Raw genomic sequence first — 60,948 nt, forward strand, 5'->3', positions numbered from 1 at the left:
CGTCCAATTATCCCATCAGTTAACGTAAAAATTTTACTTTTTTGCCGGCCGATTGTGGAATCGCGTCAGAGCCAACCACTCGTAATATTCGTATCACAGCATTCGTAATTGTATTAGGAAAACTAATTAGGTTCATCATTTACAAATTCATATTTTTATAAACATAAATAGAAGAAATAAATTTTAAGAAACGATTCATCTACAGTATATATTGTATATGTTCAGACATTTTTTTTATTCAATTTTAAGATTCTACAGAATGCAGATAATATGAAAAAATATATATAATATCGAAAGCAGAGTACTTATTATGATACTTTGTAGGTGAAACAAATTTTTATTCTCATGAAATGCTAGCAAATTTCGCGTGAATGAGAGTTTCATTTAATTTAATCAATCCTGGCCGACCGTGAAGTAACCACCATTTAAAAAAAAAAGGCATCTATGGAAATCGATGCAAGCGGATACGTTCGGTCCGGTGCCATGCGCCTGTGCAAGAAGAAGCGCGGGTCAATGCAATTCAATACGAAAGCAATAAAAAGGCAGAATCGGCAAAAATTTCTCATTTTTTCTTCAGTGGAAAGTCGTATAAACCGTAAAGCGCGTAATGTAAGCCGCAATCCGACAAATGTGCACGCTTGCAAAATTCTAATTTACATAACGGCTGGCATACGAAATGCGGGAGGCGATGAAGTAATTACTTTACTCGAGACAAAGGAGGATCTCCGTGACGTTGGCAGTGTGTTTCATCACTGTCCTTAGTTCGCGAATTGGACCGACTTTGGACAAACTTCGTGAGAATATTTCTGTTTATTTTCTAATTAGCAACATTATGAGAGAATATTCTAACGTGCGAAACATTAATATCATACTGTAGTTTCTGGCTATCGAATTAAGATCGCATACAGAAGTTTCATTTCTCTAATTACAATATATCGTGCAGAGGAGAGTCGCGCAGTATCGACTGTTACAGACAACGAACTAAAATTAGTTCTGGCTGTTTCACCAAATATTAGCACTTTTATTTGAATAAACAAACAAATATAACAATTCTGTGTAACGTACATAGAGATATGAAGATGGAGTGTACGCGAGCGAGCTAAGAAAGCGATATAGGAATAGAAAGAAAAAATCGTAAGACGAAGTGTATTGCACAACTGTCTCCTAAATCATAAAAATCCAAACATTCATGTAGTATATATAATGTAAAAAATGTACAGAATATCCGAAGTATAATGATCTTTATAATATTTAGTGGCTGAAAGTATTTTTAGTTTCGTTCATAAGAAAGTGAATTTGCATAAAAATACAAGTATATTAAATGTAAATGCTATAACAAATACAATACCGCGAAAATACTCTCTATAATCATATATACATTATATATATACATATATATTCATATATATATTATTTATTTTATTACTATATTTTATCGAAAAATATCTTTATATTCTACCGAATCGCCTACGTACTGATTTTTCATTATTACATTACGCTCTCTGAGGGCAAACATTCAGAATATTGATTAAAACGCCGACGCAAAGCACCATATATGGAATATGATAAAAAGAATATGAGCTGTAAAGAGCGAATGGTAGAAAAATAAATTATTAACAAAATTGTGTATGACATCAGAGAAGTTAAAAACGTTTATTATTAAAATTCTCTCGTGCGTTTTAACTTTGTTAAAAATATAGGAAATATCGGAGGTTTCGACAGGTTTTAATACAGTGGATAACTGACTCTTTATGCTTTTTGATCCTATTTAATTAATTAATAAATCTTATTCAAACAAAGGGCGAACGTACAGAATCGATATTAATACCAATGAAAACATCACGACCAAATACGCCCGCAGGGAAACCTTGTAAAAAAAACCGTACAGCAAGAACCATAAAAGTTGCATCGAATTTATCTTCGGAACTAATTTATTGATCGGTTAGTTGCTTGTGTGAGTGTACTCGTCATGAGGTAATACCAATATTTTATGTTATAACGAGCCTTATCGGTAATAAAATTACAAAATAAAACATAATAAATAAATTTTATTGCAATTTAGTACCATATTATAACAGCCACACATACTTCCGTATTTACATTTTACGTACATACTTTTCAAAGTTTTCAAGGAGGTTGCAACAGTTAGCTAACTGCCTGATACGTATTGTACTTAATAGGTCCCCTGTGTTTTTGAGCGCTGTGTTGGTAATTAGTAGGTAAGTTTCACGAAGTAATACATTTACAGTTTCTATTCGTTTTATTGTAAAGCAAGAGATCGTATTCGTACGTCACGTTGTCGGGCAGAATTTTGCACGAGGTTAGCAGATCAGCATGCGCAATATCGTACGCCGAGTTCCATTGCAATTTTCGTCCCGTAATTTGTTTGGTAAATCAAAGAATTGTGGATTTAAAATCTTAAACATAAGGTTTTATATACATGTATGGGTTTGACAATGATAAAATAACAATAATAAAGATTCCAATATCAGCGCGTATTATTTTCAATGCAAATGAACGAACGCATTCTACATTTGCATTCGCTGAAACAGCTTAAAAATGGAAGGTAAATCGCGGGATATGGAAACTGATCGAATGGAATGTAATCAATCCTCCATTATAAGCAGATAATATCCGCTGGCAAGTGCAATGATCCTATACTGGTACGCGTTAAAAATAAATTGGCCTCGGTTTGCTCTTACTTTCGTTCTGCCTCGAATCGAATCGCTGCATTTCGTCTTTCTTAGAATCGAAATCGTCCACTTCCTCTTTGGATGCTTCCGCGAATCGACATTGCAATCTGTATTGGAAAAGCTTGTCTATGTCTCAAGCTGTTAGCTTTCTTTCTCGTGAAAAGCGGATTTTGATAAAGCTCTCACTGCTTATTTTAAAGTTCAGATTGCGATTTAGTTTAGTTCTAGTTTAGTTTTAGTTTAGTTTTAGTTTAGTTTACTTTACTTTACTTTACTTTACTTTACTTTACTTTACTTTAGTTTAGTTTAGTTTAGTTTAGTTTAGTTTAGTTTAACACCGAATTTATTGATAACACGATATTATACTGACATTATTATTCTGTTGGAAATAGTTCTTAAAAGGTAGATATTGATAAATAGAGTAACATTAAAAACACTAGTTATTATTATTAAACAAATATATTATTAGTAATTATAGTAATACTAGTACACACACACACACACACACACACACACACACACACACACACACACACGTATATGTACACATTATTACATTTTTAATATACCATTTTGCGAATGAAAAAGCTATTTACAAAAAAATACTCGTAATAAATAAAATCTTCGAAAATTTACCTAGAGATTTCATGGAATACATGTATACACACGCCCATCATTGCATTCTTAGTACACGGTTCTGCAAAGGCAAAACGCTATTTACAAAACGATATTCGTAGAAAATAAAATTATCAAAAATTCATCTACGCATTTCGTAGAATACATGTATACACACGCACACTGGTGCATTCTTAGTACACGATTTTGCAAAGGTAAAAGCTATTTGCAGAAAAATATTCGTAATAAATAAAATCTTCAAAAATTTATCTAAATATTTCATAGAATAGTTCAATAAGAAGGAGTCGAATATACATTAAAATACGAAGTATTTCCTCCGTCGTTGATATCTAATTTGCTATCCCGTAGTCCCGTAATTGCCTCGACGCGCGTACCTGGCATTTTTCCCTTCGAATAAAATTTAAAGGCGAACAGCAATGGTGAACGTCGCGCGAAAAGCCAAAGAATGTAATCCATGTTACACGAAGTGATCGTGCAGGAAACGTACAGGATCTTGCGTGATCCCTTAGCTGTGTACGGAAAAACAAGTTCAGTTAACAGCTATTCCCGAGTATTGAAATCTAAAAGAATTCAGTTAGACATTCGATGCCATCATAACCACTCTTTAAATTCATAAGATAAATAAAAAATAACGTATAAATTTAATTTTATATCCTAATAAACAAGAAATATAGATATAGGTATGATATTTATGCAAATGAAATATGCAAAGTATGTCGGAAAGATATTTGATATATGTTTATGTTATCGAATATTATCTAGAATATTTTGTTCAGATTTGCAGTTATCAATTGACGACGTTTACATCTATTAAGATATATCCAACGTCTACCTATCTTTTAAAATATTCGTTTATAGAAAGAATTTCCCGTACATGTTTCTTCACTAAAAAGGGAACGCCCAATAGGCCTCATAAAAAATATAATCTAGCAAACACGATGTTGGCACCCTGCGAGGGTAGCTACCCTCAAGCTATATTTTATTTTTATCCTTTTTTTTTTTACCAACAAGTTGTAATATTTTACCAAATATCCTTCTGGACAAATTGAAAAAACCAAAATAAAATAAGATAAAATAGAAAAAAAAAAACATGTTTCTTGTTTGCCATACAATTTACGTTGCAGATTATGATGCTATGAATTTGATCAAATAGAACTGTCCTGATTCGAAACAAACCCACGGCACGTTGTTTCTAACCAAACACTACAAATCGCAAAAAATGTATGATTTCATTTGGTCTGTATCATTTTATATATCTTGAACTATATATAATTTGATGAAATAAATAATTCATACAATTATGTGATGATATGGAAGTATATCCTCTTACAGTACTTTTACAGGTTTTATTAAATTCTCTTAATCGACATTTCCGATACGGTTTCGAAATGAACGAACGCGCTAATTGTATGCAATTTACAAAGCAGAACTTTAAAGTCCACTCGTACGATTACCTGCCCGGTGAATTATTCTGTTATTTCATTCTGTTTGAAACGCGCGAGCCGAAAGAAAAAAAACATCGTCGACGGGAAAATCAAGTTTCTGCGATGTTTCCCTCCCTTTCTTCTCTGCGAATCACGATAATGTGTTATGAAACGCAACATCCAGTAAAGCCAGGAAAGGGGAAGCCAGGGTAACCTTATCCGATACTATAATTTGAATTTGATTATTTGAATATTTTATTATTTGAATTTTTGATTATAAAATCGAAACGCAGTATCGAACGTGAAAGATTAAGCTGTAATCGGTTTGGATCGTTTGATCCTCCTTTTGAAAATGTGCCCCCGCGAGAAAGGAAATCATTACTTTGAAATTCTGTCAGTCGCCAGACTTTATTTGATTTTAATTTAGCATGCACTCATCGTGTCGTTCAGCTTGCAATTATTTTCGTACCGAGTGTGATAAAATACGTAACGTAATTGTAAAAGACGACGAATGCTCTCGAGAGACTAAAGGCGTAGGATGGAACTAAGTTTTCGAACATAGTCTTCTTCTTTTTTTTTCTTTTTCTTTTTTTTTCTATTTTATTTTATTTTATTTTGGTTTTTTCAATTTGTCCCGAAGCATATTTGGTAAAGTATTATTTATGATGTTTTAGTGATTAGGGAAAAAAAAGGAAATATAGCCTGTGGGTAGCTACCCTTAGCGGGGTGCCATCTCCGTGTTTGCCAGGTTATAAAGTTTATGGAACATACAGTGGCTTACAAAAATGGATTTATGAATACATTACGTGTTATACGAAATTTTTTGAAATTTAGTCAGCCCTGAAAGAAGATAAATCTTTTCTAAATTATCCGATTTTAAGAGAAGAGGATATTTCCTTCATTTCATACTTTCATTTCATACTTTCATTTCAGACTTTCATAAATTATATTTATACTCTTTCCTACGAACTGAAAATATCTCAAAGCTTTAAAATCTCACATTTCTTCTTCCATGTTATCTCGAGATATAGTATGATGTAAATAAAGTCGTGGAGCTTTACGTGCAACTAATTGCGTTGATCGTATTCGTATTTTACTTATTTATACATATGAACGTTTTTAAATTAACGTAGAAACCAGCGCAACCTTTATGATAATATAAATATACTTTTTTTCAGTAATAACGTGATAGACTTTCCTGAATTATAAATTAAATTATTTAATTATAAGTAATATTTAATATATATTTATTACTATTTTAATAAAATTATGACTTTCAATGCCGAGTTGCTCAACATCGAAATACATTCTCATTTTTGATCGTGTTCAAAGTATAACTCGTACTTCGTTATTCGAGATATTTCAATATCTCGTTATACGTTAAACGTAACATTTTCAACATTTCAGCTTTATAATTTTACATTGAAATATACTAAATAGAGTAATAAAAAGCGTTCTATATTTCACTTAACAGAGTAATAAAAGTCGATGCATCATATAAATGCACGTCTGTACGTCTTAATAGTCCCTGCATTCTGCAAAGTTCATGCATCACATACTATTCATCATGTCCGAGCAATTACTTCCTGCTTATATCTTACCCATCGATCCTTTCGATAGAAGAATGTTTGATATCAAAGAGCTACCTATATTCGGTATAATTAAGCAATTAAATAGAAAATTCTATTACAATTTAACGAAAAAAAAAAAAAAAAAAAAGAAAAAAATACAGAAAAATACAGAAAAATAAATACAGAATTATAAAGATACGAGAGACAAGCTAGGATAATTCAACCAATTCTGCCTCGAAGAATAGATCGATCGAGGATAATTGATAGGCACGTCACGGTCTCTACGTTTCTTCTTAACAATCTATCTATTTAAGGTGCAGTGAGATGAAAGTCTATGTACTCGTACAGTGATTTATGAAAGTACTGAAATATTTATCACAGACGATTTCGACTACGTTGTATCTACAAATATTGTTGTACAAAAGTTTTGAAAATTAATGTTGCAATATAATACTACAATTGTAAATGAAAAATATATAGATATGTGAGTTACAAGAAATTTATTGTTAACACACATATTTAGGTTAAAAAATTGAGCACAGCACGAGCAGTTGTTTAAACGTAATATTTACGTGTCGCCGCGCCAAACAGCGAAGCTTATTAACAATATGAATAATTGACCGCACGAACATATCAATGTACCATTTGCGAAATGCACGTTTGCAATTGTCTTGTAGCTTCTATGTAGGTATGTTTCAAATTTTACCAACAATGGTATCATGACTGTAATCATTTATGTTTCAATGTTTCGTTATAGTATTGTAATATTTTATAACAAACATCAGCGTAGGAAGTATTTGTATAGTAATTAATTTCAGCAAAACTATCGTAGAACATCGTTTATTAATAAGAAATATAACGGATTCGATATTGAACATATTCTTACAAGCCTTTAAAATAATTATCATAACAGAAAGAGCGATGTATCTATGTATTCTGTGAAAATGTTAACAAATATTTAAAAAATTCTACAAACATGTACGTAATAAATATTACCTTGTATTTGAGGAAACGAAATTTATTAATTTTAGCTTCGTTCCGCTAAAATTAATTAATTTTTTACTACGGCGGCTTTAAACCATAACAAAATCGAAAGAGAAACCCACCAAATAATAAAATAATTTTACCGGAATAAAGCCAAAATTAATTAATTTTAAATGTTGGTTTTATTCCGCTAAAATTAATTAATTTTAAATGCTAGCTTTATTCCGCTAAAATTAATTGATTGTAACTTTATTCCGGTAAAATTATTTTATTATTTAGTCGGTTTGTCCTTCGATTTTGTTACGGTTTAAAACCGCCGTAGTATTGAATTTATCAAATTAAAAAGGACTTATAATAATAATCTGAAATATCTTTTCGTTCTTCTCATGTAAGCTCTTTGAATTATTTCTTGACCTGAATCGGATGCAAGATAACAATCCAAAGCAATAATACTATTGATACGTAAGCGTTCAACTTGTTAGGAAACATTTAAAACCACCTACGCAATAGTTAAACAAAAGACGTTATTGGAAATATACGAGACCGCTTGAAAGAAAAAATACCTATATTTCCAGGAACCCATATTTTACAAAGAAATGATTTAGAGAGAGAGAGAGCTCTTTTCGAAGAACGGAAAAATATTTCGCGTATTTATTCGTCAATTTGATAAATTCAATGCCAGTTTTTAGATATTTTTTAATATTTTCACAAGGAACATAGATATCTTATGTTCTGTTTTCTGCAAATTATTGTGCAGACTCCTAAAACTATATACATATTTTTTTAGTTATTAAAATTTCCTTAATAAGCGATATTCTACATTTTCTTTTCAAATCAATTACTGTACAAATATTTTTTACTTTGGCTGTATTCCATTCGCTTCCTACGTTCGATTGCACGTGTAGTATTGCCTTTGATATCCTTTACATGTCACTACGTCTAAAGTAAAGGAAAAGCAGAATACAAACAGGAAGAATATTTTCGCTTCTCGATTCGTTCCGTTCATTCTTTTTCATATTCTTTCGTAATACGGTGCAAATGAAGCGTGTTTTTTGCGTAGCAGTCAATATTTTCAACTCGTTTAAAATCGTCAAAGGATGGAAAATCGAGAGATAGCCGTGTGACCAACAATTAGCAAATGCAGCGTTAGCAGCTGCTGGTTCGCCTATGACAGCATTGATCGAAGAACCAGACGGTATCGATAAGGTTCACTCTTCATGGAAAAATTACACGATGCAGGGAAACTCGTTACAAAGATTATGCATGATCAGACTGAATGAAGAAATTTTTTATTGGAAGAATCGAGGGAGCTAAAGTAATGGGCACAGTAGCCAACTCCACTAAAAAGCAATTATAAAACTCAATCAAGTTCAGTTTCGATATCCAGACAATCTTTGAACTGTTAATCAAACGACCGCCCTTCCGGACGAAGCAGTCATCCGATAACAGGACACGATATCAAGTATACATCAAAGTAACAGGCCAAATTAGGTTCAAATGAATGTAGGCTTCGCCGCTGTTAGGTTGAAATATTTTCTTAAATAATTGGAAGCAAATTACGTGAGGTCTTTCATAAAGAAGTTAAACAGACTTTATCTGTATCAGTGAAATTGGGTTCAGTGGAGAAGACTAAGCCAAGATACTGATATATTACGTCTTTTTGCGTGAGGAGGGGAACATGCTGTGTTACGCATGCCCAGTGTGACCCGCGCCGCTGGGTTATGTGGGGGACTCGGGCGGATGTGTTGCCATACCCCCACTAAAAACCTCTCCCTCCTACTTCCACTGCTTCAAGGGCGGACAAACCCCGGTAATACCTGTCGGCATTCATCAGGGTCGTCCTTCCTTTCATGCCCCATTGTATCTTCTTCTTCGGGCAGTTGCTACTCGTGTCATACTCTTAGCTAGTTCAAATACTGGGCTGATGTAAAAAAAAAAAACCAAACACCACACACGGAGTTCCCAAGCGGGACACCCATCTTAGTACTATCCATCCGTGCTGCCCAGCGCGTTGCTTAAAACTTTCGTGATCGGACAGGAACGAGAGTGCTTTTTTTTTTTTTTTTTTTTTTTTTTTTATAACGTTTATTGTCCAAGAAGATGAGTATTACATGTGTATGTTATTCACAATAAACAATGAATTTCGGTTGTAGGGTGGATTAGGCAAAAGTACCGATACGCGTCGGTACGACGTAGCCATGGTCTAATATGTGTCGTGGGTTTTCGGTTTTTGCGTTTATTTTTTTGTTTTTTTTGGGTTTAAGTCGCATTGGTGCGTGATTTTTGTGTATTCTTGTGTGGAACGAGAGTGCACTTATCGCGGTTTGGGCGTTGGCCACTGATAAATTGCATCCGAAAGCAAGAAGGAACTGCAAACTAAACAAAAGACGATTCCTATGAAATTACTCCCTGGTCTCAAAGCCAGATATATTGTCAATTTGCCATTTAACAATAGCTGCTATTGCTCACCAATTTTACTAATACAGTCATGATGATCCTATCTCGTTACAGCGTACATGAAATTTCAAAATGTTTCATATGACACACGTACCTAATACATACATTAAAGGTGTCTATGAACATTCAAATACTTTCACTATACACACCTGATGAAGACAAACGAGAAAAGTGTCATGAATTTGTATTGAGGGAAGTTAATGATCGTTCCTCCACCCTGATACGGACTTCCATTGCGCGAATTCTGTCGGCTGATCTTTTTAAATTTCAATCAAGATGTTCGCCGGCCGACTGTACGAGCCATTCACTCGTCACTGCCGGTGACAGCATTCGTTTCTTGCGTGACGTGTTATCGATCGCGAATTTTAGGTAGTTCTTGCACTGGAAGTCTGCGGTTAACACGTATAGTTTCTTTCGCAAGCAATTATTAAGACATTAAGCCTTGTTGCAGCATGCAAGGATGCACTTTAAGAAAATTTTCGTAAGGAACTTTATGATAATTGAAGAAATAATACGTACATATATCAGCAGTTCTAAATTTCTGATATATGAAAGACAGTGGGGTGAATAATTTGTGCGATACACTATACAAGTCATTTATGAATAAAAATTGTATTATCGAAAAATTTATTTTGAATGTTAACGTATGTGATAAGTTTAATTTTGAGCGATTATGCTAGGAGCAATGTGGTAAGGTTGAAGATTGAATGTATCGATCGTAGTAAATTGCTACCTATTGTATACATTATATTTTATACTTCTTTTTGATGGTACGTATTTATAAAAAGGCTGAACTCCTCTTAAATGGCATAAAAATGAATATAGACAGTTATTTTTATGATTTCTTTCTATTAAAATTACGCAACTGATATACGTAACGTTATGCAATATCACGTAACTGATGATAGAAATTGTTTACTTCCTTTTCACAAACCTTTGACAGTATTCCAATTTAAATATGATGTTCCATCAAAGAGAAACTACGATTTTAACGCAATTAATTAAATAATAAACCAGATGTAGATGCTTTTTTGAATAAAAATAGTATAACGATAAAAAAAAAAAGATCTTAATATATAATAATAAAATTTCTTTGAATTTTTCGAAATATTCGATAACTCATTGAAATAATACACTTGTGTAGCTTGTATGATCTCGTAAAATTTTGTGCAGCCCTAATCAATAAACATTTCGTAGGATCATTCACAGAATTGCTTTTATGAAATTGTGCTTGAATTATGCCATGTGTAAAACCGGATGTTTAATTAAATCCTAACTTCAAACAGTACGTAATTCTGGGCCGTAATTTATATGCATATATTCTGATATATTTGATGATGTATTAAGTGAAGTACCATTTTAATTTTCAATATCAAACTCATTTTTAAAATCAATTTAATTTCACGATACAAAAATTGGAATAACAAAAATTGTGTAATCACTTCGATGTATTTCAACTGAAATGCAATACTTGCCTTTCGTGTATGTATAAGATCTAATATTATCTTTTAAAAGGGTGAACAATTGTTTCCTTGAAACGTTGAGTTTAGTATTTCGTAATTTCACAAAAATTCATAATAAGACAATTATTTTTCTATCACGAAAACGCAACCAACTCTTGTTAACAGGCTAATATTTAAAAAGGTAATAAAACAATATTTGATGCAACAGAATACTCGTTGTGAGTTTATGAGATCATTCTGATCTTCTAGTATATACAAATGTCCCAAGGGTTTATTTAAATTCCGATCCGTTAAATTTGCATTGTACTATTAAGTAAAGCAAGTGGCACATTAGCGATATTTAGATAAATGATCTCGTACTTCCTGTTATTTCAGGGCTAAAAGAAATTGGCTTCCGTAATTTCATTTACAAACACGAGAGACGAAAGGAATTTGTCCCGCTGTCGGTGTATCTATGCTATTAATCACACGGTTAAATCCCCGGATTTAATCCAAATGTGCTTAAAAGTGAAACTCCTCTATTAATATCTCCGTGGAATTTTATTTTTAGCTCTTTTCTTTTGCTGTAAATCTAACGGATAAATCGATTACTTTGATCTTAAAATTCTGCGAATAAATTGTTTAAAGTCAAAATATATGGACATTACGTCCGATCAAAAATGTTATGAAAATTATAATTATGGGTTGTTCAGAAAATTTACAGCGAAAGTTAAAAAAGTAAAAAAAGAAGTTAAACGAATAATATATGCACCGATTGAGTAATATATTATAGATGACTTTTAATATTTATAATTTCATGAGTCTTCCTTGAAAAATTGTTCGCCTTTTTCGGGAATAAATAATAATTTTTATAGACTTCTAAAGTATCTCGTTTCTCACCGTCGTTTTTTGACTAAGCTTGCTACGTAAATGCTACGATAAATAATAATGAGATTATACTATATTCAACGAATGAAACAGCTAAACAGCAACGATGGACAGCTAAGAAGTAAGAATTTCTTTAACATCGTCTGTCACTAAAAGAAAGAAACCAGTTTTATTAGCGAATTTTGGATATTTCTCCTCGATTCTCTTTCGTATTCAGTTCGAAATAACATTTGTTCGAGCATTTCGTTATTTAATGGAAGTTCACAACAAAGACGCTACGATGGTTTCGAACAATACGAAATAGAATTCGAAATGTAAATGAATATATTTACGTAAGTAGATAAGCATGTAGGTGTGTGTAAGCAACTTTGTAGTATAATATATTCAAATAATGTCAAAGCTATTCTCTGTTATTTAACTATAACAAAATGAAGTATAATAGAAAGTGCAAATTGTACCTTGCAATACAGATTTTTAAAATAAAACGAAGAGCATAATTGAAGGTGATCTCCTTTGTTCTATCGTACTCTCGACCTTTATTCTTACAATTTAAATTACACGATTCATTAAATCATATAACGACGTACATTTTCCTCGCTTTCTCAAACAGTTCATGTCCTTGGTATTTTACAAAGTAGCGTAAAATAGACTCTTTTTTTACCAGATAATTATGAAAATATAATACAATAACTGTTTTATTATAATTTATACAGGCATATACTTTTAAATAATAGAAATGTAATTTTTCTTAGCAACATTAGCGAATCCTTGCTATAATAACTTCAGCGTGAAGATCCGTTTGATACCTTTCATTTAACACCCTTTAATACGTTTTATTCAAATTTCATTGACTGTTCGTTAAATATACCTGTAACGACTAATGATAATACATATTATGCGAGTTAATTAATGCACGATCGCTTGTATCTCGAGTACGAAAACAATTATTCAAATGAAATGAAAACAAAAGATAAAGTATAATATAATAAATAATGCAATAACACTGTATCATGAAGACGAATAAAAGCATAATTTATTGACTACAAACTTTCAATATAATCGTCGTTAACATTGATACGTTTTTGACGCGTAACAAATTTTTTTTATTCCGTCAGCGGAATTCTGCTGGCCTATTTTTGATGAAAGATTTCACAGCTGTCTTCTCCCCATCGTCGGGCTTCAAATGAACACCCTTCGATATCTTATTTAACTTCAGGCAAGGAATGGAAATTCGATGAATTTTTGTACGTATAACAGATAGTTCAGATCGGGTTGTCAGTTCACATCAGATATGGTTTTTCGATCGGTTCAGAATCTTTGCCGAATTAATAATAACCGAAAATAGCTTTCGCACAGTGCCGTATCTTCTGAAAATTCAACTGTCACGCGTATGATTACTTCCTTTATTTGTTCGTTCGTTCCGATATTTGTAGTTAGGAAAAATGAATTTAAATATTATTATCGGCGTCGTAGAAAGACAATCAACAGAGGAAATTGGTTATTTCTTATCGTAAAAGATCAACTGAGTTTGTATCGAATTCTCATGTCTCAACCAAGAAGAGATGAAATAAGAGTTTTTAATTATTTCCGGATGTCAATATTTTGATAATCTGTTAAAAAGAGTGGAAAAAGATTTAACAGAAGAGAACACAACTATGAGAACAAGCATCGGTTCCGAAGAGAGATTGATGATATGTTTGAGGTAAGTAAGTTTTATTAAATTTTATACTTAGTTTTATAATTAACTATAATGGCGATGTATTGATGATTTAATCAATGCAGACTGTTATCTTTATAAGGTTTTTATTCATAAAATTCATTTGGTGGTCTGGAAGCCAACCAGCCAATTTCGACTTGTTGGCAACGTCGTTCTAATCGAATCTTCCGAACGAAATTGATTGAACATAAAATATAGTCAAAATTGAACTGACTAAACTTTACTACGTGGCGAAGTTTACTCAACTGAGCAAACTCGGTGATGCGCTTTAATTTCTAATCTCACTAGTGATTTCCATGAAAGGCTCTTACAAACAATCAAAAAACACTTCCTGCAACAAATCCACCGCTCACTCAAATCATACCTAAGCAACTTTACAGTAAAAATAAAAGATGTATATTCTGAATTAAAAAAACATCAAGGCATCAAACACATTGTTACGACCTTTCCCGGCGAGAGCCGGTCGTGGGGGAACGCGTCAGCGAGAGGGGTAACTACGATTCTACTAATCGATGCTGCGAAATGGTCGCTCCCCGTGCGGTTCCGGTAGAACCGGGGTGGCTCAATGAATGCAGCTGTGTTCTACATTCACATGCTTCTACACATATTCTACTCTTAACTGTAGAATACAGTTGCATTCATATATATATATATATAACTTATAAGTATATATAAGTATATATGTATATATATAAGTGTTAATCTCATATAAATATAAATATAAATATAAATATATATATATATATATATATATTTTTATATCAGATTAATACTTACAGCTTATACAGAAAGTATTGGTTTTAATCGTATCGGAAGTTACCGATAGAATGTTCGAGTGAGACCTTGTAAAATGTTACTTTTCGGAATGACAGTTCGCTTTAGACTGACTATCTTAGACCGATTCTTTGTTTTTCGGGAAGACAATACCCACCACCCTAGGATTACGACACCGCACGCGCCAATGATCACGTAGGCCGATTTCTTTATAAAAACGAACAAATCGCAATCGATCTTTCTGGAAGTCGCGGCCAAGTGGCAACCAGACGCTCGTCGATACATTGTATGTTCATTGTATACCCGCCGGGAATGTAATACGGGAGACCCCGGGCGATGGTTAAAAATATGATTCGTAATGAATTCGCGGCGCAAAAACATCCTACGTGGCAAAACGACCGTTTCTGCAGTAACCATAAATGTGGGTCGTAGAGATTATTGAAGGTGCAGAGACACGTGGATGCCCGCTTGGCCCGGGCGCATGGCGCGCGGCGAGGCAAAATCCCACTCGACGTTACGCCCACCACAGAAAATAAATTAAAAGTCTACAATACAATGGTAAAATCAATTTGGACGTACTGAATACCACTATGGGGGACAGCAGCAATAAGCCACATGGATAAACCAGAATTTCTACAATCCCAGATACTGAGAACAATAGTCAACGCCCCATGGTATGTCAGAAACGAGGATATACGCAGAATTAAAAATACCAACGGTGAAGGAGAACATTTTGGCAGGTATGCAGAAAAATACAAAAGACGAACGACAACACCTCGAAACCAGCGGGCTGCTGAAGCGAGCAAAATTCTCACAGAAAGAAGACTAAAAAGAACTGACCTCGCTGAAGAAATAAAATAATCAAACTCGAATATGGTATTCCGCTGGAGGTAGCCACCCACATGTTATTTAGCAGTTAAATTAAGAAAATTTACCAAATGTCCAGCTCGACAAATTGTAAAATACAAATTAAATAATAAAAAGAAGAAACTAATGATTGACTTCCGACCTTAACTCGAAAAAGCTAAAACTGTTGTTCTGCTCTCACCCGAGATCACGTCAACGAAATAATACACACGATGGAAAATAAACAATACTGTACAGCCGTATTCCTGGACATAGAGAAAGCATTCGACAAAATAAACCACGAAAGCCAACTACACTCAAAGAATAATTCCTGGAACAAGTATACCAAATAATAAAATCATACATAAGCTTACAGAACCTTTACAATAGAAGTAAAGAACACACATTCCGATGTCAGACATCAAAGCAGGGGTTCCGCAATGAAGCGTCCTAGGGATCGTACACGCTACATACACGGCCAACATACCAACAACTACCAATAGCAAAATATTGAGATTCGCGGACGACACAGCCGTACTAATCAGGCATATTAACCCTGTAACAGCAGCCAAATTGCTACAAAAACAGAAAATTAGATACAAGACAAACGAATTAAAGCTAACCCTAACAAACGCAATCACGTCACATTCATATCACGCTGAGAAAATAGATAACAGCTTCCCGAACGGCACGCAAATAACGCCAACAAGACAAGTCAGCATATCAAATCAATAGTAGACGAAATGCAGGCAGCAAGAAGACAAATGGGCAAATGTTAACAAGCCGAAAATCCAAATTGAGCACAGAAAACAAACTAAAAATATACAAAATAATCATAAAACCAATCTGGACAAAATCTAAACAAAATCGAAACAATTCAAGCCAAAATCCTTAGAACAATAGTAAACGCCCCGTGGTACGTTAGAAACGAGGACATACGGAAAGACCTTGGAAATACCAACGGTCAAGGAGGAGATTTCAGGTGGCAGCTGAAACGTGCAACACAACGAACATCGCAAGAAGAGTAAAAAGGAAACACCCAATAGACCTCATACAAGATATAACTTATTTATTTTTATTTTATTTTTTTATTACCAATGAGATATAACACTTTACCAAATGTCCTTCCGGACAAATTGTAAAAAGCAAAATAAACTATTAAAAAAAAAAGAAAAAAAAAAGACCGTGAGGAAGACCGGGAGTGCTCGATATCACTAATTGGCTTGCTCGCCTAAAAAACGAGGATGAATCAGGAATCCCTCCTTTCTGGAACGCGAGCGAAGTGATTCGAGGAGTGGTCGAACGTGGCGGCCTCTCCGGTTACTGTGAAATGATTCCTCCGAGTCTCGATAATTGCCCCTGGTACTTGACACCAGTCGAGATCCCTTGGAATTCTTAATTTATGGCGCGAATACGTATGGCAAGAAAGAAATCGACCTTTCTATGCGTGAAGTGTCAGCTTATATAATCGCCGAGAGACTTTAACACCGGATTAAACAGCACAGCGAACAGATCGCTAACAAAATTAATTTAGTAATGCAACATGTAATTCATCTTTTAAATATTTTTTGATTACCTGTACGAAACACGTACTTGCATTAAATATTTTGTAGCTTTTACGTAAATTATTGGTTTTCTCTTATATTCATTATTGCATGATAATCCCCATAAAATTCAAAGCATTACGTATTCTATACTTGATATATTGTTAACATCAAGATCTGTATTGATTGTATGTGAAGTTTGACCTACATACCTTGATGGCTGAATATCGTGCATTCTACTTATTAAATAAATAATTATTGAAAGAGTACGTACGTACTCGTATAATCTGTACAGAATGCATCACAGCTTGTTTAAAATTATATTCTCGAATAATTAACAAAACAGTGGATGTTAATTGAAGTAAAGAAAGAAAGTGCGGAAGGGATTATCTACTTTCTAGGTAAGCATAATAGATTAACAATTAACAAACAATTCAGGATGCAGGAAATCCTATTATAATAAAATACATGGCTATTCAGTGAAAACATTATAAATATTTATTATTATATGTTTAAGATGACTATTCATGCTGTATATTAATCATTTTTTAAATATACAGAGTGTCTAGAAATTTCTGTCATTTGAAATAACTACCAAACGCGAGAGTAAATAACACGAAGAGGTGTTTTTTAAGCTTTTTTTTACGTGGATTATAATAAATATAAAAATTCCAGTTAAAAATTTTCACGTCGCGTTTTTTAAATGGAACATCGTATTTTTGTTCTCGTACGATGAAAGGGCCGAGGACGAATTCGATGCCCTGTTTTCAAGTGGTATTTAATTAACGCAACGTCGCAACAGAGGAAATGTCGAAACACACAAGGGCTGAGTTTTTTGTTTCTCTATTTTTTCACTTCACATCGCACGTTCGAAATTCGCATATCGGTTGAAACGCTGCAGCACTCTGTTTGAAAATGGAGAACAACCATTTGTTTCGATACACCTACGCGTGTGACACCATACGCGAAAAGCATTGTCTACGAAACAGGACCAACAGCTCTTGAAAATAGGAAGAATCGAATTACTGATACACATGCAAGTGTAGTAGAACAAATGGTTGAAAAATTTGTCCGTTTCAACGATACTTTTTCTATAGCGACGTTGCATCAATTCAAAATTATTTGTCAGTAGCGTTTTGAATTTTTCTTTTTTTTTTTTTACTCTGTTATGACATGCGAATTAAAATGTGATATCCCATCTAAAAGATGCAAAGCGACCTTCGACTGGCTTTGAAAATTTTTAACTTTAACATTTTACATTTTTACACTTCTTATTACTATTTTATTTTATTTAATTTTATTTTTAATATTTTTTTTTCCACTTATTACATTTCTCCGTATCATCTATCGTTTGGCAGTTATTTCCAATTGCAGATATTTGTACAGACGCTACATATTTGGTGTAAACATTTGGCAATCTCTGTGTACATTTTCACATTCGTCTCGATCAATATAATCACGATAATTGCGTCTCATTGGTGTATTAATGACATTTCAGTGTTTTATATAGGATACAGAATGTATGCGAAAATGGATTGATAAATAACGCTCACGCGTCACGTAGCTCGAGGACAAAAATAGATGCAATGGTACCGGTAAACCGGGAGCTTGTAGCTTCATTCCTCCCCTATACCATACCAAAAATCAATAACTGTACATGACGCAATTACAGATACCGTTTATGGGGAAGTTGAATATTGACACGATGTCAACGAGACTCAAGCAACGTGCAATAATCGATTTAATAACGAGAAACGTTATAACCGTTATATTATAATATTATTACCGAATCGATAATGAATAGCCGAGAGCAGCAGTTCTGTATTTACGCCTTACCTTCAGCTGCCGAACATATGAATTAATGGATTCAATATAGTTTGTAAAATAGCAATTACCATAAAAGCTTATTCACACTATGGTGGATCATTCATTCACCGCACAAATTATTTGTTTTGCGTAGTACCGCATGACACACACATTTCATATGCGGGCGCACAGTAAAGTTAAATTATTAAATGAATTTACACAAGCCAAGTTCAATTACAATTGTATGTAACACCTTTTCCGAGGAATCAATTGCCAGTATCCTTCCTTAACAGAGTTGCCAACATGTTCAAAGCAAATTGGAAATCTCAAATTGCGCTCTGCCATGGTATTAGTTTAGAATATTGCCGTTATTATTTGAACTTAGTTAGTTAATTGGGAAGCGAGAAACTACAGGCAACTATAATCGAATTTCACTTAAGTGAATTCGTTTAATTATCGCGTTGTATTTGGCGCCCCTTTCTCAAGATCGATTGGCGAATGTTTAAGGCATCTAATACCAACGGACAGAATGTAAATTTAATTCTAACAAAAGGGGAAGAATTAAGATTTATAATTATGCTTAAACATATTATAATATAAGGCATTCAATAATATTCAAATTGCGACTTCTAAACGGATTACAGATTTTTCCTGACAAAGTTCCACCGTTCCCTCGAAAGCCCGTCATAATTCCTTCGGGAACATCTCTTAAGCGTTTCAATGAAATTGTCGAGCACAGCACTCTTCTGGTCCCCAGCAAACTCAATTTCAATAGAACTACATTTAGCATTAATTATATGCGTAAGATGGGATTTATTCAAATCATGTCGTATAATAAATATTCACAAGATATATGTATACATTAAATATATTGTAATTTCTGTTTTCAGTAGTTTCGCTACTTTTATATAAAACAATATAAAAATGTAAATGTATGTAAGGTGGTTGAAACGACATAGCGAGATCATAATATCGGTCAATAACTATTTAAATATTTTTGTGCTAAATATATTATAAAAAAAAATATATATGTTTATATGTACTTGTATTAAATATTTGTAAATTCTATATACATTATTAGATTGATTGCAAACTTTACCGATGACCGTAATTGTCGTCTACGTCGGTTAAAACTAAATCATAGATATTTATGCAAATTTTTGTAAATTTCAATATTAAATTTTTGTAACTTACAGAATGAAATTTAAAAAATGTTGCATCTACTAAATATTATAAAATCTACTATGTTCTCAATGGAGTTTACAATAAAACTTTACCGTTGAACAACGATCGTCTAAATAAACATAAGTCTGGCGATGTAATTAAACCTGTGTTTTATTTTGAACTACTGATAACGATGAAACTTTTCATGTTGACGATGGTATAAAGAGATACGTGCATCCGCAAAACGAGCAAATGTAGGAAGCGAGTAAATAAATTTCAGAATTGTTAAATATGAAAATTACCGTTACACTGTGGATTTTATCCAACATCATGTATTCTGAACACGACTAAAGGATTAAAACCCCGACAGATATTTGTTTCGTCCGAAACAAATATATATATATATGTATATATATAGAGAGAGAGAGACAGAGTAACATAGATATGTATAGTAACATAATCTCTAAGCGACCTTCATCTCGTGAAGTTTATGCCTATCGAGATCGCAGGTTTTAGCAAACGTGGACGTTGAAACCAAAGAATATAAGGAAATATCTTCTATTGCAGTAATATCATTTATCCCTTACTTTCTCTTAGATTATCGTCTTTCACTTGCTTCGGCTAATTCATTACGAACGGTACTCGACTCGCTGACAAATTGAAAGCGATTACGTCTTCGGATCCTCTCGCGTGTCGTTTCAGATTTCAGGTTTAATTTTCGAAACTAAATTCCACTTCAGGATCTTCTTACGTTATATACATAACCCTATTTTATCATTAATTATTCGAGGCGATAGAAAGCAGAAATGTATGTAGTTGTTCGTGTGCTAAAATGGCCTTGTAAATTCTAAAAAAAAAAAAAAAGAAAAAAGCCTTGGAAAAATGAAAAAACCTTTCTCAATACTGGCCGAATTTCATGTAAAATACTTTTCACGTTGTCACAGTTGAAAGAGATATTTTAGTAGACTTACTCGGATGGATCACCTAGCAGATTACTACACACATACGTTCATCCATATACACACACACATACGCTTCTACTATCGTGAAACATATTTTGCGTTAGTTAAAAACTACGCGTAGGAGAAGAAAACATTTTTCCACACAGTTGTTTGTAATACAATTTGGACGAGATATTTTGCAACGCAATATCCTTTACATGACGCTTTGTACGAGATAGCTCGCAGAGAAATATCGCTCATGTGGCGCTTTGAACGTGATATGTATGTTACACGTTTTTCACTAGAAAGAAAGATCTCGCAAATTCGAGGAACGAATCTCGCAGAATGATTCGCAGAAAAATTAATTTGTAAAATACTGCGTATTTATGAATATAAAAGAGCATCGGTTTCCACGAACAAGTAATCCTATTCTTTTGTCGTATGAAATAATTCAAAGCACGGTATTATGCATAATGGTACGTTACAATCGTTACAAAAGTACCTCGTTTTTTCTACGTAATTCATTCTCCTCACAACGTACGCAGTATTTTGTAGGATGGCATTTCTTTATCGTAGGAGCTATTTTCTTAGGGAAACATCGAGATTTAATGCAAAAGAGGAACTTTTTCTGAGATCTTTTTGTTTTGCGATAAAAATTTTCAACTGGTGTAAAATACTTCTTTAATGATCCAGAAATAATGTGTTCTTTTATCTCGCGAAAAGTTTTTCCATCTTCGTGACAAGAGAATATTACAAGACAATTAAATATCGTTATGTTAAGCAAATGTAGAAAATACTTCTCGTGCCATTTCATAAATTTACTTATGGTCAGATTCTCCCGTAAAATTTGATGGATTTCATTTGCTCCACTCATGTATGTGTTATAATCTAGAACGACATTGAGTTTCTGCCGGTATTGTCCCGTACCGTGATCGATATTAGTTGACATCACCAAGCGAGGAGAATGTACAGTAGCAAGGGTTGATACTAGCTTCTTGTCTTCCCACGCACAAAAAGCCACCGTTTCGCTATATCTGACTAGCATTTGTCCTTTTTTCAATTTTTTTATATCTCTTGCAATCGTCCCGTAACGTGGCATTTCCTTTCGTTTTAGACGTACAATACCGCAAACGTTAGTTCCATTTTTATGTAATATTTCGTACAAGGCAGGAGACGAATGGTAATTATTGAGGAACAGAGTTCTTCCTTGTTGAAGCAAATGTTTCGTTAAATGTAATACAATTGAACCGTAGGCATCAAGTGGTTTGGAATTCAAGTCACGTAGCAATTGTCCACTTCGAATTGTATACATAGCCAGTTTCACATTCAGCCAAAACAAAGGTTTTTAGTCCAAAAGTTGCTCGTTTGTTAGGAATATACTGGTTATATGGCAGTCTATCTTCCCATAGCATCACGCTTTCATTAACGACGATATTTCTTTCTGGCCGATACGCGCTTTGAAAGCGTAACGGTAATCTGTCGATAACAGGTTGTACTTTGTACGTTACATCGATGTCTTTTCCATTTATTTTTCTCATTATCCTCGTCGTTAAAATTTAAGAATCGCAGGATTCGCAAGAATTTGTCTCGTGACATAACGTTTCTTATAAATTGAAAGCTGTACATGGGATCGGTATTCCAATACATAGAGATCGTAGGTAAATGGACTATACACGTGTAAATAATAATAGGGATGGCGGAATACATATCAGTAACGGTAATATTATAAGGAACCCTGGAGAAACCGTATTTCTCGAACGAAGCGAAGGAAATATCCCGCGTATTCGTTTATTAGTCAACGATATTGCGTCGACATATGTGTCTCTTTCGTGTTCCAAAGCGATTAACAACATTTGAACCTGAGATATTTTGTTCAAAGCATCGCATGAATAATATACCGTGAGGTATTTCGTATAAAGCGTTATACGAAACGACATTGCGTTGTAAAATATTTCCTTCTCAAATACGAGAGGATTAAAAGGATAAACATAACAAATGGAATATTGAAACGACGAACAGAATAACAGAGACTGTTTACTTGGAGGTATAAAGTCTGATGAATTTGTTTTGTCCTTGTTTATCTTATCGATTTGAATTAAACGTAATTACCTTTACGTAATTATTATGAATACCTTGTACAGAAACTACTGTACGTTTCAAAAGTCTAAGAAATGAATTTTCGTTTGCAAATTTCACCTATAAATTAGTATACACAAGCAACTTGTACATGCAGATAGAGAAATTCCACTTATTTCCTTGCATTTTGTTTTAAGGATGAAAGGATAAAATGGCTGAACGTAATAATCCTTCTTTCATACCAATTTAATGTAAGAATCGTATCGTTGAATAAACACAAATACCTACAAATCGAAAAATTCTGTTTAAATGAATATGTATGTATACATGCATTTATAATCAAGTTCCATGAATTCGTATCCATGAATTGAAATTATTTTCATATATTCGAGAACAAAAGGACACGTATTTATACGTAACTATCGATACTATCGATTTATACGTACAGTAGCGGACAAAAGTTTAAGACGATGATTTGTAAACCGGATTACAAACATCTTATACGCATATTGTTCTTCTATTCGGTTTGTCTCTTTGGAATAACGTAGCTGTATGTTTGACCTTCGTAACCTCAGACAGTCAGTTGTTAAATACAAACAATGTAGGAGTTACAACAGTTAGTTACCGCCTAGCACTTGGAAACAGTGGACATTAGTTTAAGACGATCTGTGTAAAACGTGAGTACGAGTACAGTTTTTGAACATTTTGATTCTGGAATGTCAAAATCATTGTTTAGTGTACCTTTTATTGCTTAAAATTCATTTAGGTAGGAACAGACTATGGGTAAATCAAAGAATTTACTTGAAAACGAAAGGGAACAAATCGTAAGGCTGCGAAAGCAAAGTAAAACCTTCACCGAAATAGCAAATATAGTGAACAGGTCAGAAACAGCTTGTAAACAAGCTTGGTATAAATGTTTAAAGACAGGCATGTATTGCGATCAACCGAAAAACGGAAGACCACGGAAAACAACACCGAAAATGGATCGCCGGATTCATCGATTGAGCGAAAAGGATCGTTTTCGTAGTGCAAATAATATTGCTGCGGAGATAAACTATGAAAACGATACACAAATTAGTGCTAGAACTGTTAGGAGAAGATTAGAAGACTTTAACTTAAGAGGACGAAAACCCCAAAAGAAACCACTGCTGAGTTCTAGGAATCGAAAAAGACGACTTGCATTTGCTAAAGCTCATAAGCATTGGACAAGTGAAGATTGGCAAAAGGTATTGTTTTCTGACGAATCGAAATTCAATCGCGTCTGTTCTGACGGGATACGGTACGTTAGACGTCGAATTGGCGAAAGTTTGAAAACACAGTGCGTTTTAAAAACTCTTAAACATGGTGGTGGCAACGTTATGGTGTGGGCGTGTTTTTCTCGAAGCGGCCCTGGTCCGATATGTCGTATCAATGGAATTATGGACCGTTTTCAATACAAGGACATACTCAAGAACACAATGTTACCTTTTGCACGCAACAATATGAGTGATGATTTTATTTTTCAAAATGATAATGATCCGAAGCACACGGCTCGGGTTGTGAAACAGTTTTTTCAAGAAGAAAATATCACCGTGCTGCCGTGGCCGTCGCAATCACCAGACATTAACCCAATCGAGAATTTGTGAAGCATCATAAAAAAGACAGTACAAGGTTATAAACCGAAAAATTTAAATGAACTTTACTCTACGATTGAAACAGCCTGGAATAATATTACGGTAGATTAATATAAAAAATTAATAGATTCTATGCCAAGAAGATGTACCGAAGGGATAAGAAATAACGGATATTGAACAAAATATTGAATTTAAACAAAAATTGTGTATATTTTTTAACCAAAAATTAATATTTTTTGTATAGTCTTAAACTTTTGACCGACGAAATATTATACAGATTTCGTTCCTTTTTTATAACTTAGCTATTGAGCAAAATATCAAAATGAAATTTTTTTTCTAAGTGTACAAACAAATGTACAATTAGTTAATACCAAAAGTAGAACACCGTATTTATATTTTTTATGGAAAGTAAATCAATTATTTATTTCTTCCATTTCGTCTTAAACTTTTGTCCGCTACTGTAACTATATATAAGGAAAAAGTATGCTTGTTTCTTTCGTGAAATGCAGATATACACAATTACGTATAATTTCATGGTAAATAAATGTTTAAATAAATATTGCAGAGAGTAATTAGTCGATATACCAATAAGTATTTAAGTATTTATAAATATCGTGTACCAATAAGTATTTATATTTTATTTATTTCATATTTTTAATTTTCTCTTTACGTCAAAAGTTTTCTTCTCCTATCTCAATTATCCCAGAACTTTTCAGGTTTTTCGGCGAGAAACTTTATTGTATAATTTCTTGTGTCGACCAAAGAGTTACGGTCTTTATCATTAAGGGAATTTTGTAATGACCTGAATAGGGGAAAATTTGAGGGTCCAACGTCTGTTGAACACGGTGGGCGTGCTTCAACATCTTTTGTCGAGTAATCAAAGACGCGCAAAGCCACGCATTGTTCTGACGAAACTGAAACTTCTGGACGTTTTTGTTCAATTGCTGTCTCTAATTCGTCTCATTGCGAGCAATATCCTTCCGAATTTATCGTCTGGTCGTTTGTCGTCATAAACAGCGGATATATTGTTTCCTACTTGTGTAGCATTTTTGCCTTTTCGGTAAAAGAAAAGCATCAAATGCCTATAATGCACTTTGTTTCCTTCCATATTTAGATTTGAAACTAACAAAAATTAATGTATTCTAAGCAAGACTTTTTCTAAAGATGCATCAAATATCACCTTTTACGATATGTACACAATTCATTTGTTTTCAATCATTCTGATATATTCAGACCTGTTTTAATGCCACCTACTGAACATCGGCACAAAATTTCCCAACAACCCAATGTATCACGTAATATATAATTTAAATATCTTTATAAAACAATCTCGTAACTCCTGTATATATTGCGTATGATGGAGGCAGACATAGTTTTGCTTCTTTCTCCTTTTTATAATTTATCACGTGTCTGATAAAATCTCATACGAATAGTTCATAGAAATAACTCAAATCTAATTTCTATATCACAATATCGAATCTTGATTCTGTAAGTATGATAATATAACCATAGTGTTCAAAGAATAGGAAATCAAAATATATGACTATTTCAGCTTGTTGAAACAGTTTAATAATATGTAAAAATACAATTTTATAGTTTACATGTACATCTATGTTTATATGTATGTAAGTACATATATACCATTGATCGTTTTAGATAATAAATGCTGTAAACATACTGTAAAATAAAAATAGGGATAAATAGAAGCTTTTTAAGTTTATGTAATATGTAAATAGCAAATCTGAAAGATCCTAAAAAGTGTATCAGAAAAAGTATAGAATCCAAAAATGACCAAATATTATTTCATTTTATAAGAGTTTTATTTGAAGAAGCTATTACATCTTTATATACTGTAACATTAAATTTGAATACAAGTTTATCTTAGGATAAGTTAAGTTAGTAATTTTGTTATATACGTACATAAAATAATACAAAATATATAAAACTAAATTCTATTTGTTTGTTGCTCATATTCTGGAAATATATAAGTGGAGTATAAACATATAAACATATTGTGGAGTTCTCTGATTTTAATACCACCCAATATCGATAAATGTTATATATATATATATATATATATATATATATGCAGTATCGAGGGAAAACCCTAAGAAATTGAGATCTACTTGACCATGGATTGTTCACGTCTCTGAAACTTGTGCGTGCCGGGCATACCGGAGTCATGCTATAAGGGGAGGCCGTTAATTAATTGAGAAGCGAGTATTGTCAGGTTGCCAAGGAGTGTGGTCAGCGTGAAAAAGAGCGTTGGAACCGTTGTAACGAGAGTAGCGAATGACAAATGGTGACTACGTGTATATAGATTGGCCGTACATCATACTTGATTTTGTGTTGACGTGAACGATATTAAAACCTACTAGCACTATACTCTCCCCCATTACATTACACGATATACACACGTGTACACACACACACACACACACACACACACACACACACACACACACACACACACACACACACACACACACACACACACACACACACACACACACACACCATATCATATCATATATCGTGTAATGTAAAACTTATATACTCCTCTGCGTACCTCTCTGTACCCCTCGGATCAATCTTTTTTTTTAAGGAGAGCTAATCATTTACTTCATACCTCTATTAAGTACACGCCCTTGCCCTGACCGTGACCGCGTCCCATTAATCTAGGGCATCCATAAATCTAGGGCACCCATAAATCTAGGGCACCCATATTCGGATTAAATCACAAATAATTATTTCTCAGCTTTATTATTTAAATACAGCTATAATAATAATAAAAAAAAAACTGGACTAAAGTATCGGGGACCTTTCCAAACATTTCAAAAGAAAAAGTCCAATGTCCTTTCATCTCCGACATATATGTATATATATATATTAAAATGTCACACCTACTTTTATCATCAAGTGACATTAAAATCAGAAAATCGAGCAAAATGTCATAATCCACAATTATGCTTGTTTCATCTTTAGTTAAAAAACACAATGTATTGCGTTATCACATTCTCTGCAATTTCCGTATTATTAGCGAGAAGGGAGGTAGTATATTCAGGTAGATTACGAAAGGAACTAATATAATTGTGCTCGACAGAGATGTAACAGGTGCAACTACGCTGCGTGTTATTCATAACGAACAGTGCTTCGGCATCTCGAACATCTACACATCTTGATTTGCAAATAGCTATGCACAGTTGCAACAGATTTAATAAGGTCTCAGAACACTTAACTCGTCCTTCTACGTTTTACAACTTGCAAGATCTCTACGTTGAAAGATACATTATCAATTTGCCAATAAGTTACTTTCAAACACAAACTTATTATTTGTATATTAATTGTTGTTAATATTTTCTCTCATTATAGATATACTTATTATTTTTTTTTTGCATCGTAATAATTATTATTACGCGTTTTCTTATTATCTGAATGATATAATTTTATTACAATTATTAAGTTGTAAATACTGAATTTATTCAAAAATAATGAAGCAAAGATAATTGTTCAGAATCAATTAAATGTATGAAGCAAATTCAATACATTGTACATTATGCATCGCAACATTTCTTTCGTTACAAAAAAAAAAGTTATTAATTCATGAATTTAATTAGTACTGATTAGTATTTTCCTTCTCAACTATAAACGAGTTATATAAGACCTATGCTTAATGAAAGGATATATCTGTTACCCACATAAACTCGTTATTCTCAATAAATTGCAGACATTCGATATTTTATTAAGTTTCCTCATCCACTAGCAGCAAATCATCAATAATGAAAGTTCGTTATTGATCCAAGAATTGATATATCATAAAGAGTATGTGCGTATAGCAGCATCGAGAAAATGTTCAAAATCGTTTCTTTTTTCTTTTTTCTTTTTTCTTCGAAAACGAAGCGTCTTCGACTTGTTTTCTCACGATTGTATGAAATAGATACAATGGCTCATAAAAGTATTTTGCAACTACTATTTTTATGATAGAAAAGCCAAAAACCAATCTGAAAATATACATAAAAGTTATTTACAAACATATATTTAATAAAGATTAGCACACAGCATTAATAGCCTCCTTGGTATGCCTAGAAAAAATCTCAAAAGTGGTTCCAGTAAATATTTAGGCTTATTTCATACATATGGAAAATGTTTGATGAAATGTTAAATGACTGTTTAAATACTTTATTGATTTCTACAAAATATCTGCATACTTGTGTTAGGTGTTTTGTAATATCTATGTATATTTTCAGATTTGCTAAAAACTTTACCAATATAGCTATGACAATCGGATTTTGTTACAATACTAATGACATTTCAAAATGTTTCTTTCAAGACATATAGTGTTGCGACCGTTCGCGGAGAGACGCGGTCGCGAGGAAACGCGTCAGCGAGAGTCGTAAATTCTCGCTACGATTCGGCTAATCGACGCCGCGAAATGGTCGCTCCCCGCGTTTCGTTTAGGATAACCGGGGTGATTTACTGAATGCAACTTATTCTACGATTGTAGAATAAATATATATTTGTATCACAATAACACTTACAGCTTATATAAGGTGTCGGTTTAAATAGTATCGGAAGTTACCACTAGAATGTTCGAGTTATATGTTATACAATGTGACTGATTTGGACGCGACCGTACAGAGAGTTTTCGACTGCGACTGATCGGTTAGAATGTTAGATTGCGACTTTACGATGCTTCTCAGTGAGTTCGTTGGACTGAGCGATCGTGGTAGACGTGTTGATTGAATTGACGACGAAGACGAACTGACTTGATCGTGACGATGCTGTGTCGGAGGTGAGCTAAGGAAGGGTGTGTCTAACGCACGGAATCATCTGATTTGTTGATGACAGTTTTTGGTTGGAGAAGTGAGGGTAATAGAAATTGTTTCTATTGGTTAGTAAGACTATCGATGGACTAGGAAGGGTATTAGCCACCCTCGATGGAAAGTTGGGAGTAGGAGGCATCGCACGTGTGAACACTTAGCGTTCACGTGTTTTCCAGACGTTAACCAGAAACCTTAGAAAACGCTTTCGTGGAAAAGCCCTTGTTTGCGATGAAAGACTTTCGCCAGAGTTTTCTGAGATTTATAGTCAGGCTGCGAGTGTTTTCAAGAGTATGCGATAAGGATGTGCGGGCATCTGGCTGCCATCCGTCCGCGGTGTGAGGTCCGGCTCAGGTAGAGAGTCGGCCGACGTAACATATAGTATATTCATAAAAGGTGTCTTCTGCAAGAATATGAATACCTTCATGAGCAACTGTATAAAAAGAATGCCGTTACTTGACTCCTATTTTAATCTTCTAAAAGCTTTCCTGATCTTTCGTGGATTGAGTAATCGAGTGGGACTGATCATTGGGCGGTAATTGATGGTGGCAGTATTTTGTTGTACTAGAGTAGACGCAGTATTTCGTTGTACTCGAGTAGACGCAGTATCTCGTTGTACTTGAGTAGGTGCACTAAAACAACACATGGCAACACATTTTTTTATGGAAAAAAGATCCTGCTATTAATGTGTAAAATAATTTTATATTTTGTAGATACTTAAATTCATAAACACTAAAACGGAACGATGGTCTAGTATTGGGATTAAAATTAAATCCTTCGGACTGGATTGAACCAGGTTCCTAAAAAGGAAATCATATATTAATCATAATAATGTTAATCATTTGTAAAACACAATCATTAACATAGTTGGTATCGCGAACCTCTAATATACTACAATACAATTTTGTAAATTTCTTTCTATACCGCTGTAAAAGTGCTTTCAAAAATAGGAATACGGTAACTCTTATCAGGTCATCGCATTATTCGAAATACTGTTTATCGATAAGTCATGATAGTCATATCTTATGATAGTAGCACTGGAATTTGAAAATGTTACGTATAACGTATATAATATTAGGTTGTCCGAAAAGTTTCTTTCGTTTTATAAGGAAATAATAGATGCACAACATTTTCTGTTTTATATTATTTTACTGAATTTTGAATGAAACGAAAGAAACTTTTGCGACAGCCTAATCTATTGCTAAAAGATTTTTACGAGTGTTCGGTGTGTACAGAAGAGTGTACAAAGGGTGTACAGAATACAACAGAATAAATCGATTATCGAATATGCTAGGAATTTTTTCAGTGACTTAATACTTTTAGTTTACTTACAGCTGTATGATCTCCTGGTGACGAATCAAAATTAAACGCGCATTCTAGAGGAATAGATGATGAAGTAGACAATTGTTGACTTTGGGTAACAGGTTGCGATATAGAAAATGAACTTGTAGTTGGACATTGCGGAAATGCTGCTAGTTCCGGATTAGGTCCGTTAAATGTATAATCGGTGGAATCAATCGATATTTGAATCTGAGTCGATACAGGAGGTATCATATTCGTAGGAAAATTGAATCGAGTCCCAGGCATTACAGCCGGTTCAGTAGGAATGGCGTTAAATATAAATTTTTGATGTACACGTATAAGAGGCGTTGACTCGCCGGTAGACGTTCTAACAGTACTATCACCAGATACTACTGATGTCACTGACAATGTGCCACGTACAGTTGGCATCCCGAGTGTTGTATTATATGTTGTTTCTTTTTGGTTTGTTGGTGTTGAATCGCAAGCTGCAGGTTTATTTTCTAGCACCGGAGAAGTGCAAGATTTACGTGAAATTGCGCCACCAAATTCACATTGTTTATTAGATAAACTAAAAGTAGTTGGTACCAAAATCGATGATTCGGGTGTTCCAGAATTATGCAAAGTTTGTGATGCATTAGGTACTTGGAATGCTGGACTTGATAATGTTGTTGTCGTTGTTGATTTCCAACAGAAAGGCGTAGATCTACTCTCTGCGTTATCACGCGCTGACTCTTTACTTTCTGACGTTGGAGAACCAAGAAACTGACTCGTACTTGTGTCACCAAATGAATATTGTTTTTTAGATAAACTAAAAGTAACTGGTGTTAAAATTGACGATTTGGGAGCTGGAAATTCAAGGTTATTCCATTTATCGGTCCATTCTTCTTGGCATGCACGTGAAACTGGTTCAAGTGTTTGTGCAGTTTTTACGTATTTATTATTTGACAATGTTAGAGCATTAAAAGCGTTGGAAATATGTAATGTATCTACTATTGTACTAGAAGTCTTAATCGCTGGAAATTCTGGCATTGAGTCTTTCTTCAGATTTTCTGAATCTTGCTTTACATCGGCCTTTGCATCATCACCTTCAATTCTTCGAAATTTATTTCTATTTTCTGAGATCGACGAAGCTGTATTTTCAGCTGTCTTTGCTGTATTTGTATTTTTTCCTCCTTCAAACATTGTCGCATATAAAGTTACTTTTAGATATTGTAACATCAATCTCCTGTTGGCCATCTCTGTTAATATCAAATTTAACATTGGCAATATTTGCAGAGATAGATTTAGTCGACGTTGTACCTGGAAATGATTAAATCCTGATAGCAATATTAGCAGTAGAGTTAGCTATATTACAATTTGGACAAAAATAACAGAAATAATCGAATTAACAATTAATGCAGTGAACTGTATAGAAAATGTTTTATTATATATTTCACATATTTTTATAATGTCTTCCTTTTTTAATTGTCCTCGTAATATTATACAAATTCGGAAATTTTAAATTGTACAAAATAGTAGGTCACATTAATATTCGGACCGTCTAAACCAGAATTACTTTTTAGAAATTGGACCAGAGGACTTGAATTTCTTGGAGAAGTTAAAAGGATTAGATTACCAAATGATATGGAAGATAGACTTGGAAAGAAATTGCAATTAGTTGGGACTGCGAAGAAAACAGTAATAGTCATTTGTCATGACATTTTTATCTAAACCTGTAATGACTATTACGATCTTCTAACGATACGTTTCGTAGACTTATGTAGGTTATGTACATGCTTCAAGTTTCATCGAAATCAATTGATGCAGAAAGATGTAAGAATTGTTAGATAGATGTAGAATTGATAGATGTGGAAAACAGGTTTCGTTATTTGCAATTTTATAAATATTGCAGTTTTCGCCATTTTGAATATTTAGTTTATACCAATATTGATCGACGAACATTGAGCGCACAGTAGGGGTTAATTAATCAAAATGAAACATTTCATACCACATTATTTACGACGATTAAAAGCAGTTCAGTGAGCATTTAAAGGATTAATCAATTAGAATATAACACGATTTACATATCCACATTTAACACATAGTTAGACAAGCAGAATACACAAATCAGTAGTTAACAGTTATTTTTTTTTTTTTTTTTTTTTTTAAATAGTTTATTTAGCCAATATTTGATTTTTTGTACATTTTTGAGATTCACAATAAACAATGAATTGAGTATAGTGTGTTTAGGCAAAAGTACCGATACGCGTCGGTACGACGTAGCCATGGTCTAATATGTGTCGTGGATTTTCGGTTTTTGCGTTTATTTTTTTGTTTTTTTGGGTTTAAGTCGCTTGGTGCGTGATTTTTGTGTATTCTTGTGTGTGTTGTATTTTGTCCTGAAACTTGGCCGCAAAACAGGACTCCTCGGTGTATTACTTTTATGCGTTGTGGGATTTTGGGGGGGGGGGGAATGAGAGGAAAGGGGAGGGGTAGTTAACAGTTATAAATCAATATGAATGATATATGAATTTCGAGATAAAACACAGGATAACCGAATAAGCCAACGCCCAAATCACGTTGAGTACACTCGTTCCCGTCCGAACACGAGAAACTTAAGCAACGCTGGGCACGGGTGGGGTAGTACTAAGATAGGTGACCACTAGGAGGAGGGAACTGCGTGTGGTGTTGGTTTTTTCAGAGGAGATCAGCCCAACATTGAACTGGTTGAGAAGATGAAGCGAGCAGTAATTGAACGAAGAAGGAGATATACGGAGCATGAAAAAAGACAACCCTGATGATTGCCGACGCCCCGGGTATTTTTACTGGGGTTGTCAGCCCTCAAAGCAGAGAAAGGAGGGCGGGGAAGGGTTTTTAGTGGGTATGGCAACAACATCCGCCCGAGTCCCCCACATAACCCCAGTGATGCGGGTCAATGGGTATGCGTAACAGCATTTTTTCCCCTCCTCGCGCAAAAAAAAGAAAAAAAGGACAACCGAATAAAATAGCCAAGCATAATATGATAGTTTGATAATGGAATCTTGAAGCAGTTTCCTTCGTTCAATGTTACACTATTTTCTTTTACTATTTATGAACAAGGCAATTGTCGAAATGATTGCAAAATGTATTATAATAAAACAGATCGTATTTTTACGGATTGGCAGTTGTGACCGATTTGTAGATTTGTTTAACAATTGCAGTGACATCGTGATGAATTGTGGGGATACACTCCGGCATAATACAGGCTCAGAATCGCGTAATGATAGAAAAACTTTTCCTCCTTTTCCTTTTTTTTTTTTTTACGAGATTTTAAGATCATCATTTTCCGAAAATGGAATTCTATCGTATGTTCTTTTATATTTTCTCTAATCGATACATTTATTTATTCTTTATAGAAGAATATTGAGATTCTTTGCCTTAAAATGCCTTCGTACTTACGTAACTCATTTTGAGATAGCAGAGGCATGATCATTATGAATATGTTTTCACACACGGACAATAATTCAGTCACGTAGCAGGTGGCAGGTAGCAGGTACATAAAACATATAATTTAACAAACACGAAGATGGCACCCAGCTGGGGGCAGCCACCCACCTGCTATATTTTATTTTTATTCTTTTATTACCAATAAATAAGATATAATATTTTAACAAATGTCCTTCAGGACAAATTGTAAAAACCAAGATAAACTAAAAAAAGATAAAAAAAATAAAAAAAACGTAGCATGCAGAGCTGAATTTTATCTGTCCACTTTGAAGAATCACTACGGTTGAAACGAGGATAAAAAGTCGCATTTATGTTGTTTCATTTTAGTACACACAAATGGAAACAGCGTTTATCCGTCGCATCTGTGCGAAGTGAAATATAAATTCGCCGAAAGCGACGTTTTCCGACGAATCGTCCGCTGTATCGATCCGCAGTGAGAGAGTGTAAATTTGACTTTACTTAGAACTCGCAACTACGAAGGAACAGTAAGTAATTCCAACATAGAAATTCTCCACGAATTCCAATCTCAAACCTTAAGATCCTTAATAAATGCACCTTTGTACGTAAACCCTCCAATTAGTCAACTACTCGAGTTGTTGGAACAGATCCGCAGGCTAAAAAGACATTATATCTTATATCTAAGCACTAGATTCAAATAGAATCAAATATATTATAAATACTTCTTAATCATGTTATAGTACCACGTCAGATAAATTTATTTAAAATTCTCTAACGAGAATTGATTGTAAAATAAACGCAAATTAAAAAAAAAAAAAACATATAACTTGACCAAACTACTGACCGCGTTTGACTGACCGCGTCTATACAAAGCATCTGTCGATAACTGCTGCTTAAAACAACTGCAAAACGATTGACAAAGGAAACTAATGTATAAGCATCTTTTGTGTGCTTTATTGATACCGTTCAACGTTCAATATTTTTCATCATATAATTGCAATCCTCTAAAGTTACCTCGAGAATATCGGTATTAAATAACTATTTAATTATTTGGTTATAACTAAAAGTTCCTAACATAATTACAATGTTTCATCTACTTTGTTACAAATGCGTAGCTGATAAAGTTACCTTATTGCAATTACGACGCAATAACTGCAAAATAAAGACTGTACGTATACTTATATTATAAAAATCGTGCAAATAGAATAACAACGGATTGGTGTCCATTTTTTTCTTTTTTTTTTTTTTCTTTTTGGATTACCGATAACTGATAAATTAACGTATTACGAACGTTTTACAGATTAAAACCACTAACAAGCTTTAGGATTTTTATCTGATTTTAGTAAGCACGGTTACCTTCGAATAACAGTAATCCTGTTTTCAACTGTGCATTTTTACACCCGGATGAATATATACTGGAGCAATCGCTTGATGTAAGTTTACCGTTTGACAAGGCACATCCTTGATAAGATCCTACTTACTACCAGTATTATATTCCACTAATTATGGATTAACGAGGCAGCCATTCTACATGGCAGTATAAGCAGGAAATGTAGAGTAGGATTCGTTTATACGATACTAGGTTAAAATTGACTTGAACTTCCCTTGAAAGCTTAAAATGGAGTTAAAATCTTTGCCAAATATGTCTTGAACTTGTATGATTCTGAATTATTTATTAATTCGGTTTGGTTTCTAAAGTGGGAGTGAACGATCGATAAAAGGTTCTACATCCTGAAATAAGTCAAGAATTTATAGAATGTGTTTTCACACGGCGCTTAAGTGAATACAGGCAAAAGTGAATCAATAAGAGAAGTTATTCTGCATTTCAAACTAAATCGAAAATGTAGAATAAAATTTCATAGTACCGTTTCTGGGAAAATAAGATTTGAAAATTTATCGAGTAGACGTGCAGCAAGTCGATTCTTAATTCAACGCATTAAACTCTATTTTCTTAAAGACGAAGCTTTACATAGAAGAAACTTGTTTTACATCTTTATTTTCGCAAGCATTAGCCAAATTCACATACATTAAACGAATTCGATTCTCTTGAAAAATCAGATAAATGGAAGAATGTTATTCTTTACTGCATACTTTTTACTTATTTTTGGAGATGGAATACCTCGTATTCCACATCTATCCTTCAAATTTTATTTTCCGTATAATATCTCGTATAATTTCTCGTACTAAGATGCAAGCAAGATGCTAGCAAGCCGCCCTTGAGAGAAGGTTGTTAGCGGGAAGCGTCGTTCCGAGAAAAGTAGATTTCCCGTACCTCCTCTTAGATGGATGGTAGATTTAAGGACTTATTAAAAATAAAGACTATTTGTCCGTTTGAAGGATTTTAATTAACGAAATTCTATGAATTATAGCGGGTGTTCGGTCTAGCTGAACATGTCCCGTGGAAATGCATCGCCATCTGGTAATTATCTTGCCCGAAGAATAGGGTCTGTGTGTGGCGAGCCTCAGGGTAGATATCCATTACAACGTTCACTGTCAAGTATCGCTACGACTATTTCTTTTTAAAGGGAGCTATACAATTATTCTGTACCTTTGTTAAGTAAAACGTTTATTCCGTGGTCGTGGCTGCATCTGACAACCAGTTATCGCCTCGAATCCAAACTCGTTATCGCAAATCTCAGACAATTATAATCCATTTAATTCACAAAGGTTTATAATAATCGGTTTAATTTATAAAGACAGTATTGGGATATTTTTCAACGAATTCCAAGGGGGGAGGCCCGGTGTCCTTTCATCTCCGACATATTTATATATATTGAGGTTTTCACGTACGAAAAGTTAAATTTATATATATATATATTCTATACAATATTCTATAGAGTAACATTAGAAAGCGTTTTGCAATAATATCTTCAATCGTAGTAGTGTACATATTCTTCCACTTAATTTCAATTTCGATTATGCTTTGTGAAAAGGCAGTAGTTCCTACGCTCGATAAGAACATAAAATTACAAATTTCACGTTTTCAACATTAACTGATAATTTAACGGGTAAAAACAATTTTAACGAGCGTTCGATCTAATCTTCAAATCACGTGTTTTTCTATAAATGCATCGAACCACTTCGAAACAATGATGGAAAGATTTTACGATAAAATACAAATATACATAAATATCTTAATAATTACCGTTAATAATTACCTAAATCGTCTAACAATATAATCACGCGCTATCCATTGCAACACGAACCAAATACGCTTAACTTTCAGATTGTAGAAGTTTGATAAAACGTTTTTTCATATATATATATATATATATTTCGTTGCATAATTTCGATACGAGATTAAATATTTCTTGTTTGAAGTAAAAATAGCAAATAAAAAGATTAATTACTCCAAGTAACTTTATTTGAAAATAACGCTTGAAAACGAATTATTATTGCTAGAATTGCATTTAATATCGTGCAAATATACATACAATTTCGCCATTACTAGCTTTATTACACATTCTGCAGTAGGTATTCTCAGAAGTAGGTATTTAAACTAAATACTGCGAGATAGAATGCTTGTCTTGTGAACAATTTAAGTTTCCAAGTCTGTGCAAATTATTGCGAAGCTTATAAAATGAGGTATGTGAGATATTCATAAGCTTATTCCACGGAATTTAATACACGGTTATACTGTAAATTTAATGCTTGAAAAGAGGAAGGTTTTTCTTCGAGTCGGGTTGTATACTACCGCATAAAAATTTAATCCTCCAATTACACCACATTAACGTTTAGATACATTATTTCATTATATATTTCGTCATATACTTTGCAATATATATCGCAAGATATATTTTATTCGCAACATTATTGCAATGATTTTATTCTTTATAACCAATATTGCAATATTCTATTTAGAAGTATTAGGACATTCGTGTGAAATTTGACGATTAACATGCAAAATATAAATGTCAGAGTATCAACAGAAATCCACTTATATTTTCTCACGTGATCTGTAATTAGAGGTAACTTCAAAATCGTAATTTTATTTTTATACTTCCATGTATAATTCGTTAATTATTATAATAATCTTATAATATAGAATCACTTATTAATCAATCAATAACCGATGTATACATATCTTGTAGTTTTATCTTTGTATCATCATTTCGTAATATGTTGGATGTAATTTACGATAATGTTATTGTATCTTTATGTTAAATAATGTATTCTACTTATTAACTTGCAGTATGATATGATTATGTATTATAATTTAGTCGCTGGAACCGTGTCATTTGCTATTGCCAATAATTAAATTCTGGACGTTTGTGCATATTAAATTTACAGAAAACGTATGATATATATACGCATATAAAATATGCGCAGTACGTCGGCAGTACGTCAGTACATCATACAAGCTAATATGTCGAACATTATTATACATATAATATTTAACGATCAATATTTAACAGCACTTCTATAATTATTGTGATATGCGCAGTTTGCGCGATAAATTATCAGGTTTTTGCCCAAATTTGTAAATGTTAACTGATGAAGTTTATGCAGAACAAGGACGTAAAGTTGGATATTCACTATTATACGCGTATAAGATGACAGTTGGATACTGTTGAAAATATTGATGATAGAAAAAAATGTTAAGAAAATCAAAAATATTGCACGGGGAAGAAAATTTAGTGTAATTGAATTTTTTGCACGAGGGCATTTCAAGTTCGCTAAACATAATGATGAATTCAACGACTATACTCATTCAAGGTCATTCAAAATCAATCTAAGTCACAGAAAATTTGGTGGTGTTCGTGGTCGATTTTACGAAGCCCACAAGGATTCTCTGTTGCTCGGTACATATTTCCTTGTTCCTTTGATTTTGTTGGTTATGGTACACGGTCGCTATCCACGAGGTTCCGCGAAAGGAAATCTACGTGGGCCATTCGTTTACCTTCTCGGTACATTATGTCAAAAGTAAAATTTTGTAAATAAGCCCACCACCTGTAAACCCCGTCATTCACTTTATTACTGGTTCCCTTCAACGAATTACAATCAATAACAACAAGAAATTCCCGTCCATGTAGATAGTGACGAAAATGTTTAACGGCGTTTACAACTGCCAACGTCTCTAGTTCATACGAATGATACGTAGAATCCACGGGACTAGTTTTCTTACTATACTATACTATTCTATTAGCCGGTTTTTACCGTCGACCTTATTGGTCAAAATAGCCCCGTATCCACGCGATCTAACGTTAGGATGTAATTCTATCGGATAATTAATTAGGGTCGAACATCATTTACGCCAGTTCATCAGTCAGGACGGAAATTACCTTTTGGCTTATATTTTCATGTTTATCTGTCCAATTTAAGGTAAGCAACAAGATACGAGTAGACGAGGTCGCCCAAGACCTTGGGAACAGCCAAACGACGTCGTTACGTACTCGTATTGCCCGTTGGGGGTGAAAACTGCTGTACATTCTGTAGAATTAGGATGAATGGGAATTTCATGGAACCCGCTGGCCATGTTCGGGCTAATAAGAGGTAGAAGATATCGATCCGCGACATTATTTTTATTTAGTTCCCGAAAATCTACGCACAATCTGTCCGAGCCGTCCTTTTTCTTTACGAGTTTTCTTTACATAACCGTGAATTACTAGGCCTTATAATTTTTACTCTAATTAATTCGCTTATTCTATCACGCATTATTCTTCGCTCTTTCTCGCTCAATCTATAACGGCTTCTTCCTTGCGCGGCAACGTTTGGATCAATAAACCGTATTTCTAGCTGGCTCGTATCTACACGAGAGCGTGGGAAGCCCGTAACGAATGAACTTTTGAACTTTTCGAGAACAAAGATCAAACGACTTTAACCATGATCAAGTACCTCGGTATCAACTTCGTAAACATCGATCTTCTTCTCAGCGGTTTTGTCACAGACATTAACAACTTTTGTTTTACAAAGAGCAAGAAATTTTCTGTAATATTCACGTTAAAAGCTTGTCTTAAAATTTCACGATCAATCATGATATCATATTCCAAGTAAGTAACTATCAGCAAGGACATGAAAAATGATCTCCCATGTAAAACCATTAATACATACTGTGAACAAAATTTGTGATGTACATTTAATACAAGTGTTTTCTATCTATCCCTCGCAGTATTACTAAATCACTCATTCTTTTGCCGGAAAATTTTGGGGCTACGGATTCTTCAATTAGTAAGCATTCAGCTCCCGAAACGAAGTTAAATTGGAACGATTCACCCAGATGATTTAATCTACCAATTGGATCTTCCTCTACGCGGGAGTCTACTCGACGTTCGTTATTACAATCGTAGTTTTTCCTCCACAATAACGGACAATTAGGCGCGACATATCCCTTCTAGCGGCACTTGAAGCAAGATGCCGTCGATGATGTGGCTGATCGGTTTTCATCAGAGTTTCGTATATTCTTCACCTGCTCCAATTTTATCCTCTTGCGACAACCCGACATTCGATGTCCGTAGTGGCCACAGTGATGGCACTTTATCCGGGGCTTTCTGACGAAGCCGTCGACTTCTCCTCGTCGCAGAGAAATCACATTTCACTCTGAAATTGATCTTCCGTCTCTATGTCATTCGTGAGTGCTAGTCGTTCGGAGAGTCGATCTTGTAGACCGAGGCAAAGAACGGCGGCATTAATTATTTCGGCCGTCAATAAATTTTGCCATCTTGTCTTCAGAAGGGAACGGAGACGATTACCGTAAGCACCTGAGGATTCGCTCTTCGACAGTCCTTCCTTGTATATCTCCATTAGCGCCGAGGTCGCCGTCTCTTGGCCACCAAAACGCGTGATGAAAAGTTCATTAATTACCGGCTAGGTAATTTCTTCATCGTTCAGTACTTGCGTAATCCAATGCGCTGCAGAACCCTCTAAAGCACGATTCAAGGCAGAAAATAACTCGCTGCCTCGTAAAGGATTTTCTTTCGTCATTAGGATAACGATTATGCACCATGCAGCCGGGTCGGCGCTCACGATACCGGGGTTAAAACGTGGTAGCGTTAAATTTCCAAGTCCGCCGCTCGATCTTTGCTCTCGCGGCTGAGTCAACTCGCGCACAATAGGTCACGAGCTGTTGCATCGTTACAATCGGCACTGATCCCACTTCTGTGATGTCGGGTTATCATTAAGATTAAAGTTGTCACACAATCGAGGTAACGTTTATTAACACAAGTATGCATGTGACAATAACTATATAATAAGTATGGATGTTCGATAACGAATCCGCGGTCAACGGGATAACAGATGTACTTTGCTTAGTTTTTTTCATTTTCAATAACTATCATCGACGATGGAAATTCTTTTTGACTAAGAATAATCACTAGCGTTATCGGCGATAAAAACATTTTTGGATTATTTCTGACCAAATGGTTAGCAAAGCTGATATACATCTAAGAACAATTTATTTGTTATATATATGCAAAATGGAGAGGATAGTCGTAGTACAATCGGAAACAGGCTGATTCTACATGAAAAAATAAGTCGAAACTGTACAATAAAATTTGTTCATATGACGCTTCGTTTCTGAGAAAATCAAATTTGAAAATTTGTCAAGCATACTTTAATTTTCCTATGTTTTTCCTATATTTTTTTACTTATTTTCAAATGAAATTTAAATCCCTGTCGATTATTTACCCTTATCCGGAATTAAGCAAATTTAGGTATATTTGTCAAATCTTCAAAGTCGATTTTCTTGAAAGCGAAGCCGCAGACGAACGAATACCATACGAAATTGCTTTCATATTTTTCACGTGGAATCACCCCTGCCGGGTCGTACTGCGACTACCGCTCCATCTCGTGTAATAAAATTTTTCGATATGAAATAGCATTTATATTAACTTTTATTCTTACAGTAGATTTCAATTTAATATCTATAATTCGAGAGGGTAACATTTTTGTCCAAATATTGGCTTCGTAAAGACGTCAAAATCCGTAAACGTCAAACTTTGACAAATAATTTGAAACTTGGTAAACTAGATTGAAGATCTTTCAATTCGTTACGTTTCTACATTCTCGTGATCCCACGAAAAACAGTTTACAAGCTTCAACGTTCCGTCTCTCATGTTACAACCCCTGGTTAACTCCCCAATCTAATTTTTCTGCGCTGATTTGATTCGCTTGCCGAGCGGATTTCAAATTGTATCTACCGATCGATTTGTTGACCAGGCACGTTTCACTTTCGCGACACGACGACTGCGTTTATTCGCAGCAAACGTATTACGTTACATGGAATGTAAAAGCTCCAACACGATACGAGAACGAAGAGGGGCTCTAGTCCCGTTGAAAATGTTTCCGCGGTTGAGGCATACAAGCCGACTCTCCACCTCACTCGCTTTTTCCCTGCCTCGTCCATGATAAAACCAATAGATCGCCGTGGTCGAACAGGAAAAAATTTGATCTCATCTTGTTAATATGAACGTTCCTCCTCCTTAAGCACCAAATGCCGAAGATTTTATGGAAATGGCACGGCTGTTATATTCCTTCGAGGGGGAGCAATGATCGCATAGGCACTATCGGTTTCCATTATACGTCTCGATTCCATATTGTCGATCGCCTATTTGAGGGGGTTGAACGATAGGCGGAAGTATCAGAGGTCGAGGGTTGAAGCTTAGGGAAACGGAGATTGTAACTACAGGTCGGTTAGAGGTATTGCATCGTAATGTTTCGTTGCAGTGTACCGTTGCTCGTAAGTATAGTTCATAAACGTTGGTAATCTGTGACGATATCATTGATAGCTGATAATGTATCTAGGCAATTGAAACGATTTGCGACAACATTATTTAGATTTATTTGAAGTGTAGAAATTAATGGTAAATATGATTATAATTAGAAATCTAGTATAGTAATTAAAAAAACTATTGGCACATACTGTTATTCTCCAATGAAGCAGTTTTCCGTCAGATTTTGTTCGTCAAATTTTTGTAACCATATTAAAGTACTACTGATATGAAAATGATATTGATAATGAAATGTAGTATATTTTGACCTAATTAATTAGCATGTAAATGCTGTAATAAATAGAATGGTATGCCGATAGTTTCTGTAGCCACATGTGCCTTTTTATGCAATCACCAAACTATAATAATAAATTATCTATTAAAAAAACAGCAACATTATATTTTCCTATCTAGCGTGTACAATTTGCTATTTAAATATCGCTGATTTTAATATCGGAAGTCAAATTACAACTGAAAGAGATCTGCAAGATTTCTCTTTATCTAATTTATAATCAAAAGATTAAAAAGTTAAAAAATTTGTAGCTGAAGACTTCGTCAATAGTTTTGTAATATTTTACGATTACAAACACCAGTTTTATTGTTGCGTATTAGCTTCGAAAAATTAATTCAATCCGACCATAATATATTATTATATGAAACTAAAGTAATTACGAATGTAGTTATAATAATTTATTCTTAATTTTGTAAAATATACATCAAAAATAAACAAGTGTCTTAATACTTTTTAAGAGTAATGCACACTTTGGTCGATTTGTATGAACAAGACACAAATGCTACTAAAACACATGGTAGAACAAATAAACATCCAGGACCACTTTATTCTCTGTTACAGTCATCCCTGAATATCATAACAGTCTGTTATGCCCGGAGCTATCAAATATTATGGAAGAGTCTTGTTACCGAAAGAATCCATTGTTTTTAGCTCACTCGGTGATAAAGCTATATATACAGTAGATATGATGGAAACGGATTGAATAAATTGATAGATAGAATATTGCGATTAACCGAGGCAATAATATTTAATGTTATTTAACACCTAGATCAATCACGTATTCAATTCAATCAGTACGACACTGATATAGTTTTAAATGAATAATTATTCCACAACAGGATTATGAAAGATGATTAATTCATACGTTTTAGTAACATTCGTGCATTGTCAAAACAAATCAATTAACATATCCAAATACATAGGAGCGAAATCCTACGTAAACATTACAATTTGGTTTAGACACATGTTTAATTTCAGAATATTATAATTTTAATTGATGTTCTACACTTTATACGACGTATGTTATTAATAATAACATGCACAGATTTTGTTATATAGTATACTTTAATGTCACGATCGTTTATCATATATATGTGAATTTTTAACAAATTAAAAACGGATAAAATGTAGAATATAGATAAATAAATATCACGGATGTAAGTGCAATGAAACAAATCAGCCTATTTTTACAACAAACTGAAATTTAACTTTCAGAAAGACTTTTAACAAACTAGGATTTAACCTAGCCGTTTAGAATGTTGTTCATCCTTATAAAAAGTAACCAATTTTTGTTCTCTTTCCATCAATCACGTACGTATTACGCGCAAATTCTGTCAAACATTTTTAAATACAAAGTGTAAGAATTGTCGATCTTTCCAGGGAAATTCAAATTACTTTCCACTGAAATTTCATTGAAGCTTTGGAACGAAATATTTAATTTTTTGTTTCGACATAAATTGATTTATTTTTAGACATTTACAATTTCTATTTATTTGACAATCATCAAATAACGTGTCACACAAACTGTTGTCGTTTAATATTTTGCGACAGTGCTTAAAGAATTCATAGCTTGAAGATAATGTACGCATTATAGAACTGTGTAAAATAGTACGTAGCAATTGAAATGCTGTACAAAGGAAATTATTTGATCGTTGACCCAATAGAAGTGAAATAGAAATAATTATGTCGTGTCTTATTATCGAGAAATAACTCTTTATCCTTGTTGAAAAATGTATAATAAAATTGGCCAAAATGTACGCCATGCTGTTGTGAGAAATTTATACGTTTCTAACGGATATCCCGGTTCAAAATTTCATTAGTTACCGCTAAGGACATTTCATTAAATCTTCCGACGAGAAGAGTAAACAGAAAAACAAATTTAAAACCAGAATAATTATTTGCAGAAAGAGAGGAATGTGTTTTTCGATCAAATATGAGAGCATATACATCAGAAAATTTAGTCCAACGTAAAACCAGAGAAAATTAATACCGCTGCAAAACAAATACACGTAATCCCCTCAGATATTAAACCGCCAATGTAATTTATTTTTGCTCCTCGCTACTTTTAATTTAGTTTTTATCTTTCCGCTAAATTTCATAAGATTTTTCATAAATTTTCATAAATTTTCACAAGTCTAATTTCCATATGTGCATAGTATTATAATATTTATACGTATCTAATATTTGCGTATTATTTTTCTATATTATATTATATTATATTAATAAATATTTTTACGTTATCCCTTTTATACGTATACACCTGCTAAATACTATAAAAAATACTACACTTTGAATGTTTCAAATATTTGTATATCGTCTCTTCAATTTTTACGTCTTTAAAATTGAACATTATTGATTATGACATTATTTCCTATTATATCCTATTATGGAAATTGTTAATTTTAGAGTCATCATTCTTGTGGATCTGAATACATTTCTATGTGTACATTATTTTCGTTATAGTCTCCCTATTATCGTATTACAATAGACAGATCCATTGGTTATAAGTTAGACATATACGTACATTCTGCCTGTTTATTCTTTCCAATTTCAAATCTTAGTGTACAAATTGCAGATTTTTCGTATCTGTAGTCAATGATTGACCGGATTTGAAAGTAGTATATAAAAACTGACTGTTGCAGTTTTTCAGCAATGTCATATGATTCTTACAATATGACGACCAGATGCGTAAGTAGATGTGTAGAAAAAAAGATAAAAATAGTATAATAAATAGGAACAAGTTATATACATAAATAGATAATATATACACTATATATGTATATATATTGCTCTCAACTGTTACAAAGACTTCGCGATATCAATGCTAGTAATATTTACTTATATTTTTATAATTATCGATAAATGTACTACAGAAATTGCGAACCACGCGAATAAGTGAACGCAAAAAAAAAAAAAGAAAAAAGAAGAAAAAAAAAGAAAAAAAGAAATTTTTTCAGGAAGTACCGAACCCTCTGATAATTCCTGTAAAATTCTACCGTAATTCAACACTCGCTTGTAAAATTCTACCGTAATTCAACCCTCACTGTGTTGCTTCCTACGCGCGAATAGAAGCTGGAGGATGCGCCAACGCGGTATGGATGACGGAAGGGGGAAGTTATCGATCGTCCGCCACAAACACGGTCGAGGAGGCACGCTTCAAAAGAAACGTCCAAGCTACTGATGTTTAGAATAGTTGCGAAAGAACGTTTATGCAATACCTTAAGGACTAGAGACGATATTCTTTCGCTTTACCGACCATAACAGAGCCGATCCTCGCTGTCGAAGATTATACATTCCGTGAATCGACGAGCTGGCCATCGTTGACGTAATTTAACACCGTATCAAAGACCTTAAAAGTATTATAGTTCCTGTCAAAGGAGCATCTAGTATCGAGATAACGAACCATTATTTTCCTATAGTACGTCATCATACGCCGTTTTATAATAGGTTTGATCGCGCGATGTAACACGATTTTGGTACCGTTTATCGTCTCACATGCGAAATGAATTTTACTTTTACTATGCATGACTTTCTGTATCAAGACTCTGATGAATTTTAACCTATTAACTAGGGTCATCCTTTGATCAAAAACTTCTATAACCGATCAAAGTCAACGACAAAACCAGCACAGCATAGACGCAATAACTTATATTATATTATTATATTATAATAATATAATAATTTTTGTAACCTCTATATAGATTTTCAGACTCGTTACAAATTTGAGCAGCGTAGTCACGATATATTTGTGTTTTATTACAATATTGGCGAAACTTCAAAATGTTACGTATAGCAAATAGAATATATGTGAGTCGCAACATGTGGACCATTTTGTCGATTTACATCAACAATTCACGAATGTTACTAAAATATATAGATAAATGACAAATTAATAATCAAAGCCATATTTATTATCTTCTTATGGAATCATTAGATTTTTTAAATTACGCATAACGGTTGTTACGTCGAGTGACACCCTCATCGACCGGATCATCTACCGCGGGCAGACTGGCAACCAGATGTTCGCACATTGTCACGGCGCCCCTTCAATGTCGTGTTTCTAACCGTCGCTAGCGGTCCGCCGGCGTCGTATATCAATACAATGTATCGACGAGTGTATGGTTGCCACCTGGCCGCGAGTTCCAGAGACTTTTATCTCTTGTGACGCTCATATTAGTGTATGACTAATCGTTGAATATAGACGATATTTTAACCTATTAACACAGTGATAAATTCATTAAACCGCTCCGGTTATCCTAATCGAAACACGAGGAACCACTACTTCGCGGTGTCGATTACACGAATCGTAGCGAGAATTTTCCCCTCTCGCTGACGCGTTTTCCCCGCGACCGCGTCTCTCCGCAAACGGTCGTAACAACGTTCGACGAGATAAATACGTCACATAAATACGTGATAGATACGTTTGCATATGGCCTTATACATAAATATGCAAAACATGCATCATACAAAGAACGTGAAATAAAACAATACATTTTTATAGTCTGCTAATCATTCTAACAAACTTCTATCTTTATATATTTCATTTTATTTATTATTTATTTATTAATTTCGTTCTCCTATTTGCATTTTATAAAAAAGCACATTTGCATAAACGTCAGCAGTGTCATAACATGTACAACGTACATATCTATAAAAATGTTCTATGGTAAATGTCGGAAAACTTTCATGAGCCACTGTGTGTAAGTAGTACTTGACGTAACTGACAAGAAAAACATACATGGTGAACAAAGAAAAGAGAGAAAAAGGAAAAGAAAAGGAAAAAAAGAAAGAAAGAAAAGGAAAGAAAGAAAGAAAGAAAAGGAAAGAAAGAAAGAAAGAAAAATAAAGAAAGAAAAAGAAAGAAAGAAAGAAAGAAATATTATAATGCAAACTGTAACAGCAGGTAGAACCGCAGAAAAATTCGACTCGATAACCGCAGGAATATCAATGAGCCGGTCGCATTCTTCGATTACAAATAGTTGTTATTGTGACACACGGCAAGCAGAACGTAATTTGCGTTGCTCGTTCGCGATGTGACTGTTAAAACAAACGAGTAACCGGCCCGTGGCTGTTCACTTCGAGAACATCAGAGCTCGTAATGGATGACAGCTATTAGTGTCTGGTGCACGCCCGAAAATTGCTGGCGTTAACTTTATCATCGTGGTCAGTGAAACTGTTGATTATTGTCGGTTACGGTTTAAACGGTATTGGACCATGCTGCAACAAATCATTGGAACGCATCGATTGCCCGGCTAAGCTTCACGCGATTGCTTTTTTCACGCACCGAGTGTGCCGATGGATACGATTAAAAATCAAATTTCGAATAATTTCATACTGGCCAAGGCAGATAGAAAATTGTTAACCTGTTGATAACTAGGTCATTTCTTAACCAGAAACGTCTACAATTAATGAATTAAAAATTTACAAAAAGAATCAACCTCGGTTAAATTAATTATAGTATTTGCAAATATACGTATATAAGTATTGTATACGTATGTACATATGTATGTACGTATGTACATCATTCGACAAGTAACGTCGAATTTTTAAAATGTAAAAATTTAGTTACATTCATTGACGAGTATATACCATTTGTTTCGTTCCTGGAACATGTTCTGCCACTGAGGTAATTTTTAAATCCCTCTTTTATAAATATAAATAATGGAAAATATTCCTCTTAACTGGAAATTTTTCCGTAAATGAAACCTGTTAACGTAGCGCTTGAAAATAATAGCATTTATTCTTTTAATTACCAATTCTCGGTTTCTGCAGTTACCATTTCATTTTTATATTGAATTTCTATATTGAAAACATTGATACGTATATTAAATCCCAAATTGAAAACGATATTGATACAATATTTAGCTATTAACCGGTGTATACGGCAGTACACAATGTAGAATATACTAAATTTCATTTTTGGAAGAAATAAAAATTACTCTATAACTTTGAATAAAATTTATATTTAATGCACTAAAATATTGTTTTAAACGAAATAGTTTACTTTCGTAATTTTAAATATACACAAATTCATGTTGTTTCGTATAAAGGAAAAATCAAGCTTTGACTAACAAAACTATAATTATTTATGTTTCGGATCAGGAATCGTAAACGAGCAAGTGAGATTTTTATCGGCAAAGCAAAACTTATAATTTGATAGCAAAGGAAGACTATTTTTTAAAGCTGTATAAACCTGCAATATCCTAGTGATTCGATATATGTATCAATATCTTGAATATAAAAATTGTTTTATTTAGGTATAAGATAAAAGTTTGAATATCTAAGCTTAAATGAAGAAAAAAAAAAAAAGAATTTAGTATATCAACTGAGGTTTTATTCCACGTTTTCATCTAATCGGTGACTCTACTTAATGTTTTCATCGAAGGTTGGAAATTTTAACCACTGTCCGATTTTATGATAATATTTTCACCTAATATTAATATTCGGATATTAATCCATCGTAACCAAGTCGTCCATAGTTCATTTACGCGACTAAAGCGCAAATGTCGTCACTATATTCAAAATGCCGCTGATTGGAAAATTAACGGTGTACACGGCAACCGATCAATATGCGTCCTGTACAAACCACTTTCAGATGGATGCAAACGAAATCAGAGTTAAACCTATACTGAAACGGTTCGGTGCAATCAAAACGCATAAACGCATAAACGCTTGTAATTTTAGTAGCTCATCGAAGTGATATGATTTACGGGAGACGTCATTTCGACGTATTTCGAATTTCATGCGGAAAATTACACGAGCCATTTACATTTCTCTGCCATTAACTTTTATCCACTTAGCAATATAAATGTATATCGAAATTCATTTTTTGCAAAGCTTTCCAAAGTTTCCAAGCTTTCTGTGTAGTATACCTATATCTATACGCGTCTATTTGACGCATTCGAAATGTGCGTAAACCTAGTGTTAAAGTTGTTATATTTTAAAATCAAACAAACGATCATCTCCAATCAATTTCCTTAATCCAACAGTTCTCGGGGAAATAAAGAATATCTAAGTTTTTCAAGTTGGAACTAGATGAACAATCGGAGACAGATACGGCAATCCAATTTACACGTTTTGCATCGTTTTGATAAATAGTTACACGAGATATCTCCTCCACAGTGTCACCCGAGGAATATTATCTCGACCATTTATTAAATATTTCAGCCATAGAAACGAAAGAGTTAAGTAAATACCTGAGCTGCTGTAATTAAAAACTGTAACTGAAAAAGAAAATCGTACAATCTGTGTAACCTAACCCCTCCCTATCTCATAGGTACTATATCTTAAAGGAAAAGCTTCTTATCGCTAAAATTTACTCGAAGATGTAATTTAATTTAACAGGAATAAAAAAGTGAAACACAGCGCACAGATTAGTTGATGACACTTTTGTCACGACATTACGACTGTTCAAAATTCTACAGATATTATCAATATATACATAAACAAGTATACACATATACGTAAATATTTCTGTTTTTTATAAAGATAAGGCTCATAACCGCCAGAAATAAAATTTGAATCAAAAATGTTATCCAAATAACATTTTCTAAAGTAAATATCTACAACAAATATTGCAAGAATTATCCGGTTCTAAAATTGTTTGTTCGCTGATATTTCAAGTAGCGCACGCTTTAAATTCTTCCTCCATTTCAGCAGATCTCGAATTTAATTTATTACGAATACAGAGCTTTATCGAAGTGTTGCTTCCTGACCTAAATAATATAATCAACCATAAGGAAACCTTAAAGGAATTTAATAAAACAAAGTCGTAAGAAAAATTAAACAAGTTACCTACCTATTATTGGCATAGACATGATACTTGATACTTAAAACAATTCATGGTAATTATTTAGAAAGCTGCCGCCGCCTTGAATTTTTATGCTTTTTTAATATATTGTCGGGCTCATGATTCTAAACAACTTTTTCCTGCACGTATAACCGCTGCTCGGTCTTAATATCCGAGACATTTGCAAAAATCTGTCGATATTACAGTGAATTGTACCTGTTGCACGATTATGCGCCCGAGACAACGTATGCTGATTGTCGACCGCTGTGAAGTCTAATCCAATAAAATAACAGCTAACCCAAACCTAATTCTCATCTTTTGTTTATAGTTTATATGTATAGGTTAGAATTAGGTATCATTTTATCAGGCCATTTTATCACCAATGAGATATAAGACTTTACCAAATGTCCTTCAGGGCAAATTGTAAACACCAAAATAAAATAAAATAAAAAGAAAAAAAAAAAGAAAATATCTTGAAAACTACAAGAGTCCGGCAGTAAAAAGTTGTTAAAAATGTTGATTTCTACAACATATGAAAAAATTATGGAAATCCAAAACAGCAGCGTTCTAAATAATTACACAATTTTCTATATAAATTCTACTTTTCTTAATTACATTCCCAAAAATATCAATTTGCATAAAAATCCAGAATCTAGTAATAAATAATTTCTTGCTTAAGTATTCTTGTGATCTGTACAAAATATATGTATACTTGTACTAGGTATCTTGTAATTTTTATATATTTTTTCAGATTCGCTTCAAACTTCACCAATATAAAAATAATAGTCGAATCTCATAACAGTTTTAACGGAATTTCAAAATGTTTCGTACAACACGCATAATATGTAATATCAAAAAATATGTGCATGACTGTTCAAATGTTTTCGTGCGTCTGTGCATAAATAAGCAAAAAAAGAAAAAGCGAGGGAAGGAAAACTAACAAAGATTAACTTCGCCATCTCGATCTAATCCCATAATAATGTAGGGTCGACTAATGAGAAATGGGTTTATCCTATAATCACGAAGCCGACCCATGAAATATTGAGCGATAAGATATGTTGGATAGACATCCTATGGTGAAACGTTAGTATTCCTTTCACTAGAGTGGTTCTCAAAGATTAAAAGATGATTGTAGCCAGGTCTGATAGTCGGAGAACGGTTTTTACACGGTCGAAACCCTCGTCCTCTGATAATACACTTTTACTGTGACGCAATCCACCTGCTACGTACATTTATCGAGGGAACGCGAAATGCGAGCGACAGTATAAAGTACAAGAAGCAGACTTACCGTCCATGTGTCGATGCTTTTGTTTGAGGACGATCTTTCCCAGATAGCAGACGTTACTCCTCGCAAAAGATATACCAATTTCGTTCACAGTCCTCATGTTCGTTCGGTAAACACTGACAACAAAAAGGAAAATTTCATGTTAAATAGAAAGAATATAGTATTACGAACATTAATACGAACGTGACTTCTTCGACGCTTTTAGAATTTCGAGATCACACATCAGACTATATTGGCATTTCTATGCATTGTATGATTTTGTTGGGAAAATCAGAAACATACAACATTTTTCTGTATATTCTGTAAATCTAAGAGACTCTTTTTGTTAAAATGTTCTTCCATTGAAAAAGATTTTTATTTTATAGAATTTAGAAAAGTTTATGTAATTTCAGAAAACGAATAAAAATAAGTTTACATAAATCAATAATTTGAATATTGTTTACTTCCTCTTTTTACATAGAATTAATAGTAAAACTATTGTTAATATTCTCCTGTGTGAATTTTTTTCAATTTAAATTATCCTTTAAATAGAATATTTTTTTGCATTTATGCAACAGTTAAAAAAGATTATGAACTTAAAGACACCTTGTAAAAACTTCAAATTAATTTTCAAACTAAAGGTTTAATATATCTCCATTTACGATTTGAAATTTAAGATAATACCACAACTATCTTTGTTAAAAGCACCACATGAAGCCTTTTATAGAAAGAAACTGAAACTAACAGTTCAACATAAGATCATAATTTATCAACTATTTCCTCTGATTTAATTTGCTTAATTTTCGACATTGAAATAGATGCTTTTCTTTTACTGTTATATAAGTTCTTAAAATATACAAACGAAAAGTCTTGTAAATATTTCAAAATTTCACGTAATGCAATATACTTTCATTCGAAAATTTCGTTTTCTTAACTTAGAAGTTAAAAACTGTATTTTTTGTCTTATGTCGTAGTTCTAAGTACTTAAGTTCGAGCCCTAGTTTATCGTACTTTAAAATGGCAGATCCCAAGAGCATAGCACAATGAAAAATAGTCTTAAAGTTATATGCTCCTGAGAATCATGTAATTTCAACACGTTCCTTATATTGAATAATAGCTATTAATGGTAATAACTATTGCTAATTGTAATTAGTCCGTTTGTAGCATGTAACCAATTGCATATATATGTAGAAGATGAAAGGACACCGGGCCTTCCCCTTGGAATTCTTTGGAAAATTTCCCAACACTATCTTTATAAATTAAACTGATCATCATAAATCTGTAGTCATCAGAAATCTTTATAAATTAAACTGATCTTTATAAATCTTTAGTCCTTATAAATCTTTGTGAATTAAACCGATTATAATCGTCCGAGATTTGCGATAATGAGCTTGGGCTCGAGGCGACCACTAGTCGCCGAACGTAGCCGCGGTCACGGGATGAACGTTTTACCTAACAGAGGTATAGAATTGCATAGATCTCCTTAAAAAGAAACAGTTGTACCGACATCCAACAGTAAACATTCCAACCGTCTTTGCCCCGTGGCTCGCCACACACAGACCCAATTATTCCCGCAACATGATTGCCAGATGTCGATGCATCATTCACAGTATATATTCAGCTAGCCTGAGGACCCGCTATAAATTTTAGGATTTAATTGACTAAGGTCCTTCAAATTGACAAACAGTCTTTATCCTAACAGTCCGGAAGATACGGCAGATCTGCTTTCCTCACGAACGACGTTTCCCGCTAGCAACTTTCTTTCAATGGCGGCTAGCATCTTTCTCTAACCACCAACATAGAAATTTCTGTTTTAATTAACAGATTATTTGCGACCAACTCTTATATAGAATTTTAAGTAAATACATAGAAATTAACCAATTAACGGCAACGTCCATTTCCCTCACTTTCTGAACGAGGGTTGTCCTCGACGAATCCGATCATCTCGTGCCCTGAGACACACTCCATCATAGTTTTTCTCTGTAGCATCACTGTGATGGAGAGGAACATTCTCGTGCGATCTCATCAGCGAGTAAAACAACGTCCTTACGATCAGTGGATATTTCACGTTTTTAGCAAACAGTCCGACTTAGACTATGGAAGAAAGTATATTCGTTATCCCGTTAACCGCGGATTCGTTATTGAACCTAAGAACATTGTTGATAGTATCTCGAATATCTAACTATCACGGTTACTTGTTAAATTCTGTGATCTTGTTTTTTATGTTACAAATATTTCAATTTATATTTTGTAGACTTACCATCTTTTCCAGTTGGCAACCAAATTCCTTGATTTATAATGAACGATGGATTTTAAGCCTGTATTATTGCCGAGAACTAGTATTGGTTCGGGTTGACTTCCATTTGCTATGGACGACTCCATTTTTTTATAAGCAATGATTGCTACAATGTCTTGTTGAAATTCGATGTGAACGAGAAATAGTCTGTAAATGAATTTAAACACATAATTAATATATAAAATACAATTGTGCGAGGTATCATAAATTTAATTACAAAATATATAACTCCTTCACCTGTGATATGACCTAGTTGTAAGATCATTTGTAGTTAATTCTATGCAACCACCACCTCTGAAAGAGAACTCGCTGCAAAATTCGAAGCTATTTACATATAGCATTGGCATTTTATTTTCAATATTTACAACATTTTTTAATACTCGAACAACATTCTTTCTCGTTTCATAAACATAATGTATCGGTTCTTCTGAACACTCATTTCGATCGTTTTCACTTTTCGGTTCTGGAAGTTGAGGCGATGATGTAAATTTCATGTGCGGTATAGGTACTGAAATTTGTGGATCTTGCAGGGATAAATTGTAAAATGGTTTGTGTTTAAATCTTTTTCCATCCCTTTCATATAGTGCCTGCATAAACTATGTGCATCTCAGTTATAATATATTCATGTGATAAATTCAGTTATTTTTTTTTTTTTTATATATGGTTTATTTTGGTTTTTACAATTTGTCATGAAGGACATTTGGTAAAGTGTTATATCTCATTGGTAATAAAAAAAATAAAATAAAAATAAATATAGCATGTGGGTGGCTACCCTCAGCAGGGTGCCAACTTCGTGTTTTCTAAGTTATATCTTTTATGATAAATTCAGTTTGTTAAAAATAATGTGTTTGTCAAAATTTGACATACCTGACCACAGCGATAATACATGCTACCACTGCCACGGCAAAATGATGTTTTGAATACTTCTTCTTCGTAGATAGATACATGAACATATAAATAAGGAAACAACTGTGCCCAAAATAGATCTTCTACTTCTTGGAATGTCTTAGATCCGAAAAATTCGTGAGTCCAACCTGGACCAAAAAGTGCAACAGAAAGTCCTTCGTGTCGTATTTTTTGTAAAGCCTGTAGATTATAATGGTTTAATGAAATATTAAACGATATTATATTATATGCTACAATAAAATAAGTAATATTGTAATTACATATGATGAATTAAATCCACCACCGCCAGGACAACCTCTACCCCAAACATCAACTCCTACATATATATCATGAATATCTCGACTGTGAGTTTTTGCTAGTGCCAAACTGTTTTTCAATTTTGATTTCGTCCAGTTATAATTCAAGTAAATGGCATCGCAGTTTAAAAAGAAATCTCTGAAACATTGTATTCAGAACATTAAATAAAATTTACAAACAGAAACAATTGTAAAAGTATAAGAGTGTAATAAGCTTACATGTTTTTACTGTTAAGCTCATTTTGCCAATTTAATTTTCCTTCATTGGTTACGCTATCGTACCATATAATTTCAGAATTTCTAATTGCTTCATGAATATTTTCTGTTAGATATTTTACAAAATAAATTAAATTATTAACTTGCTCACTTTTAATGGTATTTTCAATATTTAATAACCAGCCATCAAACTTATAAAATTTTGCAACAAGTATTAGTGCATCTGCAAATCTTCTTACTTCTTCATGAGATTCAAGTATAACATCCCAGATACCTTCTCTTTCCGTAATTACAGTACCAAGAACTTTTACACCATGATTATGTGCTGCATTAATCCATCCAAAAGGGGGCACAGTTATGAAATGATGACTAAAATACACAAAAGTGTCAATAACACTCCAGTGATAAAATAGGTAAGAATCATAAGATTCTGATCCATATATAAATCTGAAAAATCACGGGTATATTATGTATAATATATGAATTAATAAATATAGTGATTTCTATTACCTGTCTTCTAGGTAGCCACCTTTCATATCATGACAGAGCAACGTTTTCGGATGTACTTCTCTATCCAATTTTTCTAACCGCGTTCTTCCTGCGCTTATTTCTAAACCACTGTACACATAATCAGTTGAATCTCGTAGTTCTCCAATTTCTGGCCATGGTTTCAAGTTACCCACGTTATCGAATAATTCTTTTAAGTTTTTGAAAGGTTGTGACTCTGTAACTTCCGTCCTCATCTCTCTGAATTATACTGTTCCACAGATCACTTTCAAATAGTTTTTAATTCATTAACTCAAACAAAGGTTTCTCTTCTTATTTTGGTTCACCGGAAACTTGTATATACATGCGAAGCAGATAGTGTTCCCATCTAACAGAACTGGCATATCAAATTACGTCTCATGATATAATACCATTATCTACCAACTGCTAATGGGCAAAAAGATGTTCATTTCTCTATCAAACAAAGTATACAAAATAAAATTATGAATTTATAATGCTCCTACATCAATGTTTATATGATTGTTTCGACTTTGAAAGTAATATTCTTATTTACGCAAGTATATATTCTTTAATATTTTGCAAAAATTATACCGAAACAAACAATTTGGAATAAACATAACTAAGTAAATACTTTAACTTTTTTTTATATTTAATTAAATATTTTATTTGTTTTGAGTAGAATTTAACACCTAACCTTTACGTTTAAAATATTACTCTTTCTCATTCTCTCTTTCAATGTTATTTCTTCTGCTTCCGTTTTATGATATTTATGACATTTCTTAGTTCAGATATAAGTAACTTTTTCGTAATTTATAAAAAATGACACTCTTTTTAATTATCCTACACTATTAATCCATTACATGTAATTTAACTTTGTAATTTAACTTTTAGCAACTTAAGATATGTGCATGTACAGAGTAATTTTCTTCCTAAGAATAATCATTTGATATTACGATAATTCCAAAAACTTAAATTAATTTGCAAATAACGTAATGCACAGCCATACACAAGCCATACAAGTTATACTTATGTCCTTTAAGTCACCAGAAATAAATTTTAAATTTTATATTATATATTAATATATATTATAGGGAGAAGCACTATACAAAATAATAATGTTAAAGGCATACATGCAATTTATTAGTATAGATACTTACTATATGCAAAGCGTTCTCTTCAAAGATAATATGTCGGCTACCAAACGGTCGACGGCAACCGAACGCATTTCTGGTACTGATAATAATAGTATAGTTACAAGACAGTTGTGTATCTATGTCCAACTATAAAATTTGAAATTCGGTGCTTGGTCTCGCGGCATGTCGCATGTCTCATGAGGCATAAAATGTATCGTCTACGGTCTACTATGTGAATATATTAATAAACTTAACAAATTTGTTATTATTTTCTCTAGGTAATTTTTCTCCCTCAAGATTCCGAGGAAAGTACTGAACTGTTGACTCGTTACCAGTGTTGACAACATTTCATCATTTGTCACCTTTCCCACTTCATAGTCAGGTTTTTCAAACTAAGAGCGGCATATGGTACATTTGTATTGTACGTGCGAGAGGGAGGTAACGTATAGCACAACCACACACAAGTATGTATCCCCTTCATAGCATGTATGCGAGCGTTGTACGATGGCCTAGGACTCCGTTGAGAGAAAAGAGAGAAGCGCAGTGTGAAAATCTTATGCCCTAGATCTCTGGCGAGTATCACACGTGTAGAGCAATTACGTGAATATTAGAATAAAGTTCCTTATAATACCTCTCCAAGTCCTCTCCATATTTTAATAGCCGTAAATTGGCGCAGCAGCGCCAAAATTTGAAAGAATAAGGAAACACATATGTACGTATCTTTCTTTTGTGAGACAGAAGAGCTTTATTTTTCGGGTCTTCCAACGTTGCCGTCTGAAGCGTGCTTTCCATTTGCGACTAGCCACGCGATTATAAAATCCATTGCCGAATATTGCACAATTTTTATTCGTACTACCGCGATTAAGGATCGCGCGCGACTCTAAAATTGCGACTTACCTCGACAAGTCAGTCGCCTGCAACTACAAAGTATACGGAACATGTACGTGCTATTATATCCATCGTCAGAAGAATCGCGCGAGACCGAACGTCATTTTGCTGCTAGAAGTGTGGGCACTCCTCACTAAGGACGTCTTAATATATAACACTATTAACTTAAAGCACTATATAATATTATGTAGTTGTAAATTATAATATTATATACTATTATAGTATATACTATTATAATTTATAATACCGTCAATATAAATAATTAATATTATAGTGATAAAAAATGAGAAAAACCTAAAATTCAATTATTTTATTTATATTATTCAGCTTTTCCAAAGGTTTTTCGTTCAGTACTAATGGTTTCTCGACATAAAAGTTTACTATCCTTTTATGAGAAATGCAGATTGATTAACAGATTGATTAACGTGTTAAAAAATGGATGGTTCTATTAAAAAGAATATAGCTGATCTTTATTATAGGTGTCGCGCGTGATACTAGCCAGAAATGAAAAGAAGCTGAAAGACGTCCTTATTCCTTATCATTGTACATGCGTCGTGCAGCATCATCAAGTCGAGTTATCGTTACACGTGCGTGTTTCCTAAGAATCAATAAGAAGAATATCGGGATCCTTATCGCGAACCGAAACTATAACATACAGCCAAATTTACACCTTTTCACTTTGGATAATCTGTAAGTAATATACGTTTTACAACGGTTTGTAATATTTCTCAATTATACAATTTGAATTGCATTTGCTCCTAAGATGCTCAGCTGGTCTCTGACTCGATACAAAACGAGAGGAACGACCCTCCTACGACTGGTATGTATTCTGATTGTATAATATAATCGAATATAATCTGATTGTATTAGAAACAAATTCCTAATAGAAACGTTTTTGTATCATATGACTCGGAACGATTCAGATTAGATCATATTACTATATAATCTGTATAATCTAATCTACAAGACAAGCAATTTTATAACTTTATAAACGTCATATCGATTAAATAAAAAAAAACGGGATTTTTTCTTACATTTCCTTTGTATCTTAAAAATTATTTATCATACGTGAAAAAGTGTCAATAGAAGATTGTTGTTAATTCGTGCATTCGCGGGGATACGTGTCTCGGTTAGGCGCGAGCAGGGCGATCCCCTGATTTCTGTTAGGATAATAGGAGTGGTTGTGGTAAAATAACTGTCGTCTACAGTCATCTAATATAAGGAATTTATTGCCGTTTACAACACGTGGAACGTATACAGATAAGATTGGATTTCGTCGGACCTTACACTGTTTAACCCGAGAGTTGATGTTGTTAGCGCGTTGACTGTCGATACCGTGTTAGAATAGTAGACTTGACTACCCGATGAGTGTTGTAGCACTGACTTGATTCTCCGATGTGTAGAATAAACGTGATTTGACTCTACGTGGCGTCGTAGAGCAATGTTTGACCGAATGAGCGTAATGACTTGACTCTTCCGCGTTGTTGAAGAGTAGTGTACTTGACTGTTTGCGGAGTATAAGAACAGAGACTGACCCATCTCCTACTATTTAGGAGGAAAGCTCGGTGTGGGTGTACCCTTGCTGAACTAAGGACGCGGATTCGTTGTTCACACTTTTCGGTAGAATAATGAGGGTAACGATCCGCGATGCCCATTGGTTATAGCCGAAGTTAATAAACAAATCCGCGGAGAGAGGCTCCTGCAGATATGACTCATGGGTGTCCTTGGTCTTGGGAAAAATCAGCTGTTTAGCAGGGCACACCTGCTTTCCCCGTAATTAGCAAGAGGTGAAATAAACCTAATGACTGTTCAAATGACCATCCATAAACTGAAAATATTTGTATGAATCGAAGTTAAGCTGAAAAGATTCGGTTTATGCTGGTTCCTTGGGTTTCTTGCAGGTCAGTGTAACGAGGGGTAGGCCTTGGCGGCCAGACCGAAAGGGACGTCGCACGGACCGTCTCGCGCGACGTAACAATTGTAGATAATAAAATTATCTATAAAATGAGACTCGTTACGTAACGATAAGCTCAATTTTTATGCTATACATTAGTAAATGGTGCAAAGACTTTTTTCTTAAATCGTTTATGACGTTAGTTAAAATTGTCATACAATATTGAGGTTTTATGGTATCAGTCATATCAAAATAGGATACCAAATTTCAAATCGATTCGTTTGTTAGTTTTTGTAAAATTAATTAATTAATTTACGAAACGGGAAATTTTTAATTTGTAAGAAAATTATGTGAGTTTACCTTAGTTTATGCTCCGATCTTCTACGCTATGTAGAAGACTTACTCCTCTATTACTAACATTCAACAGATATAAGTATAGTTCAGTGATTCTTTCAGTCTATTAATGAATGTAACTATAATGAATGTAATCATAACATTGCGTACAAATTTTTCTGGAAACGGAATAAAATTAGTATTAACGTCGAATGTGTTATAAGATACTAGGAGGAATTTATACGACAAACAATTAATTTAATATATTTTTACAAATAATTAATTTATTTATATAGGTTATGTTGTTT

At 33.6% G+C, this 60,948-nt stretch overlaps 1 protein-coding gene and 1 pseudogene across 1 annotated transcript; both read right to left on the reverse strand.

Moving 5' to 3' along the window:
• Window positions 1–29,775: 29,775 nt before the first annotated feature.
• LOC132915779 (nuclear pore complex protein DDB_G0274915-like) lies at window positions 29,776–32,350 on the reverse strand. Its single transcript, XM_060975586.1, has 2 exons — window positions 30,729–32,350; window positions 29,776–30,196 (listed from the first exon to the last, which is right to left on the reverse strand). Exons 1-2 carry the CDS (start codon window positions 31,956–31,958, stop codon window positions 30,029–30,031), a joined length of 1,398 nt encoding a protein of 465 aa, XP_060831569.1. The 5' UTR covers window positions 31,959–32,350; the 3' UTR covers window positions 29,776–30,028.
• Window positions 32,351–51,943: 19,593 nt separating this feature from the next.
• Window positions 51,944–57,010, reverse strand: LOC132915763 (uncharacterized; annotated as a pseudogene).
• Between the last annotated feature and the right edge of the window lie 3,938 nt (window positions 57,011–60,948).

The sequence above is a fragment of the Bombus pascuorum genome, unplaced genomic scaffold, assembly GCF_905332965.1.
Source record: "Bombus pascuorum unplaced genomic scaffold, iyBomPasc1.1, whole genome shotgun sequence".
Lineage (NCBI taxonomy): Eukaryota > Metazoa > Arthropoda > Insecta > Hymenoptera > Apidae > Bombus > Bombus pascuorum.

Coding starts and splice junctions, on each gene's coding strand:
- LOC132915779 (XM_060975586.1), bottom strand. CDS start 31,958: ATGTTAAATTTGATATTAACAGAGATGGCCAACAGGAGATTGATGTTA. Junction 30,197..30,728: donor CACCAGGAGATCATACAGCT/GTAAGTAAACTA, acceptor TTTCCTTTTTAG/GAACCTGGTTCAATCCAGTC.